The sequence below is a fragment of the Nelumbo lutea genome, chromosome 6 (genome assembly GCF_056320005.1).
Source record: "Nelumbo lutea isolate HS-2025 chromosome 6, American lotus-T2T, whole genome shotgun sequence".
Lineage (NCBI taxonomy): Eukaryota > Viridiplantae > Streptophyta > Magnoliopsida > Proteales > Nelumbonaceae > Nelumbo > Nelumbo lutea.
This window is the reverse complement of record NC_142689.1, coordinates 56,475,448-56,547,536: the sequence shown is the minus strand read 5'-3', so window position 1 is coordinate 56,547,536 and position 72,089 is coordinate 56,475,448. Positions and strand designations below refer to the sequence as shown.

Genomic DNA, 72,089 nt, shown 5'->3' with positions numbered 1-72,089 from the left:
TTTGTGCTACGAAGTTGATTTTTCATTCTAAAAAGAATGTGGCCCTTGGTAAGAATTTTGTAACCAAACACTAATGTTATTCATTCTTGCCCATTCTTGCCTATAATGAGCAAGAATTTAGAGAATGATGACCATAGAAGTGAACCAAACATGGCCTAAACACTTGAGATCTCTGCTTTTAGCTTGGGCCTTAATCTACTAAGCTTCGCCACTCAAAGATATAAAGAAAAGGGTTTACAACTTTGTTATGGTTACATTTTGACATTGTAATCATAAAAGGGTATATTAGGAATTTAAAAAAAAATCAATCATGTGATGTCACATGTGAACAGAGTGGGACAGAAAATTTACAACAAGGGAGGTTTTAGACAATTGTCAGAAAACTGAAGGGTACTTTAAGACAATATGTAAACAGTAAGGATAGAGTTAGTTGATTTCCTAAACCGAGGTACTTTAAGAAATTTTCCCTAAATAAAATTTCACACTAATTCTGAAAAAAACAATATTGCAATGAAAGGGAAGATAGGAGACAAAGAATGGTACTTTTCAGCCTTTAGGACCAAAAGTATCTGACTGGGCTACAAACAAATAGAGCTACAAAAGCTAGGTACTAGAAGGCCAACGGTAAAGATATGGAATTTATAGTTCAAAGACGTGTACGCTTGTGGGCATGAAGAATACTATGGTGTTCTATTGAGGATAGGAAGACTTTTAGAGACAAATGATTGCTTATTTTCTACCATTTCATATGGATATTGTGAAGGAAGGAGAAATCTATCATATGGATGGCCGAACAATGCTAGATGGCTGGGCGAAATTTCAAAAATTTTCTTTCACTCTTTCAGGAATTGTATTCCAAGTTTTAGAAAAACTACAATTTTCTAGGATCGTTCTTGCACCAAAACTGGACCAGCTTTGAAACTAAAAGAAAATGGAGAAGTATACCACATACGGATTCCACAAACGTATTTTCCAATGTGGTAGTTCATTCCCAAAGAGAGTACCAAAACCAGCTTCCGCTAAAGATGGCGTAGCTTCAATTGAAGCTAGTTCAGCAACACAGTTTTCAACAAAACTGTGATCCAACACCTTGGACCGAACAAGGGAGGTGAGCACTAATTGGTTCTGATATTTTCTTGCAAAAATCAAAAGTCAGAACTGATCAAGATCAGTCTAAGATTTGGAGGTCAATTCTGGGGCGGCAAGAACAGAGAAAGAGAACTAAGAGCAGAGTAATTTGGAACAAATTTTGATCTCCTCTTTTCTTAGCCTTAAGAATAACTGGAATTTGGTTTGGGTTCAGTGTTTCAAACAAGCACACAATACATGTTCTTCGAGTCCAACCCTGGCAACTGAGATAGGCTACCTCAACCTTCTTGGTAGGACATTAGTGTCGGCCTTGGTAGGATAAACTTTTCCAAGTATATCCAACGATTGAGAACATTCTAAACTACCATAAAGTCTCATAAGTGTCCAGTTTAAGGGTAATTACATATAAAGACACCAATTATAACACAAAATAATTATGTACTTTTATTCATTTATAGTAAATGCATCAGTACACCAATTTGATTGGAGCTAAGGGAATACACTGTCTAATAGGTCCCAGTTGCACTTAGGTCCAATCTGGTACAAGCCTGAGTCTCATATTGTCCACGTGTTTCTCAAACACTTTTTGTGTCAGTGGCTTAGTCAATGGGTCTTTCACATTCTCCGTTGATGCTACCTTCTGAACTTGGATGCCCCCTCTACCAATAATCTCCCAGAGTACATGATACTACTCTCAATGTGCTTTGACTTTGAGTAGGCTTTTGGCTACTTAGCCTAAGCAATTGCTCCAATGTTGTCACACAATAGTGGAATGGATGAGGTGTTAGATGGAACTACTCCTAATTCGTAAATGAACTTCTTCATCCATACAGCTTCCTTGGCAGCTTCACTTGCGACAATGTACTCGGCCTCGATTGTGGAATCTACTGTGGACCTTTGTTTGCTGCTTTTCCATCTAACTGCACAAGACCCCATCGTAAAGATGTAAGCAGATGTAGATTTTCTACCATTTAGGTCTGACTGAAAGTCAGCATCAGTATACCCAATGATATGTAGTGAACTACCATTGAAGACAAGACAAAACTCTTTTGTCCTCCGAAGGTATTTGAGTATGTTTTTCACGATAGTCTAGTGCTCCTATCCTATGTTTGAATGGTATCTACTTACTACATTCACAGCCTGAGCAATGTTTGGTCGAGTGCACAACATGGCATACATGATGCTCCTTACGATAAAGGCATAGGGAACCCTCTTTCATACTCTCAATCTCCTCAGTAGTCTTGGGAAAAATACCCTTGGAAAGAGTAGCTCCATGTTTGAAATGGACAAATTCCTTCTTGGAGTTCTCTATGTTGTATTTGTTAATAATCTGGTCAATATAAATAAATTGGGATAATCCTATTATCCTCTTCGATCTATTTCAATAAAGTCGAAGTGTCAAGATATAGAAGGATTCTCCAAGATCTTTCATGGAGAATTGCCACAAAAGCCATACCTTCACTATAATAAACATCCCTACATCATTCCCAATGAGCAGAATGTCATCTATATACATAACAAGGAACGTAACCTTATTTCCCATTGGTTTCTTGTAAACATAGGATTCATCTGGATTCTACTCAAAGTCTAATTGTTTGACCATAGAGTCAAATCGGATGTTCCAACTTCTAGAAGCTTGTTTTTATCCATAAATGGATCTACTTAGTTTGCACACCATATGTTCCTAACTAGATGCAATAAAGCCTTGCGACTAGTGAATATAGATATCTTTAGTAAGATCTCCATTCAATAATGTGGTTTTGACATCCATATGCCAAATCTCATAATCATGGTGTGTTGCTACATCTTGTAGGATCCGTATGGATTTAAGCATGACCATGGGCGAAAAGATTTCTTCATAATTGACTCCCTCTTTCTGAGTTTACCCTTTTGCCACAAGACAAGCTTTATAGGTCTCAACCTTTCCATCAAGGCCTTTCTTCCTCTTATAGATCCATTTGCAACCAATTGCTTTGACCTCAAGGAGTGGGTGTATGAGAGTCCAGAATTTATTGGTTTTCATTGAGTCCATCTTGACTTTCATGGCATCTACCCACTTCAATAAATCTATGTCCAATATAGCTTCTGTTAGACAGTCTTGTATGCCCTTAGCTTCAATCTGATTTGATGTACTTTTGTTATTTAGTGGAAATAAATTAAAGTGCATGTTTCATTCATGTTGTTTGGTATAATTCTGTGTAAGACCCTAAAACTGGACACTTATAGAAACTTGTGTTAGTTTTAAATGTTCACAGCCATTGGATAAGTCTGGGGAGATTTATCCTGCCAAGGCTGATACTGATGTGCCACCAAGTGTTGGGATGGCTTGTTTCGGCCATCAGGGTAAGGCCCAAGGCACATGCAGTATGGAATTGCTTGAACCCTTGAACCGGACCAGATTTTCAACATTGCCCTAGACCTTGGAGACAGATGGGCAAAACTGGAAAGTTACACCTGGCCCCTAGACTCGATTATGACACATCACTAGGTGTCGGATCCGACTGTCTTTGATGTGTCAATCAGTGAGATCCTTAGTGGGGGTCAAAACCTGGACATGTTATGCCAGTCTGAGAATTCATCTGAGTGAGTGGTCATAGTGACAGGATCAGCCCCTTTGTCGGACAATGGTAATGATCGGGAATGCACTCTTTCTGATGGAAACCAAACTGCCGGCAGTTGATTTCAATCATTGGAATTTTGTTTTGCAAAATTAATATATGTATATGTATATGTACGGTTTCAAAAGATTTGCAAAAGGTTTTAATTCCCGGGATCCATGTGAGTAGAGAGTGCGGCACTGTTCCTTGCAGCCGAGGGAGAGGTTTTCTCTTGTCGGGCAGTGCTTGATCGTTAAGGGCTGAGAGGTTAGTGTAAGACCATTTAGAATATTACCTGATGGGCTAATCTTGCACCTACCCACAGTCCCTGGGTTTTTATAAGATGGCTTGGCCCAAGGACCACTTAATGTAAGTGTTGGGCCCATAGGGTCCATGTGATGGGCTCAAGGGGGTCACTGAGTCTTTCAGTTAATTCGGTTGGGCCTTGTAATAAAGGTTGGACTGAACCCATGTGGTTGGTGTGTAGATCAATGCTTGGGTCCCACGCCATACAAAGAAGCCCAACTAGGTAGTAGGTTGGAAATTAGTTAAACATTGAACACTTAATGGGCCAAAAGCCCATTTCGAACTGGGCTGATATGATCACCAATTCATAGGGCAAATCTGATATTAGTGTTAGTAAAAGGATTGGGTCTTTGACCTTATCCACTCTAAGAGACCAAATTCAAATTAGATTTGAATCTGGTAACCTCCTGATAAGATCAGGAGTTAACTAACTTAATCTGCAGATAGGATTAAGATTAACCTCTATCCAAATACTGATTTGGATTGGGATAACTCCCAAAATATTGGGAGGTTTCTTAATCAAGAAGAAAGAGGAGAAAACCCTAGCAGAAATATCAGATTTCGAACTAGGGGTTTGAGTAAGCAAGAAACACATCCTGCAATCTGAGATTTGATCTCTCACAGACTCCAGAGAGAAGAGACAATTCTGCCCTCTTCATCCCTAGACTTCTCCTCCTTCATCCGCCGCCACTACCTGTTGGAAGATTGGATCTTTGCAGCAACAGGAAGTCAAGAAAGCAGTTCTTGACAATAGTCTTGCAAGAAAGACACTAGGATTCGGTGTTCAAGGTTTTCAGAGGGTTCTTGTGAAGAATCCAGTGTGTAGGACACACCCTACTGGTTCCGTTCCATCCACAGCTGTGTCATCTTCAGCAGGAGCGGATCTTGGTTACTTCTTTGAGCATGAATACCAACTTTGGGAGATATTATTTCTCCGGATTAGGTATAATCTTTCCTGTTTCCTTTTGGTTTAGATCTGGTTTGTTTATGGTTCAAGTAGAATCCTTGAATAATGTATTCTAAATTTAGGGAATATGATTCCCAGTGGGAAGAAGGTAGGAAATTTTTTTGAAATTTGCCCCCCATTCCGCACCTTTCTTGGCGTCCATTAGATGGATCCTACCATTCTTTCAGCTTCTACATAAGTCACGGGATCTTTCTCACTGATCATGGCTTCCATCAAATAATTTTCTTGATCATAGCCATAATGAACTACAGGCCTAGACACCTGGGTAGATCTTCTAAGTTGAGTATTATCTGAAACCTATGGGATATTTGCCTTTACTCCTGAGCTCTCATCATCAAGAACAATTTCCTAACGATGATAATTCAAGATGTAATCTTCTTCTAAGAAGTAAGCATTTCGATTATAAAACACTTTTTGCTCTCTTGAGTTATAAAAGAGGTATCCTACAGGCAACAATTAGTCATGGATTTCAATTTATCTACACTTGTTGTGTTAACATATATTGGACAATCTCAAATCTTCAAGTGTCTTATACTTGGTTTCTTTCCGGTCTATAGCTCATAAAATAGGTATCCTATAGACCCCTTTGGGTAGCTTACAAATAGGAAACGGTTAGTCTTGAATTCCAATTTGTCTACACTTGTTCTTTTAACATGTGCTGGACAACCCCAAATCTTCAAGTGTCTATAGCTCATAAGGAGTATTAGGAACGGATTTGGTTGGAATCCGGTTCAGCATGTATATAACAGTCTCCAGTGCGTGTCTCCAAAAAAATATAGGTAGTTCTGAATGGACGAAAAGTGTTCGGACCATATCTAATAGAGTTCGGTTTCTCCTCTCCGACACACCATATAATTGTGGTGTAGCAGGAGGAGACAACTATGATACAATTTCATTGTCTTTAAGGTAGTCCTTAAATTCGTTTGAGAGATATTCACCTCCGCGATCTAATCGAAGGGGTTTAATGTGTTTCCCCAACTGTTTCTCGACTTCTTGCCTAAACTCCTTGAATTTTTAAAAAATTTTAGACTTATGTCTCATTAGGTACACATAACCATACCGAGAATAATCATCGATGAAAGTTATTAAATAACAATGTTAGTTGCATATCCTAACATTCATGGGACTACATACATCAGTATGTATCAGGTCAAGTGTACCCGTAAATCTTTCAGGCTTTCCCGTAAATGGTCATTTAATCATCTTACTCTGAAGGCAAGGCACACAAGTTGGAAGATCTTCTACAGTTAGAAAGTCCAAAGGACCATCCTCTACCAATCTTATAATACATTCTATATTAATATGGATAAGTCGGTAATGCCACAGGCATGTGGGATTAACCGTATCACGTGTTCTTTTCTTGGCGATAATTTTCGACGTAGTTTCGGTTATGTTCATTCTAGAGAAGGAAAGAGGACAGAAACCATTCTCAAGTTCTCCATAAGTAAGGAATTTGTTATTCAATTTAAAAGTAATCTTATCACTAGATAAAATAGAATAACCATCCTTACAGAATTTTGAAACTGAAATCAAAACTCTTCCTAGTAATGGTACATAAAGACAATCTTTAAGAGTTACAATTCCTTCTCTGAAAATTAAATCTATAGTTCTTATAGTTGTAGCTACAACTGTTGCAAAAGTCCCCAAGTAAAGAACCACCTCGTCTTCATTCATCCTTCTGCTTTCTTTGAACCCCTGCAATGAATTACATGCATGAGTAGAAGCCCCAGAGTCAATACACCAGGATGCAAAAGTGACCAACATATTGGTCTCTATGGCAAGAGATTTGAAATTACCTTCTTTGTTCTTGGATTCCAGATATTAAGGGCAGTTCCTTTCCTAGTGTTCGAACTACTTGCAGATGTGACACTCATCAGATGATTTGTCTTTCTTCTGCCTTTTCGGCTTACTTGTTTTCTTCTAAGGCCTCTTCTTGCCCTTCCTCTTTGTTTTTCCTGATTTTCCACCTTCAACAAGCATGTCTACTAGCTTATCCTTCTTGATCATCTCTTTATCTCTCTGCAACATATTGCTGAGTTCTTAAAGGCTAACTTTTATCTTGTTCATGTTGTAATTCATGGCAAACTGATTGAAGAAGGGAGACAGAGAGTTTAGGATGACATCAGTCTTTTTGTCTTCGTCGAACTGGGATCCAAGTTCCTCTAGTTTGTTTATGTACTCCATCATCCGCACGACGTGGTCATGAACCAACTGGCTCTCAATCATCCTCGTTGTCATCAACAGCTTGAGGACCTTCTATATGGCAGAATGATGTTGTTCTTCATACATAGTCTTTATACTATCTAGAATGTCTTTGCAGACAACAATCTTATCGAATTGTCTCTGGATTGCATTATCTATAAATGCTACAATGTAACATCGGGCAAGAGAATTCTTCTCTTCCCATTCCTGTATTCTCTCCTACGTGCTTCAGATGCCCTGTCACTCAGATGTTTTGGAGCTAGGTTCTTGGTAATGTTGTCCAATTTCTTGGAGGTAAGGACTAGGTTAAGGTTATGGAACCAGTCAGCATAATTAGGTCCCTTAAGTTTGTTGTTGTCAAATAATTTGGAAAATTGTCCATGTGCGATTTTTGATAAAAGACAATAGATATTAGTCCATGACCTAAATTCTTTCATGTTGTCTTATATAGAATGGTCTTTTATATATGTTCCATCTCCATTTATTCATTTTTAGATTTTCCTTCTATCTGAGTGACGAGAACAAGATGCATGTCCCTAGAAATGTGAGAAATTACATAGGTACATGGAGTCAACTATTTCAGCTCCAAAACCCCACCACTTTCTATGAAGGATCATATCCATCCATCCAATGAGTTTTTCCTTTGGCCTCCATCAGACAAGGTTCATTGCCATTTTAGGTTATACCTTTCTATTTGGTAAGTGTTGACCCATCATATCCTGGACCCCAAGGTACTATGAAAGAATCTTTCATTTTAGGATAGGCCTCTCCCACCTCGGTTTATGATGTCCTTATCATCTCATGGAGCAATCCCACCGACTGGAACAACAAAATGGATAGCCCAATTTTATGGTGCATCTCCACCCACCGATTCAGCCCGCTTTCATGCTTATGACAAAAGACCTTTAGAGAATTCATCCTATGACATTCCCTATCTCTTGCACTTATATTAATCTGGAGGGAACAAGCAAAATAATCCCTAGGTCTAGTTTAGGTCATACCAAAGTGGCTTCCACTAACTTTCATAAAGTCATATTCAAATGGGCCCAAAATGGGCTAGGGTTTCATAAGATTCTCTTGGAGAGGAAGCAAATCAGAGGCCCATCAAAAAGGATAGATCATCCAATGATCTATGGGCATCATGGCAATGATATGCAGTCAGCCATGATATTCGCAGAGAACCACATGCGTCTAAACATGGGCCAAGTACTTATGGCCCATGAATGTATCATATTCAGCACATCACAAGCACAAGCACAATCACAAATTGATCCAATCAATCAAAAGGCTTATAAAACCCCAAATAACTTAAGTTAACACACAATCAGCCCATTAAAAGACCATGAATTATCCAATAATCTCATCTTGGTATATGGGAAAAATTGCAAAAAAAAAAAAAACAATTCAGCCTACATAGCAGTTATGTTGAAATGGGTTGACGTTGCTTTAACTTAACATAAACTATGTTTTCAAGAGGGGGCCGAATTGGTCCATGTGATGGGCCATCAAACCCTTGGCCCATAACTAATTTTGAGCCACCAAAAACGTGACCTATGGGACTATGATTGGACCCCATCAAACCATTGGTTTGGCCCAACTAGTTTGAACCAAACTAGGTCAAATCGGCCTAGGGTTTGGTGTCCAAAACATGCATCAATTCATAAGAATTCGATCTGAATTTTTTAATGGCTGAATATTGACAATCAATCACAACAAAAATAAATATTCTAGGGCTGCAAGTGTGATGGTCTGAAGTCTTCCAATTGCAAACCTACAAAAACCTTTTAATTGCAGATTATAGATTTTTCTACAAAATTTTCCTTCTTCTCCACGCACTCCAACAAGTCTTCCAATGTAAAAAAAAATAGAGAAAAACCTATTTTTCTATTAATTACATCAGAATAAATCCTAACACATTTTTTTCTCAAAAGAAAAAATAATTATTTACAAACCAATGGTCAAATAAATAATTCTCGGGTGCATAGATCTTAGCGCCAATAAAAATTCGATTTACATCACATAGATTGCCCAAGAACCAAAGAAATAATAATAGAACAATTCTAAAATTATATCAGAGTATAATAAAAATAATTTCAGATCAAATCGCCCAGAATCTGAGAACCAATTTCTCAGAGAACTGCATACTATGCAAATCAGTCAGAACAATTCTATCAATTTCAGTCATGTTTCAGATTTGGTTTATTTCGGTTCAAGATTGAATATGGATCTGATACCACTGGAGGAAGGGGAAATCCATCATATAGATGGCTGACCATGCTAGATGGTTAGAAAAAATTTCAAGAATTTTCTTTCACCCTTCCGGGAAATGTATTGCTAATTTTAGAAAAACTACATTTTCCTATGATCATTCTTGCACCGAAACCAAACATGATTTGAAAGCAAAAGAAAATGGAGAAGTATACCTCATATGGATTCCACAAATGTAACTGGCAAAGTGGGTAGTTCACGCCCAAAGAGAGTACCAAAATCGGCTTTCAGTGAAGATGATGCAGCTTGAATTGAAGCTAGTTCAACAACACAATTTTCAGCAAAATTGTGATCCAACACCTTGGATCAAACAAGGGAGATGAGCACGAATTGCCTCTAATATTTTCTTGAAAAAATTAGTAGTTAGAATAGATCAAGATCAGTCCAAGATCTGAAGGTTGAATTAGGGTTTCTGGGTGGCAAGAATAGAGAGAGTGAACTGAGAGTAGAGTAATCTGGAGCAGATTTTGATCTCTTATTTTCTTAGCCTTAAGGATCAACACTCCTAATCGAATTAGGATGTTCCTAATCCAAATCTTTATTTGGATTTGGACTCTAAAAGTGGATAAGACATATCCTCCTATCCAAATGGTTGATCTAGACCCTTATCCAAACCCTTATTCACCCAAGTCACATGACTGCTTAATCTGTCATGTGACCACTTGATTAATCCAATTAATCATGGGCTTTAGGCCAATTAAGCAAGTGGCTCACATCCCTAGGTAGTTGCTAGCCCATTTGGTTCACTTTGTATGGCGTGGGACCCCAACAATGACATTATATAATCCCATATGGGTTTGGCCCAACCTCTGTGAAAATGCCTAGCCAAATTCACTATTAAGTATAGTGAACCCTAAGTTCATTAGTATGGACTCTTAATGGGCCCAACATTTATATTAAATTATCCTTGAGTCTAGCCATTCTATGAAGACCCAAGGACAATGGACTTAAATAAGATATAGTTCATCAAGTAAACAACCCTAAATGGTCTCTTACACTTAACATCTCAAACCATAATGATCAAACATTGCCTAATAGGGAATGACCACTCCCCTGGCTACAAGGTGCAGTTTTGCACTCTCTGCTTGGATGGGTTCCGGGAATTAAAACCTTTTTGCAAACCTTTTTCTTGAAATATCATAAATATATTTTGCAAAACAAATCTCAAACACAGTTGAAATCAACTGCCGACAGCTTTGGTTTCCATCAGAGAGAGTGCAGTCCCGATCGTTCGCTTTGTCCAACAAAGGGGCTGATCTTGTTACCATGATCACCCACTATAGTGAATTCTCAGACTTCCCCAACATACCCAGGTTTTGACCCCTAAAGGATCTCACTAATTGGCATATCAAAGGCAGTCCAATCTGACACCCAATGTGATACCATAATCAAGTCTAGGGGTTATATGTAACTTTTCAATTTTGCCCACTAGTCTCCAAGGTCCAGGGCATAACTAGAAATTGGTCCGGGTTCAGTGTTTCAAACAAGTACACACTACATGGGCTTCGGGTCCAACCGTGATAGTTGAGACAGACTGCTCCAACCTTCTTGACAGCACATAAGTATAAGCCTTGACACAATAAACTTCCCCAAGTCTATCCAACGACTGAGAACATTCTAAACTAACATGAGTCTCATAAATGTCCAGTTTAAGGGTAATTACACATAAACAGACCATGGGTAATCTCGCCGGTGTTCAAAAAGACTGATGGTATTGGTAGGAGCAACGGTAATGAAAGGAAAGAGAACCGTATTTCTTGTTGAGCATATCTCTATCCCGGCATTGGGTCTCTATCATCGACATCGCTTCCTCAGCTCTTGAATTCATCTCCCTACACCGCCAATACTGGGGCCACTGACTACGAGAGGTGCTCATACAAGAGCGAAAGCGCAAGGGAGCACGTATCATGTTTCTCCACCGTAGCTGTTGTTGCCGCCGCCACCGCTGCAAACTTCAATCACCAGGCACAGTACTAGTTGGCATCACCGACATCTATCATCATGAAAGCTTCCGATTTGGAAGGAATAGAGGATTGTTGGCATTTCCGAGCTTGTCGCTGCAGGAGAACCTTCAGTTGCCCTTCTTCTCACCTATGTCACTAATGACAGTGATGTTTGTCACAAGCCCAAGGAGTCCAGTTTTGGCATTAATTCTGTAGATGCCAACCGGTAGCCAACAGCTAACCAGTTATCTACAGCTGTAGTGGAAACATGTGTCAAATGTTTTAATTAACGAACAAAGGGCAGCACAACAATAGGGACAACAAAGGGTCGTAATCCAGCGAGTGATTCTATATTCCCAACCCGATATTTGTTTGATGGAAAACCGAGAAGAAGGCAGTGACAGGAGACGAAAATTTGAGGCGGAGGAAAAGACAAAGATGGGATACGGGGACAGAGACAGAAATGGAGCAGCGATTTATTTCTTAGTTTTTGGAAAATTTTTATCGGTTGAATTTTATTTTGAAAATTTGAGAAATAATATAAGACAAATTTGACATTTCGTCTTTTTCTATTAGTATGTAAGGGTATTTTAAGACATTACGTAAATAATAAGGATATAACTAATCAATTAACATAAACAGTACGTATATTTTAAGAAATTTGCCCTTACTAAAATTAATACAACAATAATTTACTTAGATTACTAGAAAAAGATTATCAGAATTTTATTTCAATACAGAAAAATAATCCGTTACCAGAAGAAAATGATTAGAATTTAATTTAAATGTTCAATTATACTCAACTTTGCAAGAACCCTTTGATTACTGAACGTAAGTCGAGCAAAAGAGGTAATTTTTGGTCTTTCTCCAAATAACAATTAGAAGAGATTCTGAAATGAAATTTTTACAATGGGTAGTATTTTTTCAATTACTGAACATACAACAAGTACTTTTGTGTCTTTTGGCAAATAAATATTAAATGAAGATGTAAAAGGACACATCTTTATCTTTTTCCAATTCAAACTTTGCAAATGAGATATTTTGCGTCTATTGAAAATTTCAGAAGCTAGGACACCTATTCACACTTTCGTAGACAGTATTGATAATTGACTGGGGCGGCAAATCCATGTGAAACCATAACGTCATGACCCATGTCCCCCCTCGTTACCCATGTAACTACACGCTTGTCATCAGTTATTAACAAATTTATTTTCCCATATAGATATAGATCGATGTACACAGGCCAGACTTGAGTATTCTTCTTCTTCTTCTCCTTGTTGTTCTAGGGATAACTGAGCATAGAAGCCATGGGCATTCGCTTGCCTGGATTGGTTCATGCCAAGATGATTCTTCGACGTTCTTTTCTTACTGCAAATCAATCAACTTCATCAACAGCAGCAGCAGCCACAGATGTCCCGAAAGGCCATTTGGCTGTTTATGTGGGAGAGACCCAGAAGAAGCGGTTTGTGGTTCCCATATCCTATTTGAACCACCCTTCCTTCCAATCCTTGCTTAGTCGGGCTGAAGAAGAGTTCGGATTTGATCATCCAATGGGTCCTCTAACAATCCCGTGCCAAGAGGACGCCTTCATAAATCTCGGTTGAATGGCTTATGAGTATTAGCAACCATCTGGGGCCAAGAAATTGATTGGCCCCCGTTCAAAATTTTGTAAAGCCTAGGCGTAGCCATTTATATGTAAATAGCTTTCTTGTGGAAGAGAGTTGAGAAAGAGGAGAAACAATTCCCTTGTCGATCATCTCTAAAATTATACAATACAATTTTTTTTTCCTTTTGACTTTATCCTTGGGCATTCTAAATTAATGGTTTTTTTAATTCAAGCTATTTTCTTGTTTTCTAGTTGTTTAATTTATTCCAATTTTCGACATCTCCTATGAATTAAGCCTTGGCAATTCAGTACCAAAATGTTGCAGGAAACAATATATATACACACACAAGGCCGATTAAGCTAAGGCTCAGTTTGGAAGGAGTACAAATACAAATTTGTACATGGAATATAGTTTTGAAAAATGAGAGAATTTTGTTTTAAAAAAATTGAAGTAAAATTTGTTATATTTCTCGGTCGAAGTAAATGGAATATAGTTTTGCATCCATTCTCAGGTGAAAGAGAAAAACCCTCAAAGAGAGAAGAGAGAAACCCTTCAAGAGAGAGAGAAAGAGAATGGTTCAGAGCCTCGATAAAGGTAACGATCTCTACTTTCGATTTCTGAAAATGAGTGATGCAACTCTATTCTTTGATCTATTGATCTCTTAGAGATCTTACTTCGATCTACTCAATTTTTGTAACGATCTCTACTTTTGATTTTTTTTTTCAATTCGAGGTCGTTTTCCTCGTTGAAATAGAGATCTGACATTAAAATGATTTTTCATTTCTGTAACGATCTCTACTTTGATCTATATTGCTTTCAACGAAATAGAGATCTGCCTTCGATTTGTGAATAGCGAAACCACTCAACCTTACTTTCGCTCCAACGTAGTTATCGTCAGAACAACTGATTTCAAGTATGCATACTCTCTGCCTCCATTCTTTTCTGTTTCTGTAAAATTTCTTTAGACCATAGATTCTATCTTTATTTTTGGGTTCAACTTATCAGAGATAATTTTAAATTCTTTCTTCTTTATCTCTGCCACACAATCAAGATGTTTATTTCTTGCAAATTTAATTAAATATCTTAAATGTACAATTCTTTTTTGTAGATTAATAATCAGTTCTCTTTTTGTAGGGATCTAAACTCCTTGTCGTTCTTTAATTTCTCACGTACAACCTACCTTCCAAGGCTTATGTTTATTGGGTTTACTTATTGATTTAAGTTTTCACTCGATAGGGTTAGGGTTTATTCTCTTTGGTTTATTTAGGGTTTGATATGCTAATTGAATTAGGGTATTGGAGATTTGATTGCCTAGATGTGATTATGATTATTTTTTTTTTACTTTGATGCTTGGTTTGGGATGTGATTATAAAATTGAGTTTCATATCACTGAATATTTATTTGGACCAAAATAAGAATATAGTCCCTTTCACTTGGATTATTAGTTTCTACATAATCATGCTACATTTTAACAAATACAGCAGAAGAATAAAATGCAATTGTATTTCCAGGATTGTTAAATTAGAGTATATTTTCTTTATTTTGATGCACTTTATATTTATTATTTGTCTCATGTTTTCTGAGCCATTTGTTGGATCCACCAAAGAACAAAAAAGCTCCCGTAATTGGTAGCCCAGCATAGAGGGAGGTGCTTTTAATTGACAATTCTATTTTTAACCCATAATTTAGTAGTAAACCTATGAATTTACCATTGGGTTCAGTCCTGTAATGGAGACACAGACCCTCTGTAATTGGGTTGATTGGTTTCAATTCTATTGGAAATTCATGACACATTAATAGTCCCATCTAGTTTGCCAAATTTACTTGGTATAAATTGGACCAACTTGATAATAAAAAAAATAGTTTGAAGCTTTGAACTATACTCTTTTTACCAAAACAGAGGAAATTTCCCTTTTGATGTCTGAATGAACCCAACCATGATGTCAGTTGGGGTCCATCCCTGGTTTCTAGTTGAATCAAGCAATTTAAATGCAGCATTTGAGTTGCATGTGTGGATGATGATGTGCCTTAATTACTAGAACCTCATCAATGTTGAACCATTGTTTTTATTGTTGCATGTGTTCTTTAATTAGCTTTTTGAACATGCTAGTTTTATTATAAACATCTTCAATTGGACGTATCAATATGATAATTGGATTTATGACTCATTTGTGTTTGTTTCTTAATGTATTTGTTAATTACATGTATTCTGTTTATTCATGGGATATAATGTCTCTTACGGATGGTTTTTGGAAAGGATACCCCAAGTTTCATCTATCGAAAGCAAAAAGGGTAAGGGTAAGGACATCCTATCTGCATCTCACTCTACCTCTACTAAGCATGAAAGAACCCAACAGCTTTGGTGGAGTGATCCGATGAATAAAGCATTAATTGAACTACTTGCTGATCAAGTTGCAATAGGCAACAAGATTGACAAGGGGTTCAAAACACCAACATACACATATGCATGTAAGGAAATGATCGATCGATTCGGAGTTGAACTGAAAACACTACACATTAAGAGTAGGATGAGAACCTTGAAGCCAATTTATGCAGAGACTAAGAAGTTGTTAGGTACAAGTGGCTTCGTTTGGACTGAAGAAAAAAATCAAATTCAAACTGACCTTGAAGTTTGGAAGGAGTATCTACAGGTAAACATATATTTATGTGTCTTCATTTATAAAATAAATTGGTTAGTGAAGCATGTATTAATTATGAATTGTACAATGTAGGCCAATCAACTTGTAGCTAATGCAATGTATGATGAAATGCAAGTAGTATTGGGAACTGACCAAGCAACAGGTGAAGATACTAGAGAAGGTATTGAGTTGGCAAATGAAGAAGAGGGTCCATGGCAATAAGACAAAATCTGATGATGAGTTTTTGAATGCAATTGTTGCGATGAATGAAACAATGGACAAGATTGCAAATGTTCTCAAAGCTCAAAGTAAGCAAGAATTTCTCAAGGAGCTATGGAATGAGGTCATGGATTTGGACGGGTTTGATCACGAAGAATTAATGATGTGTTTGGCTACTTTGCTTGAAATGATAGGGAAAGCCAAAATATTTCTTACTAGATATAAGCCTCGTAGGGTCAAAATGGTCCAATCCATCATCTCTAAGTTGATTTAGGAAATTGACTTGATAGAGAGATGAGATACTTTTCTTAATCTACACAGGTTTAGACCGCTCTTATCTCTTATTTTGTCCGTTTCATGCTTGGATATAATTGGATTAATAAATGCTTGCTCTACTGAATCTTCTTCTTTTTGTGGTTGTAGTTGAGCAGTGGGAGAAACACATTTTATTGAGGATCTAAAGCAGCGCATAATATTATGTCTGAATTGTTGATTATGGTTCTTATCTGTCATGTTTTGGTTATGGTTCTTGATAGAACAGAACAACAGTGTTATGAAAAAACAAATATTATATGCTGAGATCTTGTTTTTCTTATGATTAGTAAACTTGATGACTCTGTATCCGTGTGGATGACTTTTGGTTTTGATAATTTTTTTTTTGAGTATTGGATATAATTATATGTCTTCAATTTGGTTTCTATAATTATGTTTAACTCATTGAGATCTAGCTCCAACATTTCAGTAAGGCAAACCTTCTTCCTTTCGGAAATTATTCTTCTAGGACTTATTCTTATTTGACAAGTGAAGGAAAATATTCAATTTGTCATTTGCCCTCTACTGATTTTGCTATTGTCTGTTTAGAGTTTAAAATCTTTTAACATTCCATGCGGGGCTTCCACTGCTAATGTATCAATTGGACATTGGATTATTGGTACTCATGAGGGGTTGGTGCTCTACAGAGGACAAATTGTGCTGCAGGTGCTCTTTGCTGCTTTGATCCTTATTTGTTGCAATATAGCATTAAGAGCATCCTCCCTATTTTATGGGATATGAAATCACTGGGGATGAGAGTTTTGGGACAGTTATGTTAATATTTATTGTCTGAGAAATTTGATTGTAGCGTCAGTTTGCAATTATGAACTATTATCTTTCAAAAAAAAAAGATATAATATATATGTTATGGTTTAAGTTTTCATACCTGTTGAACTGTGGATATACGTTTTCTTATTTCCATAATTCCACTTCATTTCAGAAGCATTCTAGGAAAATAGTGCAAATACGCTCCTCTGTTCAAACGCTTGCTTCCTGCTGTGAGTGGTGTGAGGTGGCTGTTTTGAATCCAGGTCCAGAAGCAACGTTTACTTCAAAGCTGCTTGGAGCAAGACTGTTTTCCTTTACAATCATCTATGAAGAACTGAAGACAGGTTTAGCTTGACTTGGATCAAAGCTATCAGAGGCTGAAGTCAAACAACTCATGGAAACTGTAAGATATAAGTGCATTGAAAAAAGCTAGATTTCTTGATCTTTTATTTTACACGTCTGAAATTCTTGGGTTGATCATTTCTTTCTTTTTCAGGCTGATGTGGATGGAAATGGAACAATCGATTATATTGAATTTATTACTACAACCATCTATAGGCACAAGATAGAAAGAGATGAACATCTATATAAAGCCTTCCAGCATTTTGATAAAGATCAGAGCGGATACATTTGTGACAGGATGCCCAGGCTGCTAATTCTATGCCATTTGGAAGTTCTATAGTTCCTATTCAAAAAGAATAGTCGTCGTTGGCGTAAAGAGGAGAGAGAAAATGGTTTACTTGGTAGAAGAGACCGTTGTATTTGCATTGATGGTGGGAGTAGCTGGTTGTTTTTATTTTGTTATTTTTTACCAAGATGCCCGTTATATGTCCGGCAGCTTGTTATTTTTTATATTTGTTTAATGGTGGGAATAGCTGGAACCCCATTTGGTAGCAAGAAACAGTTGTATGTTTATTGATAAAAATGCCAAACATCCACAAAAATTGTATTCTTATTCGTGTGTGTGAATCTTGAACCACTTTGCACTCACATGAACCTAACATTTTTGTTTTGCACTCAACAAATTTGCATTCGCACTCCAACCAAACAGAGCCTAAGGTACACTTTGAATATACAAAATTGAAACTATTTGCATGAAAAACAAAACTAAATTCCATCAAGGGAATTTGAATTTTGAACAAAATTGTGCAGATGTGCATTTCAGCCATATTCACAGGGAGGATATATAATATTGTCTTACCTCTTCTGCTCAATGTTGTAAAAGCTACCCTCTCCAATTATATAGGGCATTTTAATAAAATGTAAAATCTAGCGTAGGTTTTTCTAAATCCATGGTGTTTCAATACATAATCCAAGAACTCTGTTGGTGTCTGTATTTTGTTCCTCCATCTAATTTTCTATGATGGAATTCAACCACGAATCACCCTATTTTCTGTTAGACAGTCTTATATTCCCTTAGCTTCAATCAGATTTGATGTACTTTTGTTATTTAGTGGAAATAAATTAAAGTGCATGTTTCATTCATGTTGTTTGGTATAATTCTGTGTAAGACCCTAAAACTAGACACTTATAGAAACTTGTGTTAGTTTTAAATGTTCACAGCCATTGGATAAGTCTGGGGAGATTTATTCTGCCAAGGCTGATATTGATGTGCCACCAAGTGTTGGGATGACTTATTTCGGCCATCAGGGTAAGGCCCAAGGCACATGCAGTATGGAATTGCTTGAACCCTTGAACCGGACCAGATTTCCAACATTGCCCTAGACCTTGGAGACAGATGGGCAAAACTGAAAAGTTACACCTGGCCCCTAGACTTGATTATGACACATCACTAGGTGTCGGATCCGACAGTCTTTGATGTGTCAATCAGTGAGATCCTTAGTGGGGGTCAAAACCTGGACATGTTATGCCAGTCTGAGAATTCATCTGAGTGAGTGGTCATAGTGACAGGATCAGCCCCTTTGTCGGACAATGGTAATGATCGGGAATGCACTCTTTCTGATGGAAACCAAACTGCCGGCAGTTGATTTCAATCATTGGAATTTTGTTTTGCAAAATTAATATATGTATATGTATATGTACGGTCTCAAAAGATTTGCAAAAGGTTTTAATTCCCGGGATCCATGTGAGTAGAGAGTGCGGCACTGTTCCTTGTAGCCGAGGGAGAGGTTTTCTCTTGTCGGGTAGTGCTTGATCGTTAAGGGCTGAGAGGTTAGTGTAAGACCATTTAGGATAATACCTGATGGGCTAATCTTGCACTTGCCAACAGTCCCTAGGTTTTTATAAGATGGCTTGGCCTAGGGACTACTTAATGTAAGTGTTGGGCCCATAGGGTCCATGTGATGGGCTCAAGGGGGTCACTGAGTCTTTCAGTGAATTCAGCTGGGCCTTGTAATAAAGGCTGGGCCAAACCCATGTGGCTGGTGTGTTGATCAATGCATAGGTCACATGACATACAAAGAAGTCCAACTGGGCAGCAGATTGGAAACTGGTTAAACACTAAACACTTAATGGGCCAAAAGCCCATTTCGAACTGGGCAGATATGATCACCTGTTCATGGGGCGAACCTGAGATTAATGTTAGTAAAAGGATTGAGTATTTAACCTTATCCACTCTAAGAGAACAAATTCAAATTAGATTTTAATCTGGTAACCTCCTGATAAGATCAGGAGTTAACTAACTTAATCTGCAGATAGGATTAAGATTAACCCCTATTCAAATACTGATTTGGATTGGGATAACTCCCAAAATATTGGGAGGTTTCTTAATCAAGAAGAAAGAATAGAAAACCCTAGAAGAAATATCAGATTTCAAACTAGGGGTTTGAGTAAGCAAGAAACACTTCCTGTGAATTGAGATCAGATCTCTCACAGACTCCAGTGAGAAGAGACAGTTCTGCCCTCTTCGTACCTAGATTTCTCCTCCTCCAGCCGCCGCCCTTCCCTGTTGGAAGATTGGATCTTTGCAGCAACAAAAAGTCAAGAAATCAGTTCTTGACAACAGTCTTGCAAGAAAGAGCAAAAGGATTCGGTGTTCAAGGTTTTCAGAGGATTGTTGTGAAGAATCCAGTGTGTAGGACACACCCTACTGGTTCCGTTCCATCCACAGCTGTGTCATCTTCAGCCAAAGCGGTCCTTGGTTTCTTCTTTGCGCGTGAACACCAACTTTGGGAGATATTGTTTCTCTGGATCAGGTATAATCTTTCCTGTTTCCTTTGGTTCAGATCTGGTTTGATTATGGTTCAAGTAGAATCCTTGAATAATGTATTCTAAATTTAGGGAATATGATTCCCAGTTGGAAGAAGGTAGGAAATTTTTTTGAAATTCGCCCACCCATTCCACACCCTTCATGGCGTCCATTAGATGGATCCTGCCATTATTTCAGTGGTATTAGAGCCACAGGTTCAAATCTTGAACCAAAAGAAAATCAGATCTGACCCTACGTAGATGGACAGAAGATTGCTTTCTTTTTTTTCAAGAAATGGTTTCTGCGCAGATTGCTTTCTTTTCTTTCAAGAAATGGTTTCTTGTTAAGGGCGATTGATCTGAAATTAATTTTGTTAAATCCAAAAGTTTATTTAGAATTGTTCTTTATTTATTTTTGATTTAATGGACTGTTCGAATTTGGAGATTGCAGTGCAGTTTTGGCATAGATGGTTTGCGCACCCTTCTTCATTTATTTTATTCAATTCAGTCTATAAATAATTTTATTTTTATTTCTCTAGACTGAATGTATAGGATTTGATCAAGAATGTAATTAATTAATAGAAATAGGATTTCTGTTTTTACTTATTTTCTTGATTAAAGAAGAAGGAAGAAGATGGCGGCACTGGAGATTTGCAGATGGAGAAATCGCCTACTGCGATTTACAGTTTATGAAACTGTAACATTTGTGATTAACCTTTGTTTTGCAGGTGGTGCAAACAGTCCATATTTGATTTGTGATTGTCAAAAATCAAAATTATTAATTTCAGATCTCTCATGAATTAATTCTTGAATTGAAAATCAGTTTTGGACCATTTCGGACTAGATTTGACCAAAACTGTTTAGACCGAATCTGAGATTCGAAAGGGGCTATTTTTCAGTCCATATTTCTCACGCTGGTTATTCCAAATCTGATGTTCAATTACAGGGATTAATTCGGCCCACCTGTGAAGCCCAGTTTTGAAGGGTTAAAACTGTAAAAGCCCATTATTGTGAGAAAAGCTGTATGGGCCGAACTGCTAACTGCTATTCAGCCCATACACCTAGTAGACATTAATTGTTAATGCTTTAAGTTTTTTAAATGGGCTATTCGATGGGCTTTACAGTAGTTAATTGATTTGATCAATTCTTCCTTTACATGTGATTTTTGGATGTTTGATGTGCTACGATCATGGGCCATAAGTACTTGGCCCATGTTGACTCGTTAGTGGCTCTTGCGCACACCATGACTGAATGCACATCATTGCCATGGTGTACCTTAAGGTCATTGGATGACCCCCTCTCTACTTGGTGGGCCCCACAACCCTGAAAAGGGATGTGTACGAAAACCCCTAGCCGATTGAGGCCCACCAGAAATCTAACTTTATGAAAGTCTGTGGGAGCCACTTTGGTTTAACCTAAATTAGAACTAGGGCATAATTTTGTTCTCTCTAGCAAATATGAATGCATGTGATAGGGAGATCCATATGATGGACTCTCTAAAGGCCTTCCATCATTAGCACAATGATGGGTCCATCAGTAATGAGGAAACGCACCATAAAATTGTGCTATCCACTTGCTGTTGGATCTGTTAGAGTGTTTCATTAGATGATAGGGGCGTCATAGACCGATGTGGGAGGGGCTTCACCAGAAAATTGGAACTCTCTCACGGTACCTTGGCGTAACCTGAATATGATGGGTGTACACTCACTGGACAGAAAGGTTTACCTGAAAATGGCTCTGAACCTTGTCTGACAAAGGCCAAAAGGAAACTCATCTGATGAGTGGATAGGATCCGTCATAGAAAGGTGGTGGGGTTATGTAGCTGAAACAGTTGGCTTCACGCACCCTATGTGATTTTCCACATTTTCAGAGACATTCCAGCATCTGCATCACTGAGAAAGGAGGGAAAATCTTAGAGATGAATAAATGGGAATGGAACATAGATTAAAAGCCATATCTCTGTAGGTAACATGAATCAAATTAAGGTTGTGGACTAACGTCTTTGTTGTTTTATCAGAAAATGGCAAACGGTCAATTTGCAAAGCTTCTAGATGATAACAAGCTTAAGGGCCCAAACTTTGCCGACAGGTATAAAAATCTTATGCTGGTCCTAACTTCTGAAAAGTTAGATAAGGTGGTGAAAAATCCTACCCCAGAACATCCGAGTGATAGGGCTTCTGAGGCCCGTAGGAGGGACTACGAAGATTGGGAGGATAAGAACTCCTAGCCCAATGCTTTGTCATTGCCTCATTAGACAACTCAATATAGAGGCAGTTCGATCAGATCAAACTAGCCAAGGATATATTGGATAGTCTAAGAAAAATGTATGAAGAGCCGAACCGTTCTACTCGATAGGTCCTGAAATTGTTCATGACCGCGCAGATGTCCAAGGGGCAAAAAGTTCATGACCATTGTTTTCGGATGATGGGATACATTAACAAACTCAAAGCTCTTGGATTTGGGCTAGATCTTGGCATGCAAGTGGATGCCATCCTGAATTCTTTGCCCTCTTCCTTCAATGCGTTCACTATGAACTACAATATGAATAAGCTGAATGTCAGCATCCAGGAACTCAGCAATATGTTGCAGAGGGCTGAGGATCTTTTAAAGAAAGATGAGCCTGTGGTTATGCTTGCTGAAGCTAACAAATCGGGCAAGAAAAAGAGAAAGGCAAAGAAGCCCTAGAAGAAAGCTGCCAAACCCAAGAAGCAGAAGAAGAACAAGGCATCTAATGTCTGTCACTTCTGCAAACAGACTAGCCACTAGAAGATGAACTATCCTGCTTACCTAGAATCTTAGAAAGGTAGCATCGAAACTTGTGTCATAGAAACTAATATGTTAGTTGCTTTTGTGTCCTAGTGTGTTGACTCTGGGGCTTCAACTCATGCGTGTAACTCACTGTAGGGGTTCAAAGTTAGCAGAAGATTGAGTGATGGTGAAGTGACACTATTCTTGGGAACGACTACAAGTGTTGCAGCTGTGGCAATAAGAACCGTAAAAATAGTTTTTAGAGAAAGAGTCCTTGTACTTAAAGATTGTCTTTATGTACAGAACTTGAGAAGAAATTTAATTTATGTTTCTAAACTGTGTGCTGATGGATATACTGTTCATTTTAGTAATATGATTACTGTTAAACGGAATAACAAATTCATCGCATGCGGGGAACTGGAGAATGGTCTTTATGTTCTACATCATTCTCTAGAAACTAACCTAACCGAAACTACATCGGTCAAAAATCCCAAGAAAAGGAATCGTGATACAGTTAATCCCACGTGCCTCTGGCATTACCGACTTGGCCATATCGGTGTTGACCGAATCACAAGACTGGTAAAGGATGGTCCTTTGGATTTTCTAACCGTAGAAAATCTTCCCACTTGTGAGCCTTGCCTTCAAGGTAAGATGACTAAGTGGCCATTTGACGGTAAGCCTGAAAGATCTGGAGGCACACTTGACCTAATACATACTGATGTATGTGGTCCCCTGAGTGTTAGGACACGGAATCAACACGTGTACTTTATCACCTTTACAGATGATTTTTCACGATATGGTTACGTGTACCTAATGAGACACAAGTTTGAAACCTTTGAAAAGTTCAAAGAGTTCAGACAAGAAGTCGAGAAACAGTTAGGGAGAGAAGTTAAGGCCATTCGATTGGATCGAGGTGGCGAGTATCTCTCTAACGAATTCAGGGACTACTTAAAGGACAATGGGATAGTGTCACAACTAGCTCCTCCTGTTACACCTTAACTCAACGGTGTTTTAGAGAGGAGGAATAGAACCTTGTTGGACATGATTCGGTCACTTCTTGTATGCTCAAAATTACCCACATCCTTTTGGGGATATGCATTAGAGACTACTATCTACGTGCTGAATCGGGTTCCAACCAAATCAGTTCCGAAAACTCCATATGAACTATTAACCGGAAGGAAGCTAAGTGTAAGGCACTTGAAGATTTGGGGTTGTCCAGCACACGTTAAAAGAACAAGTGCGGACAAGTTGGAATCCAAAACCAGTCGTTGCCTATTTATAGGCTACCCAAAGGATTCAATGGGTTATCTATTCTATGACCCAAGTGAGCAGAAAGTGTTCTGCAATCAAAACGCCCAATTCTTAGAATCCGAATACATCATGGACACTCACCATCAGGAAATAGTTCTTGATGAGGTGAGCTCAGGAGCATTGGGAGATGTCCCACAAGTTCCAAGTAGTGACCAACCTAGAAGGTCCACCCGGGTATCCAAACCACCAGTCCGATATGGTTATGACCAGGATACCTACCTAGTAGAAGCCTTGACTAGTGAAGAGGATCTCGTAAATTACGCATAAGCTATGATAGACATGGATTCCCAGAAGTGGGTGGAGGCCATGAGAGTTGAGATGGACTCGATGGAGACCAATGGAGTCTGGACTCTAGTAGATCCACCCTCCGGGGTAAAAGCAATTGGTTGCAAATGGGTTTACAAGAGGAAGAAGGGCCTCGATGGTAGGATTGAGAGCTACAAAGCTCGCTTGGTGGCAAAAGGGTATACTCAAAAAGAAGGCATCGATTATGAGGAAACCTTTTTGCCCGTGGCCATGCTTAAATCCATTAGGATCCTGCTAGTTGTAGCAGAATACCATAACTATGAGATTTGGCAAATAGATGTCAAAACCACGTTCCTGAATGGAGATCTTAGTGAAGATATCTACATGCAGCAGCCACAAGGCTTCATTGCTGCTGGTCAGGAACACATGGTATGTAAACTCAATAGATCCATATATGGACTTAAGCAGGCATCTAGGAGTTGGAACATCCGTTTTGATTCTGCCATCAAAACGTTTGACTTTGAGCAGAATTTGGATGAGCCCTGTGTTTACAGGAAGTCCAGTGGGGATAAGATTACCTTTTTGGTATTGTACGTGGACGATATCCTACTCATTGGGAATGATGTAGGAATGTTGACTTCAGTTAAGGTATGACTATCACAGCAGTTCTCCATGAAAGGTCTTGGAGAAGCTTCATATATACTGGGTCTTCGACTCTATAGAGATAGATCGAAGTGGATAACTAGATTATCCTAGGCTGCTTACATTGATAAAATTGTCAAAAGGTACAACATGGAAAACTCTAAGAAAGGAAATCTTCCTTTCAGACATGGAGTAACTCTCCCCAAGAAGATGTCTCCCAAGACATCTGAGGAGATTGAGGGCATGAGAGACGTTCCCTATGCCTCAGCCGTAGGGAGCATCGTGTATGCCATGCTGTGCACTCGCCTAGACATAGCTCAGGGGTGAGTGTGGTAAGCAGATTCTAGGCTAACCCAGGGCAGGAGCATTGGACTGTTGTGAAGAACATACTTAAATACCTTCGAAGGACAAAAAAGTTTTGTCTGGTATTCGATGGTAGTTCACTACAAGTTCTGGGGTATATCGATGCCGATTTTCAGTCGGATCCAGATGATAGAAAGTCTACATCTGGGTATGTTTTTTGCTGGAAAAGCAGCAAACAAGGGTCCACTACAGACTCCACAACCGAGTCCGAGTACATTGTCGCAAGTGAAGCTGCCAAGGAAGCAGTGTGGATGAAGAAATTCATACACGATTTGGGAGTAATTCCATCCAGCACATCACCCATCCCGTTGTTGTGTGACAACAATGGAGCGATCGCCTAGGCTAAAGAGCCTCGGGCCCACTCGAAGTCAAAGTACATCGAGAGGGAGTACCATGTACTGCGGGAGATCGCTGGTAGAGGGGACGTCCTAATTCAGAAGGTAGCATCAGTGGATAATGTGGCAGACCCATTGACTAAGCCACTGACACAGAAAGTGTTTGAGAAACACGTGGAAAGTATGGGACTCTAACTTGTACCGGATTGGACCTAAGTGCAAGTGGGAGCTATTAGACAGTCTTGTATGCCCTTAGCTTCAATCGGATTTGATGTACTTTTGTTATTTAGTGGAAATAAATTAAAGTGCATGTTTGATTCATGTTATTTGGTATAATTCTGTGTAAGACCCTAAAACTGGACACTTATAGAAACTTGTGTTAGTTTTAAATGTTCACATCCATTGGATAAGTCTGGGGAGATTTATCCTGCCAAGGCTGATACTGATGTGCCACCAAGTGTTGGGATGGCTTGTTTCGGCCATCAGGGTAAGGCCCAAGGCACATGCACTATGAGATTGCTTGAACCCTTGAACCTGACCAGATTTCCAACATTGCCCTAGACCATGGAGACAGATGGGAAAAACTGGAAAGTTACACCTAACCCCTAGACTCGATTATGACACATCACTAGGTGTCGGATCGGACTGTCTTTGATGTGTCAATCAGTGAGATCCTTAGTGGGGGTCAAAACTTGGACATGTTGGGGCAGTCTGAGAATTCATCTGAGTGAGTGGTCATAGTGACAGGATCAGCCCCTTTGTCGAACAATGGTAATGATCGGGAATGCACTCTCTCTGATGGAAACCAAACTGCCGGCAGTTGATTTCAATCCTTGGAATTTTGTTTTACAAAATTATTATATGTATATGTATATATACGGTTTCAAAAGATTTACAAAAGGTTTTAATTCCCGGGATCCATGTGAGTAGAGAGTGCGGCACTGTTCTTTACAGCCGAGGGAGAGGTCTTCTCTTGTCGGGCAGTGCTTGATCATTAAGGGCTGAGAAGTTAGTGTAAGACCATTTAGGATATTACCTGATGGGCTAATCTTGCACCTGCCCACAGTACCTGGGTTTTTATAAGATGGCTTGGCCCAAGGACCACTTAATGTAAGTGTTGGGCCCATAGGGTCCACGTGATGGGCTCAAGGGGGTCACTGAGCCTTTCAGTGAATTTAGTTAGGCCTTGTAATAAAGGCTGGGCCGAACCCATGTGGCTGGTGTGTAGATCAATGCTTGGGTCCCACGCCATACAAAGAAGCCCAATTGGGCAGTAGATTGGAAACTGGTTAAACACTGAATACTTAATGGGCCAAAAGCCCATTTCGAACTGGGGTTTGAGTAAGCCTAGAAGAAATATCAGATTTCGAACTAGGGGTTTAAGTAAGCAAGAAACACATCCTGTGAATTGAGATCAGATCTCTCATAGACTCCAAAGAGAAGAGACAATTCTGCCCTCTTCGTACTTGGATTTCTCCTCCTCCAACTGCCGCCCTTCCCTTTTGGAAGATTGGATCTTTGCAGCAACAGAAAGTCAAGTAATCAGTTCTTGACAACAATCTTGCAAGAAAGACCAAAAGGATTCGGTGTTCAAGGTTTCCAGAGGATTCTTGCAAAGAATCCAGTGTGTAGGACGCACCCCTGCTGGTTCTGTTCCATCCACAGCTGTGTCATCTTCAGCCGGAGCGGTCCTTGGTTTCTTCTTTGGGCGTGAACACCAACTTTGGGAGATATTGTTTCTCCGGATCAGGTATAATCTTTTTTGTTTCCTTTGGTTCAGATCTGGTTTGATTATGGTTCAAGTAGAATCCTTGAATAATGTATTCTAAATTTAGGGAATATGATTACCAATTGGAAGAAAGTAGGAAATTTTTTTGAAATTCGCCCACCCATTCCTCACCCTTCATGGCGTCCATTAGATGGATCCTACCATTCTTTCATTGTCTTCATACTTCAAATAATCCAGGAACTTTATTGGTGTCTTGTCCTCTTAGTGAAGACAACTATCCGATTTGGTAGCGTGCGATGAGAGACACCTTGAGAGACAAGAACAAATATTGCTTTGTTGATGGCTTATTGCCAAAACCTAATACATGGTCACCACAAGAATCACTTTGGATTAAATGCAATTCAATGGTGCTTTCTTGGATTTTCAATTCACTAGCGCGTGAACTCCATGACAGTGTTTTCTACACAGACACAACCAGTGAAATATGGAAAGATATTGAGAAGAGATTCTTGCTGAAGAATGCACCAAGAACCTACCAACTCAAAAAGAATCTTGCAACATTGCAACAAGGAAATCTTTCGATAGCAACCTACTTCACCAAATTGAAGGCTCTATGAGATGAACTCTAAACAGTGTTTCCTGTACTTGAGTGCACTTGTGGATCGGCCAGACAACTTGTAGTCATGAGAGAAGATGAGAAACTACATCAGATTATCATGGGATTTGGTGATGTCTTCAGCAATTCAGATCCAACATTCTTGGATTGGATCCTTTGTGTTGGATAGTTTTGTATGCCCTTAGCTTCAATCAGAATGATGTACTTTATGAGTTTATTGTAAATGAATAAAATTGCATATTTGATTCATGTTCCCATGGTATGTTTCTGTGTAATACCCTTAAACTGGACACTTAATGAGACTCGTGTTAGTTTAGAATGTTCACGGCTGGTGTGTCGGTCTGGGGAGACCTATCCTGATAAGGCTGAAACTGTTATGCCACCAAGTCAGTTGGGGTGGCCGGTCTCAGCTACCAGGGTGAGACCTTAGGCACATACAATGTAGGATTAATTGAATCTTTGAACTGGACCAGATTTCCAGTATTGCCCTAGACCTTGGAGATTAATGGGCAAAACTGGAAACTTACACCCGACCCCTAGACTCGATTATGATATTGCACTAGGTGTCGGATCGGGCTATCTTTGATGTACCAATCAGTGAGATCCTTAGCGGGGGTCAAATCTTGGGTATGTTGGGACAGTTTGAGAATTTATCTGAGTGGGTAATCATAGTGACAAGATCAGCCCCTTTGTTGGACAAAGGTAATGATCAAGGATGCACTCTCTCTAATGGAAACCAAGACTGCCAGCAGTCGATTTCAATCGTTGAGATTTATTTTGTAAAATATATTTTATATGAGATATAAAAGTATATATATTATGGTTTCTAAAATGTTTGCAAAAGGTTTTAATTCCCGGGATCCATATAAGGAGAGAGTGCAACACTGTTCCTTGCAGCCGAGGGAGAGGTCATCTCTAGTCGGGCAATGTTTGATCATTATGGGCTGAGAGGTTAAGTATAAGACCATTGAGGATAATGCCTAATGGGCTAATCTTGCATCTGCCCACAGTCCCTGGGTGTTACAAGGTGGTTTGGCCCAAGGATCACTTAGGGTAAGTGTTGGGCTCATAGAGCCCATTGATGGGTTTCAGGGGGTGCACTGTCCATAACAATGTATTTGGCCAGGTCTTGTAACAAAGGCTGGGCCGAACCCATGTGGCTGATGTGTAGATCAATGCTTGGGTCCCACGCCATACAAGGAAGCCCAACTGGGCAGCAGATAGGAAGACTAAGTGAGTACATAACCTTAATGGGCCTTAAGCCCATTTTGAACTGGACTAATTTAATGAGTTAAATATGGGGCGAATTCTGAGATGGATTAGTAGATAGGATAGGGTCTTAACCCTATCCACTCAGAGAGTCCAGATCTGAATGTGATTCAGATCTAGAAACCTCTTAATGAGATTAGGAGAAGGTTGATCTAATCTGCAGATAAGATAAGGGTTTATCCTTATCACCTAAAGGGATGTCTGATCCAAATATGATTTGAATAAGAAACTCCTAACTGGATTAGGAGCTGATCCTTTAGGGTTACAATAGAAGGAAGGGGCAGCAGCCTTTAGAACATACATGCTCACATCCTTTTCAGATTTGAAATCATAGAAGGAAGAATTAAGCAACCCTACAGAATTCTTTCTTGTTGCCTCCCTGTTCTTGCTGCCCAAGTTTGCCAGTTCGATCTCTAGTTGTGGGAGAAGTCAAGATTCGATCTTGACATCAGTTCTTTGTGAAAGGTTTGATAGGAAGCTGTGCTCACGTGCCATCCTGTTGTTTCTTGCAAAGGACAGAGTTCTTGGAGAAGAACACTGCTGATTCTGCTCCATCCTACACTGCGCCATCTTTAATGAGAGTACTCTTTGGATCCTTCCTTGGGCGTGAACACCTTCATTGAGAGATAATATTTCTCTGTATTAGGTATACTTCTCCCCTACTTCTTTTGGTTCAGATCTGGTTCAGTTTATGGTTCAAGATTGATCATTGAAAACATGTTTTTCTAAATAGGGAATGCGATGCCCTGTTGAAGGGAGAGAAAAAATTTTAAAATTCTTCCTCTTTTTTCGCAAGATTTGGGCGTCCATATGATGGATCTCTCATCCCTTCACTTTGCCCAGCATCAATAGGGCATATGATCTAGCTGTCCTGGAAGAGAAACATCTTGTCGTTATCAATACACCGACCAATGCAGATCTTGATACTGGAGCGGCACTCTTTGCAAATTCTTCCAAGAACCGCTTGGGTCCCAATACCCAAACAAATCCCAAAGTGAAACATGAGAACTGTAAGAAACCCAAGCATACACGAGACTGTTGTCTTGAACTTGTCGGGTATCCACTGAACTAGAACACGGGTAAAACACAAGCATATGGCAAATGAATGATATCTGCCCTTGCATCAGTCAGTACACAGAATGTTGAAGCCTCTCCTATTCAGGAATTGAGCAAGGAAACTTTAAAATGAGATATTTTACATCTAATGAAAATTCTAGAAGTTAGGGCACCTATTCACACTTTATAAATAGTATAGATAGATTTAAAGATTTATTTCATGGATGGTTCTGTTTCAATAATAAAATATAGTAAGATTTATTTCATGTCCCATGTCCCATTGAACCCACTTGATCAGACCTGAAGAGTGGACAATTGATGATTGTATATAGTCTTCACATGTGTTGCTCCAATCTCATCAAATACAATGATTTTACACATATATAGTCTTTGTGATAACCAAATTGCACCTCAAAACTAAAACTGAAAAAGGGGACCACATATCCATATAAGAGTTGATAGTCTTACATAGAAAGAATTTGCCTGGAAGTTTGACCGATAAATAGATTTTGGGTGAATGATGGTTCAGCCCAGCGTTAGAATTTTTTGGTCCAACATATAGTTAGGATAAGTGTCAGCTTGGAATTGATGCCAATTCATTGCTAGGTATTAGTGTATAGGGAAGGGATATTTATCATTTTAAATTATTATAGGTCTGCAGTGGAATTCAGAATTCTGTAGTGAGCTGCAGCATACTTTTCCTAAGGATATATACCACAGCACGACTAGTCCCACCAATCTTGATATTTGACCGGGGTGGCAAAGCCTTGTGAAACCATAACGTCATGACACATGTCCCCCCTCGTTGCCCATGTAACTACACGCTTGTCATCAGTTATTAACAATTTTTTTTTCCCATATAGATATAAATCGATGTATACAGGCCACTAACTTGAGGTTATAGTGGGATTTGGGCAAGGTGTTTAGCATGGGTGTAGGTTTGTGCTTATGCAGCTCTACCCAATAGTTTAAACCGACACCAACTTTGGCCAACAAATGGCTTGTGTTTGTCTAGTGATCACTGGTCATTCTTTAGTAGGTCTGTGACTCAAACAAAATGTCAGAGCTAGCTGTATCCTAAAACCAATGGTCAAATCTGCTTTGTACTACAATGCAGTATGGGCCCCTACGCTACTTACCTACCGATTCATGTGAAAGTGGAACAACCATACCAGACCTAACTACAGCCATAATAATGGAGTTGGGAGCAGAACCATGTGAAACCCTTCTTAGTTATGTCCCTTGTCATGGTCCATGCAACTGTGTCTTCACCATTCATTAAATAATATTTTGAGAGGATTCCACTTCTATCTGGTCCATCTATATATATACATGCATACCATACTTCGATGCCATCTCACATCAGGTCTTTACTTTGCAAATTATCTCTATTCTCAAAGTTATTCTTCTTCTTCTCCTTGTTATAGGGATATCTGAAAATAGAAGCCATGGGCATTCGCTTGCCTGGATTGGTTCATGCCAAGATGATTCTTCGACGTTCTTTTCTTACTGCCAATCAATCAACTAACTTCATCAACAGCAGCAGCAGTCACAGATGTTCCAAAAGGCCATTTGGCTGTTTATGTGGGAGAGACCCAGAAGAAGCGGTTTGTGGTTCCCATATCCTATTTGAACCACCCTTCATTCCAATCCTTGCTTAGTCGGGCTGAAGAAGAGTTCAGATTTGATCATCCAATGGGTGCTCTAACAATCCCGTGCCAAGAGGATGCCTTCATAAATTTCACATCTCGGTTGAATGGCTTATGAGTATTAGCAACCATCTGGGGCCAAGAAATTGATTGAAGAAGAGGAAAAACAAGTACCTTGTCGATCATCTCTAAAATTACACAATACGATTTTCTTTTCCTTTTGTCTTTATCCTTGGGCATTCTAAGTTAATGGATTTTTTCTAATTTTTTCTATATATATATATATATATATATATATATACACAAAAGGCCAGATTAAGCTAAGGTACACTCTGAATGAACAAAATTGAACCTAGCTACTTGCATGAAAAACAAAACTAAATCCCATCAAGGGATTTTTGATTTTGAACAAAATTGTGCAGATGTGCATTTCAGCCATATTCATAGAGAGGATATATAATATTATCTTACCTCTTCTGCTCAAAGTTGTAAAAGCTACCTCTCCAATTATCTAGGGTGTTCTAATAAAACCTAAAATCTAGGGTAGGTTTTTCTAAATCCATGGTGTTTCAGTACATAATCCATTGTTAAATTATTAAAAAGGTAAATTACAAAAGCCACCCGTGTTAAGTTACTTACCTATTTTTCAAAGTTGCAAGTTGAACTGGACCTAGCCAACTGTTTGAATAGAGATTACATTCGCACCCCACAAACACCCTACATGCACATCCCAGCGTGTATTGGAACATCTCCCAATGTTGTAAGTGGGAAATGTTCCCAATACACGGTTGGGATATAATGTGGGGCATTTGTGGGACACAGATATGAATTCTTTTAAATACTGGTAATAGTACTCAGTTCGTCAGTTTCAAAGACCTACCAAGGATGACAAGGAGAACACCAATGGTCCTGTACACAAGGATTGTAACAGTGCCAGAACCCGGAAGCCTGATCCTCTGCCACTAAAGGTCTGGCATGAATTGTCCCAGTCAAACGAATCTGATTCATCACAGCCGACTCGTTATCACTGTTGTATGACTTGATCCTCTTGGCCATTGAATCTGGTGTCCTCCAGTTAGACCAAAAGAACCATCCTTGTGGGCAGCTAATGAAGAAGAATTTCTTCTTTTAGTTGTGTACGTAAACGGGTCGTTCACTACCCCACCCATCGGATTCCACATGATTCCTCTTGGGGAGGAAGCTGGTGTGGGACCCACCATGTAGGGGGATCATCCAATGATCTTAAGGACACCATGGCAATGATGTGCATTCAGCCATGGTGTGTGAAAGAGCCACTATCGAATCAACATCGGTCAAGTGCTTATGGCCCATTAATGTAGCACATCACACATACATCACATGCATGAAAATAATAATTGATTCAATCAACTAAACAACTGTAAAACACATAATTAAAGCCCATATAATTTCATAATATTACCAATTAATATTGTCTAGGTATATGGGCTGAACTGCAAAGAGCAGTTTGGCCCATATAGCTTTTGTGCTGAATTGGGCTTAAAGCAGTTTTAACAATTTAAAACTAGGTTTTACAGTTGTGGGCCGAATTGCATTTTGCAATTAACCATCAATCCCTTGGCCCATATAAAAAATTTTAGGGCTGAGGCCAGCCTCTATCGAACCATAGATTCGGTCCAACAAGTTTGGTCCAATCTGGTTCGAATGGATCTAGGGTTTGGTGTTTAATTTCAAGATTTAATTCAAGAAGATGATCTATAATTAAACAACTGATACAAGACAATCAAGAATCAATAGGAGGGATGTTCGTAAGACAACTACCTTGCAAAACAAAGATTAGTTCGTAGTATGCAATTTCCAAAACTACAAATCGCAGATGGCTGAACCCAAATCTGCGAAGTACTCTCCTTTGCGCTTTCTGCTTCATCTTCGAATAAAATAGAAAATCTACTTTTCTATTAATATTACATCAAATTTGAATTCCTATACATTCCATCTAAAAATTAAAAAATATTAATTACAGACCAAGAATGAATAGAACAACAAGTGCATAGATTTCTTATGCCATTAAAGAATTCGATCTCCACCATACGAATAGCCCAAAAACCAAGAAAAATATATAGAACAGTTTTAAATATTAATCAGATTAATAAATATTTAATTTTAGATCAATTGCCCAAAACTAGGAACCGATTTTCCAGAAAAACCCTAACTGCGCAAATCGGGTAGAACGCCTTCTGCCCATTTGCACAGATTCAGATCTGGTTTAATTCGGCTTAAGATTTGAACCTAGCTCTGATACCACTAAAGGGATGAGAGATCCATCGTATAGATGGCTGAGCCTTGCAGGAAGGCTAGGCAAAATTTCAAAAATATCTTTCTCTCCTATCTAGGAATCGCATTCCCTATTTTAGAAAACCGCATTTTCAAGGATCAATCTTGAAACAAAACAGACAAGATCTAAAATCAAAAAGGGAGGAGAGGGATATACTTGATATGGAGTAACAATAACTCTCAATGAATGTGTTCACGCCCAAAGAGAAGACCAAAAACCACTTCCAATGAAGATGACACAGTGTGAGGTGAAGCAGAATCAACAAGACGACTCTTTAGCAAGAATGTAGTAGAGGGCTAGTGAGTGCTATTTCAGATTGCCTCTTCTACTAAGAAGCAATATCAAGAACGATTCTTGATCACTCCCACATGTGGAGATCGAACTGGGTAGGGGTGGCAAGAACAAGAAGAAAAGAGTGGAATACAGGGGCAGTCAAACTGTATACTGTCTTCTCTTAATTCAACAAACTGTGAGTGTGTCTTTTGAGGTCCGCCTTGCTCTCCTATTTATAGCCTTAAAGAGGGAATCTCCTAATCTTATTAGGAGTTTCCTAATTCAAATATTTTATTTGGATCTGGACTCTCTTTAAGAGATAAGGATAATCCCTTATCTTATCTGAAGATAAAGATCAGCCTTCCTAATCAAATTAGGAATTTCCTTATCCAAATCATTATTTGGATCTGGACTCTTTAAGTGGATAGGTATAAATCCCAAATCCGCCCCCTATTTAATTAATCTTATTAAGCCAGATCGAATTGGGCTTTAGGCCTATTAAGTCTATGTGCTCACTTAACCTCTTAACATGCTGCCCAGTTAGCTATCTTTGTATGACGTGGGACCCAAACATAGATCTACACATCAGGCACATGGGTTCAACCCAGCCTTTCTTATAAGGCCTAGCTGAATTCACTATAGAAGACAATGAACCCCTGAGTCCATCACCGTGGGCTCTCAATGGGATCAACATTTACATTAAATGGTCATTGGGTCCAGCCACCTTATGAAAACCCAAGGATTGTAGGTAGATGCAAGATTATCCAATCAAGTATTAGCCTCAATGGTCTTACACTTAATCTCTCAGCCCATAATGATCAAACATTGCCCGACAAGAGAAGACCTCTCCCTCGGCTGCAAGGAACGGTGTTGCACTCTCTACTCACATGGATCATGGGAATTAAAACATTTTGCAAGCATTTTGAAACAATAATATATATATATATATATATATATATATGTAAATATATTTTTGCAAGAAACAAATTTCAACAGTTGAAATTAACTACCAGTAGTTTAGGTTTCTATCAGAGAGAGTGCATCCCCGGTCATTCACTTTGTTTGACAAAGGGGCTGATCCTATCACTATGATCACCCACTCAGATGAATTCTAGGACTGTCCCAACATACCTAGGTTTTGACCCTCTCTAAGGATCTCACTGATTGGCATATCAAAGACAGCTCAATCCAACACCTAATGCAGTATCATTATCGAGTCTAGGGGTCAGGTGTAACAATCCAGTTTTTCCCATCTATGTCCAAGGTCTAGGGCAATACTGGAATTTTGGTCTAGTTCAGGGTTTCAAGAAAATCCACACTACATGTACCTCAGGTTTCACCCTGTCAGCTAAGACAAGCCACCCCAACCAACTTGGCGACACATCAATGTCAGCCTTGGCAGGATAAATCTCCTGATTGAAGATTTATTGTGTACTTTATTCATTTACAATAAATATCAAAAAGGTATATCAATCTTATTGGAGCTAAGGGCATAACTATCTAACATTATGCTCATCTTGCCCGAATCGGACGGACTTGATAAGCCTTATCGGCTAGCACGATGTCTACCTCCTGGTGCAGAACGGACTCCTAATAGCGTGTGCCAAGGATCTCAGAGGTGTTCCGTGAGACTCACGGCAGCTCAACTATATAAGGGCACCTACTCCCATACCAAAAGTACGCGTGATTATTTGCATTCTAGCTTTCTTTCTATCAAGTTTATAGCTCACAATCACTAAGTACTAACTTGAGCATCGGTGTGACCACATCGGGTGAGTCACCCCAAGTTCTCTAAGCATTCTTTATTTGCAGTGTGACCAACTAAATAAGCAACCGACGTCCGAGCTGCCATCCAGCTAGGAGCAACCAGATCGCACACCATCACATTACATATGAATCCAATCGAAGTTGGGTTTCTCTCTTTCTACTACCAAATGCTACAACTCTTAGAACAATCCTCTTTTTGGATGGTTTGGCATGCCAATAATTACTAAACGGGCAAATTTCTTAAACTACCCATACTGTTTAGATAATTGACTAACTCTACCCTTACATATTGTATGTCTTAGAGTTCCCCTAAGTTTTCTAACAATTGACTTGAAGGGATAAGAAATCCATCACATGGACACCCAAAGATTGCAGAATAAGGGGGCAAATTTCAAAAATTTTTCTCTCCCTTCAACTAGGAATTGAATTCCCCATTTAGAAAATCATATTTTCAAGGATCATTCTTGAATCATAAACTGAACCAGATCTGAACCAAAAGGAGTAGGGAGAGATAATACCTAATACAGAGAAGTAGTATCTCCCAATGGAGGTGTTCACGCCCAAGGAAGGATCTAAAATCTACTCCAACTGAAGATGGCACAGTGCAGGGTGGAGCAGAATCAACAGTGTTCTTCCAAAAGAATTTGACCCTTCTCAAGAATCACCTGGATGGCTTGTGAATACAACTCCCACCAATCTTTTCTCCAAAAGATTGGTATCAAGATCCAATCTTGATATCTCCCAAGAACTAGAGATCGAACTGCTATAGGCGGCGGCTGCAGGAAGGAGGCGGCAAGAGAGTATTTGCAGGGTGTAGATTCTCTCTTCTTGTGACTTCAGCTCTGAAGACAAGAATGTGTATTGCTTGTATGTCTAATAGCTGCCGCCCCCTCTTCCTTTTATAGACTTAAAAAGGGATTAGCTCCTAATCCCATTACGAGTTGCTAACCCAAATCATATTTGGATTAGAAGTCCCTTTAAGTGATAAGGGATAATCCTTATCTTATCTGCAGATTAAATCAACCATCTCCTAATCTAATTAGGAGGTTTCCAGATCTAAATTTTATTTAGATCTTGGACTCTCTAAGTGGATAAGGTGTGGGTCCAATCCTATCAGCTGATCCATGTCAGAATTCGCCCCTTAAGTGACTAATCAAATTAGCCCATTTCGAAATGGGCTTAAAGCCCATTTAAGTTATGTATTCATTTAGCCTTTCAAATTGCTGCCTGGTTGGGCTTCGTTGTATGGCATGGGACCCAAACATTGATCTACACATCAGCCACATGGGTTCAGCCCAGCCTTTGTTACAAGTCCTGGCCGAATACACTGTTATGGATAGTGCACCCCCTGAAACCCATCAGATGGGCTCTATGGGCCCAACACTTACCCTAAGTGGTCCTTGGGCCAAGCCACCTTGTAACACCCGGGACTATGGGCAGATGCAAGATTAGTCCATCAGGTATTATTCTCAATGGTCTTACACTTAACCTCGCAGCCCATAATGATCATACACTACTCGACAAGAGAGGACCTCTCCCTCGGCTGCAAGGAACAGTGTTGCACTCTCTCCTTATATGGATCCCGGGAATTAAAGCCTTTTGCAAATCATTTCGAAACCATAATATATATACTTTTATATCTCATATAAAACATGTTTTGCAAAACAAATCTCAACGATTGAAATCAGTTGCTGGTAGTCTTGGTTTCCATTAGTGAGAGTGCATCCCCGATCATTATCTTTATCCGACATAGGGGTTGATCCTATCACTATGATCACCCACTCAAATGAATTCTCAGACTGTCCCAACATACCCAGGTTTTGACCCCCGCTAAGGATCTCACTGATTGGTACATCAAAGACAGCCCAATCTGACAACTAGTGCAATATCATAATCGAGTCTAGGGGTCGGGTGTAACTTTCCAGTTTTGCCCATCAATCTCCAAGGTTTAGGGCAATACTGGAAATCTGGTCCAATTCAAAGATTCAATTAATCCTACACTGTATGTGCCTAGGGTCTCACTCCGGTGGCTGAGACAAGCCACCCCAACCGACTTGGTGGCGCCATAGTGTCAGCCTTGTCAGGATAGGTCTCCCCAGACCGACCCACTGGCTGTGAACATTCTAAACTAACACGAGTCCCATTAAGTGTCCAGTTTAAAGGTATTACACAGAAACATACCAAGGGAACATGAATCAAATATGCACTTTTATTCATTTACAATAAACTCATAAAATACATCATTTTGATTGAAGCTAAGGGCATACAAAACTGTCTAACTAGCTCTACCCCTGCCGTTAACATCCGTTAATATCCCCTCAAATCCATACACATGTGAGACAACGTGATGTATACAATTCTTTTAAAATCCAATATTACCCTCCGTCCCACTTTTGTAAATCAGGTGAAAATCATTGCCTATGAACAAATCGTTGCCTAGAACAAGTTTCTGAAGATTAGTGCATCCACAGGCAGTAACTCGTAGTCCTTGATCAATTGAAGTCTGTGGGAGAGAAGTGAATGAGGAGAAGAAAAGTGGAAGAGAATAAGGCAAAGAGGAGTAGCATAGGCAGAGAGTTGAAGTGATTGTTGGAGAAAAAGAATAGGAGGAAGAAGAAAGATTGCAGAGAGAGAGAGGGAGGCAAAGAGATCACATCTTGCTTCTTATCAGTCCTCACAGAGATCACATCTTGGTTGTTGTTGCTTCATACCAACCAAGAGATGGAGTTGTTGCAGGGACCAGAAATGATGTCAAGAGCTGTGAAGCCAACCCCGAACACTGGAATGGAGATTAACCCCGAAAGAAAGTGGCTCAAACAAAAGAAGGCACTAAGAAGGAGAGCTTCATACCTCATAGATCATCAAGGAAGAAAATCTAGACTCTCACTTCAATCCTAACTGCTCAAAGCAAGGTTGCTTGTGGTATTGTTGATGTATTACCTTATCTAGAAGGTTTTGGACAGCAGCTTTACGGGCAGAGCCATTGCTGAACTTAACAAATACGAGCCATGGGAGATTCATGGTATTATATATCATCTTCTACTACCCATCAAGTTCTAATACTCGTATAAATAAAAGGGCAAGTTTTTTAAGTACCCCTAAGGTTTAGGAAATTTGCAAATTCTATCCTTACCTTTTACATATTATCTTAAATTATCTCCAAGTTCTCTGACAATTACAATTGACACCACTCCAAGTTTGCTTTTTCTTAGGCGTAAAGAAGGGAGAGAAAAAGAAATAAAAATAAAAGCTGAAAGGGCATGGAGAACGGAGGCTTCAGCTGGATTTGCACAGGCAACATAAAAAGCAGACACGACATAGAGCAAGGATTGTGAGATTATGACCTCTATAACTTGATTTATAGGTGATGTCAAAAGTTTTTTTGATTTTATCATTTTAATCAGATCAGCTAAACTCTTGAGATCTCCGTCTTTTAGCCCGAGCTTGAATCTGCTAAGCTTCGTTGCTTGAAGATTATATAAAGAGCAGTGTTCACCATTCTGTTATGGTTATATTTTGACATTGTAATCATAAAGAGGATTTTAGGAATTTAAAAAAATCAATCACGTGATGTGACATGTGAATAGAGTGAGATGAAAAATTACTAATAAGGGAGGTTTTAGACAATTGTTAGAAAACTTAAAGATAGTTTAAGACAATATGTAAACAATAAAGATAGAGTTAGTTGATTTCCTGAATTAGGGTACTTTAAGAAATTTGTCCTAAATAAAATTTCACATGGATTCTGGAAAAAAAAATGAAGTGAAAGGGAAGATGGGAGACAAAGAGTGATAATTCTTCAGCCTCTAGGACTGAAAGTATCCGACTGGGCTTCAAACAAATAGAGCTACGGAACTAGGAATTGGAAGGCCACTAGTAAAAGATTAGGAGATTTACAATTCAAAGATGGTTGCACTTGTGGACATGAAGAAGACTCTAGTGAGGACAGGAAGATTTTCAGAGATAGAGGATTGTTTATTTTCTAGCGTTTCGTATAGATATTGTATTTGGTTAGATTTAGTAAATTAATTCAATTATTCATGCGCCACCCCATGAACGTATAGGATGAGTGGGTGATCTCACGGATGTTCCAGGAGACGGGTGGTGTTGTCGCTGTAGGAGAATCTTCAGTTGCCCTTCTTCTCATCTATGCCACCGATGACAGTTATGTTTATCACAAGCCCAAGGAGCCCAGTTTTGGCATTGATTCTGTAGATTTCAACCGGTAGCCGACAGCTAACGAGTTACCTATAGCTGGAGTGGAAACATGTGTCCAAATGTTTCAATTGACGAACAAAGGGCAATACAGCAATACAACAAAGGACGTTATACTTGATCGTATTAGAGGGCTGAAGGCAGAACAACGTTTCAGTTGGCTATCTAGTTGTGGGATTGATCAGTCGTAATTTAGCTAGTGATTCCATATTCCCAACCCAATATTTGTTTGATGGAAAATGGAAATGAAGGCAGAGACAGGAGACGAGAAATGGAGGCGGAGGCAAAGATGAAGATGGCTACAGAGACCGGTTCAAAATCGTTCAAAATATTCATTGGATTGGATTGGACCTAGTCCATTTATAATAGATTCACATTAAACTGGATCGGATTGGACCAAATTCAATCCAATTGAAATCCTCACCGCTAGTAATATTATTAAAGAGAGACAAATTGACTCTTGCGTGTGGCGAGGTTACTTGACAATTGGGTGAATGGTGAGACCTACAACTTTATGAATCACCAAATATGTTGGTTCATATGCTCTTTAGGTCTGTTTACGGACATTTCTCATCAAGGATTAACGTAACAGCTTTACTTTGTCTTCTTAACCATTCACCGATGCAATGTGAAGGGCAGCAAACCGTCGTGGTGGTGTTTGTGTACAAACTAGTAACAACCGGATCCCATGGTAATGGGCCTTTGCCAGATTCAGGCCCATAGCCATTGTTGATCAATAGTATCTATAATCTACAAGATAAGAAGTTGCAAATCCAACCATAGGTGAACAAAGCCAATAATTAAAAAAAAAAAAAAAAAAAAAAAACAGATTATGTCTAATAAATAATAACAGATGGAAAGGGAAGATTTGCTATTATATTTCCAGACTAAGCCTTGGGAGAAATTTTCCCGGGTCCCCCCTCCTCAACTTCAAGTGCAATGTCTTTCGTTTCACCAAAAGCTACAAAAATGAAGAGTTTGGCTTTTAATGCTGGCCCATCCTCCATTAGCTTTGATTTAAGAATTTTTCTTTTGGATCCGAAGCTGCAGAGCCTCTTGAGCTTATGGGCTGGCTCGTCGCTCGTGGGCTTGTGGCATAGAATGACAACCGAAGGAGCTTCTATGCATTGATTCAGTTTTCCATGGCTGACCTTCCTGAAGATGTTGTGTTACTCTTCTAACAAGCCATTCAAAAGATGGAAGAAAGTGTCTTCTTTGCAAGGAATCGTTAGGCCACCCATTGGATGATCAAACCCAAACTCTTCCTCGACCTGACCTAACAATTCTTGGAATGAAGGATAATTCAAATAGGATACTGGAATAACAAACCTCCTCTTTTCTGCTTCTCCTACATAGACCGCCAAATGACCCTTGGGAACATTGGCTGTTGTTGACCAAAGCGATTGGTTCCTCCCTCCTGAAAGAGAGCGGCGAAGAATCTCCTTTGTATGAAGCAAAGCAGGCAAGCGGAAACCCATGATTTGCAAGGTTACTTGGCAAAAGAAGGATTCACAAGATATTGATCTCGAAGATTGCTAGATGAACGTCCACACTACTAGATGTGTAATATATATATAGAGAGAGAGAAAGAGAGGTAGACCAATATTGAAATGTTGTGGCCAGTAGGCCTTATATTCTCAAAAGAGTGACTAGCAGGAGAGCCCACACTTTTCATATTAGGCCTTGTGAGGGACATGGTACATGTGAAATCATTTTATTTTGCCTTTTAACTCATTTACAAAGATTTGTTGAGAGTGAATACACAACTTACTAATACATCAGTTCATGTCCCATGTCCCACTGAACCCACTTGAATAGACATGAAGAGTGGACAACTGATGGTCTTCACATGTGCTGCTCCACTCTCACCAAATACAATGAGCTGACACATATAGTCTTCGTGATAACCAAATTGCACCTCTAAAACTGAAAAAGGGGACCACATATGTATCCATATAAGATCTGATAGTCGTACATAGAAAAATCTTCCGTTTGACCATCAAACAGCTCTCTGAGGCCCCTAAGAAAGGATATATATACCACAGCCGGACAAGTCCCACCAATCTTGATAATTGACTGGGAAGGCAAAGCCATGTGAAACCATGACGTCATGACCCATGTCCCCCCTCGTTGCCATGCATGTAACTACACGCTTGTCATCAGTTATTAACAAATTTATAGTGGGATTTGGGCAACGAGTTTACCGTGGGTGTAGGTTTGTGCCTATGAAACTCTACCCACTAGTTTAAACCGATACTAACTTTGGCCAAGAAGTGGCTTGTCTTTGTCTAGTGACCACTCGTCATTCTTTAATAGGTCTGTGACTCAAACAAAATGTCAGAGTTAGCTGTGTCCCAAAATCAAAGGTCAATTCTGCTTTATAAGGGCCTCTACTTACCTACCAATTCATGTGGAAGTGAAACAACCATACCAGACCTAATTAGAGAGTTGGGAGCAGAACCATGTGAAACCCTTCTTAGTTATTTCCCTTATCATGGTTACAGCTGTGTCTTCACCACTCATTAAATAATATTTTGAGAGGATTCCACTTCTATCTGGTCCATCTATATATATACACGCATACCATACTTCGATGCCATCTCACATCAGGTCTTTACTTTGCAAATTATCTTTATTCTCAAAGTTATTCTTCTTCTTCTCCTTGTCGTTCTAGGGATAACTGAGCATAGAAGCCATGGGCATCCGCTTGCCTAGATTGGTTCATGCCAAGATGATTCTTCGACGTTCTTTTCTTACTGCAAATCAATCAACTTCATCAGCAGCAGCCACAGATGTCCCGAAAGGCCATTTGGCTGTTTATATTGGAGAGACTCAGAAGAAGCGGTTTGTGGTTCCCATATCCTATTTGAACCACCCTTCGTTCCAATCCTTGCTTAGTCGGGCTGAAGAAGAGTTCGGATTTGATCATCCAATGGGTGCTCTAACAATCCCGTGCCAAGAGGATGCCTTCATAAATCTCACATCTCGGTTGAATGGCTTATGAGTATTAGCAACCATCACGTTCAAAATTTTGTAAAGCCTAGGAGTAGCCATTATATGTAAATAGCTTTCTTATGCAAGAGAATTGAAGAAGAGCCCTTGTCGATCATCTCTAAAATTATACAATACAATTTTCTTTTCCTTTTGTCTTTATCCTTGGGCATTAGTTAATGGTTTTAATTTATTCAAGCTATTTTCTTGTTTTCTAGTTACTCTCTCCAATTATATAGGGTGTTTTAATAAAAACTAAAATCTAAGGTAGGTTTTTTTAAATCCATGGTGTTTCAATACATAATTTATTTTTAAATTAATAAAAAAGTAAATTACAAAAACCTCCCTGTGTTAAGTGATTTACCTATTTTTCAAAATTGCAAGTTGAACGGGACTTAGCCGACTTTTTGAATAGAGATCACAAATGCTCTACATATATGCATATCTCAGCGTGCATTTGGAAACGAGATATTTCCAATACACGATTGGGATATACTGTAGGGCGTTAAATGCTGGTAATAGTACTCAGGCCGTCGGCTGTCAAAGAGCCTACCAAGGATGACGGAAATAAAAGGTTAATCATATATATTCAGTCTTAAAACTTGAGTGCGACCATAGGCAATTTTGGTTAAATTCTTAAGACTGAAATCAGTACTTACGACTGAAATCGTTACTAAAAAGTGTCAAAATACTAAGGTGAAATGAGTTGTATTCATTAATAAAAAAGAGGGCAGCCAAAACTCAAAAGTCAAACTAAGGGTAAACTGAGTATATGTTTGGCATCAATGTTGCAGATACAGCACCATTTTTTCAGAAAACGTGTTTTTTTTCTCTTGTTTAGAAATGTTTCTATCAGATAGGGTGTTTCTTGGAACAATAACATTTTTTTGTTTGTTACCAGTGCTTCATATCTGTTTTCAGCATTGGTACCCATTATAGAAAGTCTACGTCACTACCACCTCATATTCTCGTTGGCAGCAACAACTTTCAATTTGAGAAAACATTGAATTCGGTGTTGCTCCAAACCATGCCTTCTCGATTTTCAAGGTGTGGCTTGGAGCACTGTTTTTTATGGAAAAAATGGTTTCAAGTATATTAACATTTCCTAGAGCACCGATTTTTTCAACATGGCACTGATGTGTCACTATTTTTTGGAGAAACGACATCGATGCCAAAATAGATGCCGAATATTTTAAAATTATTGGAAAATGACATCATCATTTTCTGTAATGTTTCAAACATCAACCACATAGAAGGGATATAGATGCCATCGTGTTCTTGGGAGTTTTTTGACCCATACAAAATATAGGAGAGGTTTAAGCAACTGTCACAAAACACAAGAGAGGTTTTAGCAATTTTCCCTTCGGTTGTATTTGGTTTGAAAGAAAAAATAGGGAAAGGAAGGGAAAGGTGGAGAAACCTTTACAAACCTTATATGAATTTCCCTACGTTTCTCTTCCTTTCCCCACTTTTTCTTTTAAACCAAACATAGTCTTAATAAAAAGATTGACCGGTAAAGTGATGCTAGGGCAATAATGTAATTCCATAATCCCTTCCATAGACTATTTGCATTCTCCACTCAAAACACCTCTTCGTTTATATTTACACTAGACCTATTAATGAGCTGGGTATTTTGATGGGCCAGCCTGGCCCGACCCATTCTAAATTGAGTTTGGACATGAATTTAGGCTTGTGGGTTTAAACTCAGGTCCAAAACATCAAGCCCTTTCTGACTAGGTTAAGGCTTTCTAAAAAATGCTCAACCCGAGCCCGAGCCCAACTTCATAATATATTATATAACAAAAAATATGTTAAGTCTTAGTGAGATCTTTCATTATTTTTGAGTTTTGAGTTTTTTAATATAAATAAAATAATTTTGTATTGAGTAAAAATGAAATAATCTTTTTTTCAAATTTCTGGCAGGTTTTGGGTTTTATATGAGGGTTGTGCTTAGGCAAGACCTAAGCCTGATGGTTGGGTTGGGCTCAAGCTCATGGTTGAATGTATTTGCTAATAAAAAGACAAGCTTAGACCGTGAACAAGTCCAATTTAGATAATTTGTGATTTAATCAAAGTCTCGAGTGAAAAAAAAATCTATTGGAAATGATCAAGAAGCATTGCTATTGATTTAAGCAAGTCTCGTTTTGATAGATGGACACATATCCATAGAAAAGACAATAATGTGTCTATTTGGAATCATTGATGTTGCTCCAGAAAACGGCACCACATCAGCACCATGTAGGAAAAAATGATACTCCAAAAAACAGCTTTCTGTTTGGAACCGTTTTTCCATAGAAAATGGTGTTCCAAGCTACGCCTTGGGAATTGGGAAGGCATGGCTTGGAGCAATGCCAAATTTCGTGTTTCCTAGAACTGCAACTCGTTGCTACCAATAGGGCAGTGATGTGGTAGTGGATAATGGGTAGAAGTATAGAAAATGTTTCCTGGAACATTGGTACCAAACAGAAAAAGTTGTTGTTGTTCCAAGAAATGTACTACCTGACACCAACGATTCCAAACAAAAAAAAAATGCACCATTTTCTGAGAAAACAGTGCTCCAAGCCACACATCAACAAGAAAATGATGTTGCATCATTGCCAAACATATGCAATATCTCATGGTACAGTTGGTACTGATCTAATGCATGCCTCTTAATGGAAAATAAAAAATGGGATTTGTCCAAAACACCCCTAAACTAACAATAGAACAACAAATTCGAAATTTTGATCATTCATTAGCACTTTCTTTTTATTTTGATAGCTAAAATCTTCCATCAGCACTTGCAATTCCATCTTCTAAAACAAATTGCATTCCCTGTAGATATGCTTAATTAAAAAGGGTAAAAGACTACTTAAACCTCCCTTAATATCTCTCCTAAGGCTCTGTTCATTTTTCGACAAGTTACTTACCCATGTTCTTTTATTTCTCATGTAAATAAGACAATGACCATTTTAGTCATAAAAATCCATAATTAAAAAGGTCATTTTTGTCCCATTCAAATGTTGGCAACTTTCCCCCTAGGTGGGAAAGTTATTTACCCACCTAGGAGATGGATACCTTTACTCGGGTAAGTGATACCTAGAAAAATAAACTTTCTCTAATTTTCACATAAATCTAAAAAATGAACATCGGATTCTTGGTCAATGGGAACCAAAATCCTATTGACCAATTTTCCTCCCTCTCAAAATCCAAAAAAAGAATGCCCCATAAATACTAAGACAAACATTTTCTTTTTAAATTCGACTATGACCTCCTCTGCGGAGTGACTTAATCAGAGAAAAACTTCCCTTCCATTAGCTTTCCGTCCAAATTGCTTTATATGTAACATCATGTGAGAGTTAATTTTTATATAAACCCCTCATTGCCCCTTTGCTTGCATATGAACAAGTATCGATGCACAAGATCGAGGTCCCTGCTGGTTACAGAGCAATTGATCGGAGTTCCTTCTTTTGAAATACAAAACTGAGCAATTCATTTCATATTAGGTCTGCAATTCCAGTACTGCCAAACTGATTCTACAGATAGTCAGATACCATAGGATTAATATGAACATCCACCGTGTACAGAGAGAGTGAACGGTGAAGTGATTCAGAATATAATCAGTGTTTCGTAGTTATGCAAAAAAATGAGTATTAGGAAGCAAATCAAGAGATAGATTGGTCAGCTCGTAAAGCTCTTAGCAACCGGGAGAATAGCAGAGATAGATTTTGTGATTTTCATTTTATTTGTGATGCGGATGTAAGAGGAAGAGATACCCCCAGGTTTGTGTAGCTCGGTTTTTTTGTTAAAAAAAAAAAACACTGCTTTTTAGTTCGGTGGTTTTCTTTAAATTTAAAGAATTTTGAAGGTTAAAATGATATTTTCATTAATACAGTTAAAAATAACCTAGCCTTATTCTGACAAGGGAGATTTAAGTATTGAGAAATGAGAGGGGAGGTATAAGTATTTATGTTAAAGCTCAGGGGAGGTTCAAATCTTTTACCCTAATTAACATTATTACTAATTCTACCATTTATTTAAGGATGTGTTTGTTTTGAAGGAAAAGGAGGGAAAGACAGGGAAACCATTTATACATGTTTCCCTTTCTTTCCTTTCCTTTTCATACCTTTTCCTTCAAACCAAACATGGGCTAAGGGTTTCCAAACCTGCTCCTTCCATCATAATTCATAACTGAGGCAGTACCACGAGAACACTAAAGAATTGATCTTGGGATGAGGTTTGGTGAACCATTAATGTGATAGTCTTGCATATTTTGATTTGGCGTTTAAAGCTGACTTGATCACTCTTGGGACCAAACTTTGCTCAAAATGCGATATTCAGATTCACAATCATCTACAGTAATCCTTACAAAGTTCACATCCAATATTTATTAGTATTATGCCCTTTATTTCTTCCCATAAATAATTTTAAACTGACTTTGTTAATCCACATCCATTTCCAATTTGCCAAATGGGTTCTACTATTCTACAGAAGATGATTGTGTTAGGAAAGATTAATTCCAACAAGTTTGTCGATATTCAATATTCAAACCACCACTAATATATCTAGAATATCCTTCAGTCTCGAGATTCTAGTCATCATGAAAATTTTCTATCTCATCACAAAATGTACTAGTCCCAAATAGTTTATCATACCAAACACAGATCCCCAATTTCTTTGCCCCACTCAGATATTCTTAACAAGGATCTAAAGTGGCCTTTGATAAATCTGAAATCTAAAAGCTAAAAAGTTAAAAAAATATTATTTGCCTGAAATTTGAAAAGAAACATAGGTGTTTTTCTATTTTATAGAGGCTTTGATCCATAAGTTTGTTTGGATTGGATCAACCTTTTACCATCTGAAATTCATTGATTTTACTATTTTACCTCTAGAACATATTATTTGGAAATGTTGAGTTCAATTCGCATTATCTCATAAAAAGTAATTTTCAACTTCAAAATAATATTGAATTAATACAAATAAAAAATAATAAATTAATAATTAAAACTTATTAATTAATAAATGAAATGATTAAAATTAAAAAATAATTAATGACTATAAAAATATTAAAATAATTAATAATTAATAATTAGTAAAAATAGTTTATAATAATAATAATTATTATTATTATTATTATTATTACTCACCCTCTTGAGAGAGAGAACCGCCATCGTTGTAACTTGCAACTTACAACAGCGGTGGCGGGAAGCCAAGAGAGAGAGAGAGAGAGAGAGAGAGAGAACCACCACTGCTAAGAGTTGCAGCAACGGTGGTAGGAAGACAGGGGAGAGAGAGAGAACTATCGCCGTCTGAGTGCGTTAAGTGACGGGCTTGAGTCTTAAAATTTCAGATTTGTAAAAACTTTTCATTCAAATGCAACACCAAATATGTATTGCATCTGAAAAGTAGATATTTCAGACTTCAAACGTCTGGAAAGTGTTATCAAACACCACCTAAATTTCCTCTTGATACCATAAGAGCTATATACACTGCACTTAATCTCGGTGCATGTACTCTTCACATAATTTACATATTTCATATTTCAATCTCCAACTAACCAATGTTTGCTGATCTCTTCTTTTCCTTTTTGTAATTACAATGTTCTTATGATTGAATAAATCCAATTTCTGACACCTATAGGAACAGTATGTTCTGACCCTTTTGAGAATTGTCTAAGAAACCATTTCTTCTTGTTGAATTTCTGTCTTCAAGTCTTCTCATAGAGATAAAGACTATGCAAATGAATAAGTAGTTCCTCCAGCAAAAAGCCTTATGTTCCCTTGATTAACGGCCTACTTATCAATAACAAAGCGATTATGAGAGAGAGAGGATCACCTTTCACAATTACAAATAATACTTGTAAAAGAACCTGCTAAATGTATTTGGTCATTCCAAGATTCAAAGTATCGACATGTATCAGCCCATATCAGATGATACGTATCATTCTGGGACCCCTCCGGTATGCCCCTACAGTGGGTATGCTGGGGGGTCTAACTGGTTCAGGGGGTGGAGGAGCTCTAAACCAACTCCGTGAACTGGTTTTGAAAAAATAAAATAAAATAAAAGTAAAATAAAAAATGTATCGATTCACCCAATACGCCCCTGCCGGTGTATCGGGCGTATCGATATTTTGAACCTTGAATCCTTCTATAGCAAGCCAAATAACCAATTTAACTATAAAATGCCTTGTTACGTACATGTAATAGAATTTCTGCAATAGTGGGGCTTGTACTTACAGTGCACTTCTGCAGTAGTGATGGTATACAACTCTGGCAATCGACTTCAGATGACCGAAATTAAATGGTAGGAAGGCACTCGGATTTTCTGTTTGGGGTGAAATTCATGAGAAGAGCACACCAATCTCCATTCTTTAATTGAATGTTTTTCGAGGACCACTCATACTTGACAACAACCAATTAGTCTATTGAAATAGCTTTCACTTCTGGGTTATTGTTGTAGAATTCATCAGATCTGCAACCATTGTATTGTTGTGGAATTCATCAGATCTCTTTTTGCTACAATAAAACTGATTGGTGATGAAACTCAAATTGTTTGTTGACTTGAATTTGCATCGAGTATGGCATCTAAATCAGAAGCTGCTAAGTTCTGGCACTCCCCAGCATTAACGAGACTGGCCTGTGGAATCAATGGTGACACCTGACTGGTCTCAAGACAATAGATGAACTGGAACTGCAACACCTTTTTTTTAGCTAGTTTCCCCCTAATGGTTGCAGGGAGTAACGAACATTAGGATTTGAGGAAACAGAAGATAAGGTATAAGAATATTCAAAAAATATGAAAGACAGGATTACCAATCTTTATATACCAAATCATAAAAATGGAATCTAATGCAAGTGGTATGCAACTATGTCCACCACCCTAGGTCTTTGTGTCGGGTTAACACTAAACAAACTGGATCTCTGGTATATCTCCATGACCCTTCATATAGTAACAGTTCTTGCAAATTGAGGAGGTAATAAGTAAACATGGCATGCATGTACTCATGATACATGCATTCGTTAATGAATAGCTCAAATCTGAATCATTTTTCCTCCTGCTTAATTTTTAGTCTGAAGGAGTAGGTCCAAGCTTGAATTTACTTCAAACAAATATTTGGTTGTTCACCAACAGCATCGCATGGAATGGGTGGACGTCCTGTCTAGTGTTTTACATTGCAACTCCCACTTGGTGACCCTGAAACCATGGGTTGGTGGATGATTAAAATTAGAGAGACAACCTCTTATGTTCCTTGATGAGATAGATCTTTAATTTACAGGCCCAATGACTACAATTTGCAAGGCAAAGACAAATGGGTGGTAGTGAAGGGATAGGAAATCCATCATATGGACGCTCAAAATTGAGGAATCAAGGGGGTGAATTTCAAAAATTTTTCTTTCCCTTCAACTGGGAATTGAATTCCCTATTTAGAAAATCTTATTTTCAATGATCATTCTTGAACCACAAACTGAACCAGATCTGAACCAAAAGGAGGAGAGAGAGATAATACCTGATACAGAGAAATAGTATCTCTCAATGGAGGTGTTCACGCCCAAGTTAGAAACCAAAATCTGCTCCCACTGAACATGGCGCAGTGCAAGGTGGAGCAAAATCAGTAATGTCCTTCCTAAGAACTTGATTCTTCCCAAGAATCACCTGGATGGCTTGTGAATACAACTCCTACCAATCTTTTCTCCAAAAGATTGGAATCAAGATCCAATCTAGATTTCTCCCAAGCAATGGAGATCGAACTACTATAGGCGGCGGCTGTAGAAAGGAGGCGGCTAGAAAGAATTTGCAAGGTGCAGAATTCTCTCCTCTGTGATCTCAGCTCTGAAGACAAGACTTGAGTCTGTTGGATGTTGTGTCTAAAGGCTGCCGCCCCCTCTTCCTTTTATAGACTTAAAGGGATCAGCTCTTAATCCCATTAGGAGTTGCTAACCCAAATCATATCTGGATTAAAAGTCCCTTTAAAATAAGGGATAATCCTTATCTTATCTGTAGATTAGATCAGCCAGCTCCTAATCTAATTAGGAAGTTTTCAAATCTAAATCTCATTTAGATCTTGGACTCTCTGAGTGGATAGGGTGTGGGCCCAATCCTATCAGCTGATCTTATCTTACAATTCGCCCCTTAAAGACTAATCAAATTACCCCAGTTCGAAATGGACTTAAGGCCCATTTAGGGTTATGTATTCATCAAGCCTTCCAAACTGCTGCCTAGTTGGGCTTCCTTGTATGGCGTGGGACCCAAACATTGATCTACACATTAACCACATGGGTTCAGCCTAGTCTTTGTTACAAGGCCTGACCGAATACACTGTTATGGACAGTGCACCCCCTGAAACCCATCAGATGGGCTCTATGGGCCCAACACTTTCCCTAAGTGGTCCCTGGGCCAAGCCATAATGATCATACACTGCCCGACAAGAGAGGACCTCTCCCTCGGCAGTAAGAAACAGTGTTGCACTCTCTCAAGTATGGATCCCAGGAATTAAAACATTTTTGCAAACATTTCAAAACCATAATATATATACTTTTATATCTCATATAAAATATATTTTGCAAAACAAATCTCAACGATTGAAATCGGCTACCGGTAGTCTTGGTTTCCATCAGTGAGAGTGTATCCCCGATCATTACCTTTGTCCGACAAAGGGGCTGATCCTGTCACTATGATCACCCACTTAGATGAATTCTCAGACTGTCCCAACATACCCAGGTTTTGACCCCCGCTAAGGATCTCACTGATTGGCACATCAAAGACAGCCCAATCCGACACCTAGTGCAGTATCATAATCGAGTCTAGGGGTTGGGTGTAACTTTCCAGTTTTGCCCATCAATCTCCAAGGTCCAGGGCAATACTGGAAATCTGGTCCAGTTCAAAGATTCAATTAATCTCACACTGTGTGTGCCTAGGGTCTCACCCTGGTAGCTGAGACAAGCCACCCCAACCGACTTTGTGGCACCACAGTGTCAACCTTGTTAGGATAGGTCTCCCTAAACCGACCCACTGGTTGTGAAAATTCTAAACTAACACGAGTCTCATTAAGTGTCCAGTTTAAGGGTATTACATAGAAACATACATAGGGAACATGAATCAAATATGCACTTTTGTTCATTTACAATAAACTCATAAAGTACATCATTTTGGTTGAAGCTAAGGGCATACAAAACTGTCTAATAGGTAGGTCATCCTTCAACAAAACACAATGGTTAGCTAGTCATTTTACAACTCATTACGATTATTGAAACAAAGGATTGGAAATGAAATAATCAGTTCCCCACCATATCTCCTTTTTTAACCACTCATGCACTCCAAGGAGATTTTTTGTCGTGTTGTTATTTCTACCTCTCTCTCTTTCTCTCTCTCTCTAAGGGCTGGCAATCTTGACCCAACCCATTTGACCCACCCAACCCACCTACCTTAGAATCCACCCATACCCACCCAATCTATTGATGGATCAATATGAGTCGAGCAACCCATTAGGGTCAGTGGAAAAGGATTAGGGTGGGTTGGGTCGAGGGTACCCATTAGGGTAAGGATGGGTTGGGTCAAAGTCAACTCTATCTATATTCACCAAATCTCAAAAAATGTAAGTTGTAGGTATTCAAACCCAAACTTCCTAGCATGCCAACATCTTATTACACTTCCAAACCATTATGCCAAATTTCATTTTGAGAATAAAAATGAAATAAAAAAGATTTTATTAACTTTCATATTCACATGCAATTTTATATAAAAGCACTTTTACAAAAGCAATTTTATAAAGTAATTTTATGAAAAGAACTTTTATGAAAGCACTTTTACATAAGTACTTTTATACAAAAGTATTTTTATAAAAATACTTCAAAAGTACTTTTACACGAAAGCACTTTTACAAAAATACTTTTATGAAAGCATACCAAAAGCACTTTTATAAAAGTACTTTTATGAAAGAACTTTTATAAAAGTACTTTTTCACAAAAACACTTTAATGAAAGCATAAAAGTACTTTTACACAAACACTTTTATAAAAGTACTTTTGTGGAAGCACTTTTATGAACGCTTTATGAAAGTAATTTTATGAAAGAACTATTATAGAAGTATTTTTGTGGAAGTACTTTTGTGAAAGCACTTTTATAAAAGTTATGCATTTTTTTTGCATTTTTTGCAAATTTTCTGTTGTTTTATGTTTTTTTTTGTAATTTTTTGGTATTTTCTACGTTATTTAAATTTTGGTATTTTTCTACATTTTCATTTTTTTTTTGTTTTCTTGCAATTTCTACAAATTTTTTGTGCTTTTTTGCATAATTTTAGCATTTTTTGGTGTTTTTCATGCATTTCCTACAAATTTCTGGTTTTGTTTATATATTTTCTGATTTTTTTTTCTGCAAAAGTTCTGAGTTTTCTATAATTTTTTAGTATTTTTTGTATTTTTCGTAATTTTTTTGTATTTTTTTTACAATTTTTTGGTATTTTTTTGCACTTTTATAATTTTTCTTCAATTTTCTGCATTTATCTATATTTTTTGCATTTTCGGGTATACGAGTTGACCTGACTCGTTTTTGTCATGTGACAGTCTTGAGAGAGATCATTCTCTCAAAATTTATTATTTTGCATGTACGGGTTTTCCCGACCCATTTTTGTATTAATAAGTGAGGGTAGGTGGGTTAGTATGGATGATGGTGGTTAAAAGTCAATATGAATGGGTCAAGTGGGTCAGGGTGGGTTATGACCATTTAACTGGGATTGATGATGGGTCATGGTGAGTTGGTGGGTCAATATGGGTGAGTTGATATTCAACCCTTACCCAACCCACCCATTTGCCACCCCTACTCTCTCTCTCTCTCTCTCTCTCTCTCTCTATCTATCTATCTATCTATCTATCTATCAATCTATCTATATATATGTCCATATGTTGAAAGAGTGTGCATCCATCGGGTGTAGGCCTTCATCAGCCTCTCCATCATTTTAAAGTTGAAGAAACTTCACCTGAAATCCATATCAAGTTACCAAAATTTCATCTTTCGAGTAACCTTAAAAGCCATGGGTATCCATTTGCCTAGGATGGTTCATGCCAAGGAGATTCTTTTGACGAGGAACCAATTACTTTCAATTCAGCAGAAATTGCCAATGTTCCAAAGGGACACTTTGCAGTTTATGTTGGTGAGACCAAGAAGAAGAGATTAGGCTGAATTTGAAAAGAGTACAAATACAAATATGTATAGTGCAAATATATATAAAATAGTACAAAATAATATAAATACAAATATGTACATATTTAATTGTATTTGTACTCCTTCCAAATTGAGCCTTATTGTTCCAATATCCTACTTGAATCATCCTTCATTCCAAGATTTGTTAGGTCAGGCCGAGGAAGAATTTGGGTTCAACCATCCAATGGGGGGTCTCACAATCCCTTGCAAGGAAGACATATTCATAGATCTAACATCTCGTCTGAGTGGCTAGGCACATCAACGAGGCCAACCAAAGAAACCATGAGCTGCAGTTCATTCAGCTGACATACACAAAAAGAAATACATTATTGTGCTTAAAGCTGACTGGAAGGCACATAGTGGTTTAAACCAATATTTTCTACAACTTGGGGAAGTACCTATGCATTTGCCAATAACCACTACAATACTGTAATAACATCATTCAATAATTTCCTTTTTCAATTTATGCTCCATTTGGAAGGAGTACAAATATAAATATGTACAGTGCAAAATCTTATATATTACATTATTTTATATATATTTGTATTATATTCCTTTCGAATTGAGTCTTAGTACAAATGCAAATATATACAGTAGAAATTCATAAAAAATAATACAAAATATAAAGTTTTGCACTCTACATATTTACATTTGTACTCTTTCCAAACTGGGCCTTAATTACTTTAAGAGATCTTCTTTTTTTTCTGGACTATTTAATATATATAATAGATTCTTCTACTTTTTATCACATCTTTACAGAGGATTGAAAAGAGGAAGAAATTAAGGATACAATGTTCGGTGGAATGACGGAGAGGCAATGGCAAAATAATTGTTTTCATCTTTTTGATTATGGGATGCAATGTTCGTAAAAACTGTGAAATTAAGGATAATTTGTTCTATGCTAACTCAGCTTAAGTTCTCTTTGTAATGCCATTAATTCTGATCTCTTCAGAAAAATATTCCAATTTAGAGACCCACCTAACAACAATACTATCTAATGTCCAAATAACAAAATATAAATTAGTAGGAGATATTTTGTGGGTGATGACTCCACTGGAGCCTTGCCGATATGCCTCTACAGCCTATAGGGGTGTTTTGGGTCGGCGAGTGGTTCAGAGGATAGATTGGCCTTAAACCAGCCCCTCTGATCAATTTTGAAAAAAAAAAAACACGATAAACAATATCGATACAGGCCAATATGCCCCTGTATCCATATCTTGAAACTTGTGAGAATCTCAGCAAACTCAACATGCGCTCATTTGGCTGAAAAATAGAATGCTTGTGTCCAATTTTTAAATGCAATTTATCACTACACCAGATGCGCATCCGGGGAATCGAACCCCGGTCAGTACCGTGGGAGGGTACTATGATACCACTACACCAGATGCGCCAGCTTTTACTTGTAGATTTTTTTCATATTGAACGGGCCTTTATTTGATAGCAAGTGATTTTTTTTTTGTTGATTAAAGTTATTGGGAGAAGGAAGAACCCCGGATGTTGATCTCAAAGGTACGACAGAAAAACAGAAAACTTTGATGCCTAGCGTACGTAGGGTTGAAGGCATGGTTCAAAGCATCGATATCGGCAGATGTGTATCAATGCTTTATTCAATGTGTTTTTATTTTTTAATTTCATTTTTATAATTATTTTTTTATTATTTAAAAAATAAAATAATAGGTTACTGAAAACACCATTAAATAGATGTATCATATTGAAATTTTGAACCTTAAGAAGTTACAAATTTTTCATAGCTAATTAGTATATGTATATATATCTATACTATTTATCAAAGGGCGAATGAGAAGGTATTGGCTTTTGGAATTTTTCTTTACTAATATACCTCTCCTCTTGAATTTAATTCATCTCCATTAAAATGATAAAAAATATAAGTAAAAGAATACCATTAAGTACATTCAATTACCTCTCATTAAGTCTCACATTTAAGCAGTTGTTTGGCATCGTTGTCATTTCCTGGAGCAACGGCGCCACTTCAGCGCCACAATGGAAAAAAAACGGTTCTCCAAGAAACGAGCATTTGTTTGGAACCGTTTTTTCATAAAAAACAGTGCTCCAAGCCATGCCTCAGAAATCGGGAAGCCATGGCTTGGAGCAATACCGAATTTGGCGTTTCCTGGAGCTGTAGCTCATTGCTACCAATAGGGCAGTGATGTGGCATTGATGTGGCACTGGACAATGGGTACCAGTGTTGAAAGCATTTCCTGGAGCATTGGTACCAAACAAAAAAAGTTGTTGTTGCTCCAGGAAACGTCCTACTTGGCAAAAACAATTCCAAACAAAAATAAAAACATTGTTTTCTTAGCAGCACTGTTTTCTGAACCACACATTAGAAAACGGTGCTGCAATTGCAGCATCGATGCCAAACATATACTAAGTCTTTAAATAATCACATTCTTTCTCATTGAATCCAACATTTATACTTTGGTTTACTATCATTAAATTCCACTAATAAATTCATACACAACAATTATTAATGAAATAAAATTTTATATTTTTAAAATAAACCTAGAAATGAATTCATATTTTCCATCTAGGTCAAATGGATAATTTCATTATGTCAAATAAATAATACAAATCTAGAAATATAAAAATACAAAAATATAGAAAAAATTAAATTTTAAAAAATTGGACACATTTCTATTTTTATATATTTGTCATATTAAAAAATAAGTATGATAAAATAAACATAATTTTATTAATGATGGACATCAAATATATAACTTAAAACCGATGGGAAATTAAACCATCTTCCTATCTACGGGGTGGATTAATGGTTCAACCTTTCAGGCAAATAGGTTAACCCATGATGTATAATTAAAAATAATTTTAAAATAAAATAGTACAAAAAAATGAAACAATTTTGGGCACATCTATTATATTATATGCTAATAATATAAGCAAAAACAAGTATGATAAACAATAATTATTTTATCAATGATATAAATGAAATGCAAAAATTAAAACCAGTTTGAACATGAAACCAATTCCATATCTAGATGGTAGGTAGGTCAATGGTCTAACGTTCCAGTTCAAATGGGTCAATCAATGATGTCATAACTAAGTAACGGATATTAAATATATATATATATATAAATATAAATATATCTAAACTCAAAGAAAAATATAAGCTTTGTATAAAGCATTTTGATATAGTTCTATTGTTATGTATTCACCATATTAAACAAAAATAAATGTGAAAATAAGAATTACTTTTATCGATGATGAAAATGGATCAATCTATGATGTCATAACTAAGTATTAATTAACGAATATTATATATATAAATATATAAACTCAAAGAAAAATGTAAGCTTTGTATAAAGCATTTTGATACAGTTCTATTGTTATATATTCACCATATTAAACAAAAATAAATGTGAAAATAAAAATTACTTTTATGGATGATGAAAATGGAATACATGATTTAAAATCAACCGGAAAAGCAAAATGGTTTTCCATCCAAGTAGTGGGTTAGTAGTTAAACTATCCATGTCAAATGGATCAACACATGATGTTATTATTAAATAATAAAATACATAAAATTCTAAAATTGTAAAAAATTATTGATAATTTTGAATACATTCTATAATATTATATATTTACCTTATAAGAAAGTGTGATTAATGAGAACTATTCTCATTAACGATAGAAATGAGATAAAAATTAGGATAAAAAAATAAAGAGCATTAATGTCTAACACATGACCCGACTAACCATGTCAAATGGTTCAATAATTTAATAATACTTGCATAAATATTATATATAAGTAATTGATTTTACCACAATATTAAAAACCAATGTTCAAACAATATATTGGAATTGCATTTCCTCTTGGTAATAAGTAACTTTTAGTATCTCATAAATTCAATAATAAAATATAAAAATATAGAATTTTTATAAATTTTATAAAAAAAAATTGAATATACATGAATATTATATATTCCTCATACTAAAACAAAATTATGTTTGCAAAAAAATGAGAAATATTGTTAATAAATATAGAAATGGCTAAAGTACAAAGAAAAAAAATTAATTAATGTTTAGTCATAGTCCATTTTCTTTGTTAAATAGGTTAACAGTTTAACCAGTAAGGTCATTTGGCTACTAATTATTATCATCATCATTTGATACTGTCACGCGCAAAAATAAATGTGAAAATAAGAATTATTTTTATCGATGATGAAAATGTGATACATGATTTAAAATCAACTGAAAAAAGGAAAATTTGGTTTTTCCATCCAAGTGGTGGGTTAGTGGTTCAACTATCCATGTCAAATGGATCAACACATGATGTTATTATTACATAATAAAATACATAAAATTCTAGAAAATGGAGTTGGTAGATAATTTTGGGTACATTTATAATATTATTTATTCATCATATAAAAAAATAGTTTAATGAGAATTATTTTCATTAATAATAGAAATGGTATAAAAATTTGTATAAAAATAAAGAGCATTAATGTCTAACACATGACCCAACTAAACATGTCAAATGGTTCAATCAAGGTATATTCGAATTCGATTCAATTCAAAGATCTAATTGGATTTCATAAATATTGATTCAAATATGAGTCTAATCAAGATGTTGGATATCCAAATATGATATGATCCAATTTAATTTAAAAAACTAATAAATTATTAAAAGAAAAAGAAAATATAATAGTTGAAATAAAGAAAAACAAAAAATATAAGCATTTGTTTGAACTATTTTCATCATATAATAAGTTTACAAAAATGTAATATAAATAACATATTTATAAATAAATAAACAAAATGTTATATATATATATATATAAATTATATATATAAATAATTAATTTGACCATAATATTTAAAACCAATATTCAAACAATATATTAGAATTGCATTTCCTCTTGGTAATGAGTAATTTTTATTAGCTCATAAATTAAGTAATTAAAAATAAATATATAGAATTTTTTATAAATTTTATAGAAAATTTTGAACATGCATTAACATTACATATTTTTCATATTAAATAAAAATATGTTTGAAAAATAAGAATTATTATTAGTAAAGATAGAAATGACTTAAATACAAAGAAAACAATGAAATAATGTCTTAATCATAGTCCATTTTCCCGGTTAAATAGGTTAATGGTTCAACAGGTAAGGTCTTTTGGTTGTTGATTGTTATCACCATCACATTTGATATTGTCACGTGCAACACACGTACACTTTTACTAGTGCATATATATATATATACTAGTAATGAAGCACGTGCATTGCATGTAAGGAAATGCTCTCGATCCTCTCGATCTTAATTTATTGAATTTTCAATGTATCATATTTAAAATAAAATTTGAAAGTTAAGAAAAATAAAGTTTCAATGGTTATATTTCATATTTCTATGCAAATTATATAAAACTAAAAAGAAAATAAGTGCAATGTCTTCTATGATAACATATTTCTCTACTTATTTGCAATACTGCTTAACTTTTGAAGGTTGCCAATCTTCTTCATTCTCTTTCAATCTTGATCCTTTTCAATTTTTTGCCTTGAATTAGTTGATGTCTTCTATCCATGTTGTTGTTGAGTTACCTATTTTGATCATGTTAGTTGTTACAAATTTGTAGAGCTACGACCAATGTTTCTTGAAAGAATTTTGGGAGCCAAAAAGTTCACTCTTTTTCAGTGTTATCTTGTGATATATATACAAGTTTGATGGAGTCTCTTGCTCCTAATTTCATACAAAACTTTCTAAATCAAAAACTTCCTAAAAGCAACTTTCTATAACGAAAAAGACTTCCTAAAACTGCTAACTATCCAAAAAGAATATGTACAGAAAATATACAGAATATCTTCCTAAAAAACAAAGCTGCTAAAAACAACACTTCTAAAAACAAAGCTTCTTAGAAAATATACAGATTTTCTGTGAAATTTCTTGCTTAAAATAGGTGAAGAGGATCTCCTAGGAATCTCGCCCAATACTCCCCCTCAAGTTGGTGCATGAGGATTACGAATGCTCAACTTGGGAAGGGAAAGATCAAACTGCTTCTATCCGAGAGCCTTCATGAAAATGTCGGCAAGTTGTTCATCGGTACGTACGTAAGAAGGCGCAATGGTGCCAGATTGGAGCTCATTATGAATGAAATGACAATAAACTTCAATATGTTTGGTTTGCTCATGGAAGATAGGGTTCGCAACAATGTGCAGAGCAGCTTGATTATCACAAAACAAGCGTATAGGTTGCGGGTGAGATATACCCAAAGATGACAACAGACCTTTGAGCCACTTCAACTCACAACTGGTAGTATCCATTGATTGGTATTCAGCCTCGGCAGAGGAACGGGAGACAGTATGTTGTTTCTTAGTCTTCCAGGAGATGGGGGAATGTCCCAACATGACAAAATACCCAGTAAGAGAGCAACGAGTTAAAGGACAACTCGCCCAGTTGGAATCACAATAGGCATACAATTGCAGATCACTATCAGAGTGCAAAAATATCCCTTGACCAGGATGTCCTTTCAGATAATGAACAACACACAATGCCGCAACCCAATGATCCACACGAGGACACTGCATGAATTGAGTCAGGACATGGATGCAATAACTGAGCTCCGACCATGTAATGGTTAAATAAATCAAACGGCCCACAAAACGGCGATATCGTTCAGGATCATCCAGGAGCGCGCCATTAGCAAGGGCAAGTTTATGATTCTGAGCAATAGGAAAGTGAGTAGGTTTGGACCCCAATAAGCCAGTTTTTGTAATAATATCAAGTGCATATTTCCTTTGACAAATAAATATCCCAGATGGTCCGCGAGCCACTTCAATGCCCAAAAAATATTTAAGAACACCCAAATCCCTCATGTGAGAACAACGGTGCATGTACTGTTTAAATTTGAGTATGAACTTTGGGTTACTCCCACCAACAATCAAGTCATAAACATAAACCAAGACATGCAAGATAAGCCCATTCTTGTGATATATAAATAAGGAATAATGAAAATAGGACTGAGCAAATCCAAAGGTTTTCAAGGCAGCAGCTAATTTAGAAAACCAATTCCAGGGAGCTTGCCATAGACCATACAAAGATTTCTGGAGTTTGCATACCTTTCTAGTCCCAAAGGCCAAAAATCTTGGAGGAAGTTTCATATAGACCTCCTCATGAAGATCATTGTGCAGAAAAGCATTGTGGACATCCATCTGATGCAATTCCTAATTTTGGGCCACATCAACTGCTAAGAAGTTTCGAACTGTGACCATTTTGGCCACAGGGGCAAAGGTCTCGTTGTAATCAAGACCTTCAACTTGAGTGTTGCCCAAGACTATCAATCGTGCTTTAAATCTTTCAATGGAGCCATTAGAGTTATACTTGATTTTGTAGACCCATTTACATCCGATTGCCTTTTTCCCAGGTGAGAGGTCTTCCAAGGTCCATGTCCCATTGTCTTCCAAAGCCTGTATCTCTTGGCGCATAGCCTCGCGCCATCGAGCATCAGTTATTACCTCAGAGAAACGAGTAGGTTCTCGGCTTGCAGTAACAGCTGTCAAGAAATGTCTGTGTTTCACAGAAAAATTATCATATGTTACATAATGAGCTATGGGATAAGGAGTACCTGAGGACTGAAATGATATAGGACAAACAGCTGAGGGGTATAAATGATGAGCAGAGTGTGTGACAAAGTCCTATAAATAGCTGGAGGTGCACTTTTCTCGATGTCCATAGCCTAATAACTCCATGGTAGGCTGAGGAGTAGTTTGAGTTTCATTATTCCTGTAATCTGTATGGCTCCTTGTCTCATCAAAAGGACCTGCCTCAACATCGTTACCCATGTTCTGACATCTTTCTTCATCCATTGTGTCGCTCCCCCTCACTTCTATATAGGGTGAATCAGATACCATGTCAGGAAGAGTGGTCATAGAGTTCGGTGGTTGGACAGTCAAAGGCAACACAACATTTTCCGTGGCTATGGGAGAATTAGTTACTAAGGGTTGATGTTCTGGAGTGGCAAAAGGAAACTCGGCCTCACTAAACACCACATTTCGTGAGACGAAGTATTCACCGGACTCAAGATCGTATAATTTCCATCCCTTTTTTTCCAAAAGGGTACCCAACAAAGATACCTACTCCTAGCGGCGAATTTGTCATGGTCTCGAGTATGTGAGAAACACAAACAACCAAAAACTCTGAGATGTTTATAAGACGGACTTTGTCCAAACAACATCTTGTAAGGTGTTTTACCACTAAGAAGGGTCGAAGATGTCTGGTTAATCAAGTACCCTATAGTCAAAACACACTCACCCTAGAAATTGATAGGAAGATGTGCTTGAAACCTAAGTGCTCTGGCCACATTCAAGATATGACGATGTTTCCTCTCCACATGACCATTTTGTTGTGGTGTTCCAACACAAAATTTTGAAATAAAATTCCTTACTCGTCAAAATATGATTTCAAGGATTTAAAACTCTGTTCCATTATCACTCCTCACCACCTTAACCTTCTTATTAAATTGTCGTTCAATCATTGCACAAAAATTTTTGAATGTTCGACCAACTTCACTCTTTTCAGCCAGCAAATATATCCAAACCGCTCGAGAAAAATCATCAACAATTGTCAGAAAATATACAACACCACAAAATGCAAGTACTCTATAAGCACCCCATAAGTCATAATGAATCAACGCAAAACAATTAGTCACTTTTTTGCCACTTTGAATAAAAACACCTCTACTTTGCTTTGCCTTCAAACAAACATCACAGGCTTTATTCTTATTACTATTACTAATATTAAGAAGCAAGCTAACTGTTTGATAAGAAGGGTGTCCCAATCTATGATGCCATAAATCACATGACCCAACTCTATTTGTCTTGTAAGCACGAACTGGCGCCACACCCTTGAAGACATAGACCCCATCAAGTTGTTCACCCGCACCAATCAGACTCCTCGAGACGCAGCCTTGTATCGCACACAACTTATTAGTAAATGTCACAATACAATCACCCACTAACAATAAATTACAACTGAGTTTTCAGACATGTAATACATGCAACAATTTAAAATTATTTCCAAGTACGACAGTGCCTTCTTTCACATCCTTGGTGTACGCACCGTTGGGTAACCCAATAGGACAAGGTGCAACAACATAGGTGTCAGTGAGCATATTTAAATTCCCTGTCATGTGATGTGACACCCCAGAGTCAATAATCCATTTAGTGGAGTATTTCTTACCAGAGAGTTTTTCATTAGTCCCAGTTTTGTAAGCATTAAGCACGCTTACAAGAGTCTGCCATTGCTCGTCATTAAGCCCGCTCAGTTCAATTCGATCTCTATCAGTCACAGCAGCATTAGGATCTATCTCATGCCCCGTTGATGACTGAGCAGCATGAGCTTTTGCCGTACCCTGGCCATGTCCACCAGAGGATCCTCCCCCTCTTCCTCATCCCGCTCCATGCCCGACTGACGTACCGTGGGGTCTGTCTCCCCACCATTCAAGGTATCCAATCAATTGGAAGCAATTCTTTGCTTCATGGCTAGATCGACCACAATTGTTACACACAATTGATTTGTATTTTTGAAGCGGCTTTACTGTCTCGCGATATCTACGAGGCTTGTGCTGCAAAACCAACAGCATCTGCCCGTTCCTCCTTACCTCGTGCCAGCGATTGATGTCGATCTTCTTGTATGATCATTGAGTAAACTTTGTTCATATTTGGAATTGGCTCCATACTCAATATGTTGGAACGCACAGTTCCAAATATATCATCGTCCAAACCCATCAAAAATTGATGGATTTTCTCTTCTTCTCTTTCTTTAACTAACACAGCTGCCGCTCCACACTTACACCCACATGTACACACAGGCACTTTAGAGTAGCTTCCTAATTCGTCCCACATTACCTTCAATTTTTCCTAATGTGCAACCACAGTCTCTCCATGTTGCTTGCAGTTAGCAAGCTCGGATTTAATCTAATAAATCCGTGGTTCGTTGCCGATTGATAATCATTCCTTCAAATCATCCCAAAGTTCTTTTACCGTCTCCATATATGTGATAGTTGAACTGATGGATCGACGGTATTGAAAACCCAAGCAACCAACATTGAGTTCACAATCCACCAAAGATCCATCTCTGGAGCATCGTTCTCTAGCTTTGTGACCTTGCCTTCGATGAAACCGATCTTGTTTTTGGCACAAAAAGCAGTTCTCACCGCTTTTGCCCATTCGTCGTAGTTATTTTCTCTCAAGACCACTAGACTGATAATAATTCCAGGATTATCTGAGGGATGCAAATAGAAAGGAGAGGACGGTCCAATAAACTTACTCGAGCTCTCACTATTCTTGTCATTGTTGGCAGCCTTGGTGATCGATCAACAAGATTTGTTTGAGGTTGGGTAGATCTCCAGGTTCTGCTCTGATACCATGAAAGAATTTTGGGAGCCAGAAAGTTCAATCTTTTTTCAGTGTTATCTTGTGGAATATATACAAGTTCGATGAAGCCTCTTGCTCCTAATTTCATACAAAATTTCTAAATCAAAAACTTCCTAAAAGCAACTTTCTATAACCAAAAGGACTTCCTAAAACTGCTAACTATCCAAAAAGAATATGTGCAGAAAATATATAGAATATCTTCCTAAAAAACAAAGCTCCTAAAAACAAAGCTTCCTAGAAAATATACAGATTTCCTTTCTAAAAAACAACACTTCTGTGAAATTTATTGCCTAAAACAGGTGAAGAGGATATTGTATTAGTATTAAATTAATATTTCCTTTTATATCTACTCATATGATGAAGAGGTATACCTTTCTTTTTACCTCTTTTAGACAAGTTATGAACTTATCACATTTTCCCTGCAATATGATATGAATTGTATTAGTATTAAATTAATGTGTAGTATTAATATTGATTAATAACAAAATCTTTACCTCTTTTTGAAGCTTTACAAATTTTGAGACCGAACATCTAATTATCTCAACAGTTTCTTCAAATAATGTGACAATACACTTCCTAGTGTCATCTGATATGTTGATTCTGAGCATATATCTGTGTTGATATGATTTGGTTACTAATAATAATTTCTTAATATATTATTATTAATTGAAGGTCCAAGGGAAGGCAATGTTCAGAGCAAAGGGAGATGGTCCCGACAAGGTTACGAATGGAGTTTGGGTGAAGCTGACCTACAGTGACGCCGAAGTGGTTCATGGCCTCGACGATAAGGGGATGGAAGGGAAGGCGCAGCCCGACAACAAACTGCTCCTAGAATATCACGATCTCGTCCGGACCGTGCTCCCAAGGAAAGTCGCTCGAGGGTAAAATACAAGTATACTCCCCAGGAAGGTCCGAACTTATCTGGCACCCGACCTCGATGGGAGGTGGATGCCAAACTACCCATGGTGACTCGGCCTACGGTCTCAAACTCGAGCTCTTCCTCGAGCTCTACCTCGGTCCCCACCTCGGACTCACTATGGCTGTTGGGGGCAGCAGTCGTAGAACCAGCATCGGACCCCCCAAGAGACTATCTAAACTACCCGAGCTAGACATCGAAACAAAGAAGGCTGAGGACTCACCAGAAAAAGCTACCGGACTACGAAAATTGACGTGAGTTGATAGCCTTGGACATGAGCTCAAGAAACGAATGCTGAAGGATGGCAAAGGAAAGTGACCAGGGGCCCCCACTATTTATAGCCACTGTACTCGCGCATCAACGACCAAGATCGAAACCATCCAATGGCTCCCCGCGAAACCAGCTACCCACGCCCAAGGAAAAGTCAATTTGGCACGCATTTTTTACGTTCAAAATTTTGAAATCGTTTACGCACGTGAGCTACACGTAACCGGGATTGACCCCTAGCCGAACCAAGCTGACCCTGGTTGAGCCAAGAACACAAGCAGGTCAAACCGAAGAAGTTCCAACCCAAGGCCAAAGTGTCCCGAGGCAAATCCACCAATCATCTCATGAACTCCCCACCCCGAGTCAGGACCCCGGGCATGGGGAGTGGGGGGCAATTGATGGAGGGAGATTTGACCTGATCCCTTGGCCATGCGACACGTGGAAGCAACCAAGAGTGACTTGGTAGAAGCACCAGCTCGGCATGGCAACGGGCCCACAACCCGAGCTCCGAGAAAAAGAGTCCCGAGCTCCCCCAAAGGAGGAACCTACAACCCGAGCTCCGAGCTAAAGAGTCCCGAGCTCCTCAAAAGGAGGAACCTACAACTCGAGCTCTCCCTTCGAGGTCCTGAGCCCTACAAGGAGCACAAAAGGCAAAAAACCCAAACTGCCCCAAGGGCAATTCGGGCCACACTTCTATCCGAACTCAAGACCACCTCGCACACCACTTCGTCTCCAAGTTGCCTGACTGAACAACTGTACCTAACACCCAGGAAGACAGTATACAGAGGCGACACACCTGACTGATTAGGGGTCCGACACATGATAGCTGCCCGCCAATAGCCACCTGCCATCGCCATCTCAGGCGTGGCAGAGACGGCCCTGACAAGGAACAATGGAGGTTATGACACCCGAACTGGCAACTAGCAGTGGAGGTTATGATACCCGAACTGGCAATTGACAGAGGAAATGACACCCGATCTGGCAGAGGAAATGACACCCGATCTAGTAGAGGAAATGACACCCAATCTGGTGGAGGTAATGATGCCCGAACTGGCAGAGGTATGGAAGTAAGTGTACAAGGTGATTATAAAAGACCCCCATCTCCCAAGGAATGAGGTATGTGATTCTTGCGCTTTCTGGTCTTGAAGTTCTTCATTTCCCTTGCCTTCTCAAGAGCACTAACTTGAGCTTCGGAGTATTACAACCGGGTTCCCCCTGGAAGTCTCCAAGTTATTCCTTGTTTCAGGCACCCCCAATTTCATCAGAGGCGAGGTAACCGGCAGTTAGGATCGACTGGATTGCCCACCATCACTATTAAAAATATGAATAAGATTGTTGAACTTTCTTTTTACTATAACCAAGGTTTTAAGAATTGACCAAAAAATGAAATTGCTTTGGCTTCTGGTTTTTGGGTTAACAATTTAACTGTCCAATTTGAGTGGGTCAAACCAGTAAGATGTAAAATATAATGTAACTTTTTTCTGATTGTTAGATTAGAATTAGGTTAAATTCTACCATATATATATATATTCTTATGAGAGGGGAGTGTGAGACTTTGAGAAGGAGACAACTAGTTAAAGCTGAGAAGTAAGAAAAAAGAAAGAAAGAAAGAAGAAGAAGAAGAAGAAGAAGAAGAAGAAGAAGAAAAGCATTGTCGAGGTGGTTGTCATCATGTTCACCAATTGTTGCTGTAGAATTGTTTTGCCCTAAGAAGAAGAAAAAAAAATGAGGAGGTGGAGGAGAAGGAACTGTCAACACTGGCTATCTCCATGTTCATCATCACCGATGCTACAATACCGTTTGCCCTCTTCTTACATCTCTCTAAATATCTCTCAAAATCCAAATCATTAGCTTCATTGTTGTATATCGGATTTTAATATAAGATCAATGTTTAATCTCTCATCTCTTGCATTGAATTTTTGATTTCTTCATTGGAGTTGCAATTTTTTTTTTGTTACCACTTAAAAAGAATCATTGAAATGAGAAAACTTAAAATCAAAATGGATAAACTAAAAACAATAACTAATTTTGGCCATTGGAAACAATAGAACAAGATTATGAGATATGAAAGATTTTTTTTCATCTTTTTGATTTTCTTCTAATTTTTATTTCAAAATAAATAAAAAATTTCAAATTAGTTTGAATGCAACCCGAGAACCGTTAAATAGGTCGAACATTTTAATGGTTAAACTGTTCGGGCTAGCAGTTCTCTACTACCCATTTCAACAGATTATTTTTTTTCTAAAATAGCAGTTCAGGGCCAAAACAGAACTGGCGAAATGACCAGTTCTCTAGCCAAATGGTTTAACTGTCCGATCTGGTCTGTATTTTAAATTAGTGAATAAAATACTCATTTTTTAATTTAATCCCTATTTAATTGTAAGATTTAATTTGTAAATTGAACTACCACTTTTCACCTCATTCAATTTCCTCTATTTAAATCTTACATTTGTTTGATAAATGAACAAAAGAAAAAAGATATACCAAAAAGATAAAATACTATAAAAAGCACATGTACACTTACTAGTATATATAAATATATGTATACATATTTGCATAAATATACATATATATACATAATTTTAGAGTGGATTCATTAACCAACCCGAGCCCGGCCTGGGGCCCGAATCCAACCTGAGTGCATCAAATTATAATGCGAGTCGTGCTTGGGTTGAGAAAATTGGGCTTAACCTCGAACTCGGCCTAAAGTCCAAATTTTAGGGTCGTGCCCAGGTTGACCGTAAACCCAATCCAACCCACCCAACTTGCACCTCTAACTGAAATCAAAGGTGGCCCTGCTCCATTCATGTGGGGCAACTCTAGGCTGTCTCCAAGGTGTTTGAGCAAAATTTGCCTCTATGAAGACCTAACTGAAAACAGAATAATGGTTTTAGAGGCAAAACCATGTGAATCCCTTGTGATGGCCGTTCAGCTTTCAATCTATATTTCATAGGACTTTCTGTCCTATTCTCTTCTATATATACACAGCATACGGGCCATGGGTATCCATTTTCCTTGACTACTTCATGCTAAGGCAATGCCAGCACAAACCATGGGTATCCCAAAAGGCCACTTCGTTGTTTCTTTCGTCACCTATGGCCGGGTTTATCTTTGATGAAGTACCATAAAACTACGGAAGGAAATTATAAAATTAAACCAAAAAAGATTACAATAGAATCAAAATATAATTTTTTAGCAAGAAAAAAAAATTGATAGAATACCAGCACAAGCAGCAGGCTTATGGACCACCATCTTTTGGTCCTATAATCCAAATATCCAATTAAGTTAGATTGAATTTAAGAACCGCTTAACATCCCATTAGTTGAGGAGGATGGTCTTAAATCTTCTCATTCCTTTTCTTTCTTCTTCTTCTTTCAAAACAGAGTTTAGAATGAGAGAAAATTGGACATAAAAATTCTATTTTTCAGGAAACCGGGCCTGTGCCGTTCGATTGGGAGTTGGGACTAGGATCCATACGTTTATGACACTATTTAAATTGTAATAAGAGGATTCATATATATTTCATTATTTGGACATAATAGAGAATGTAAGTTCTAGTGTTCCCATTCTTCCGCACCCTTCTTATGTCAATAAAAAGTACTTTTCCTTGCTATCTGAACTTGCTAGAATGAGGTTTCTATTAAAATGCTTCTTCAGAATCAGTAGTTAATGAAAAATAATATAGCTATGCTGTTGTGCAAACCTGCAAAGATGGGAACAAAAAATGTTTCTGATGTAGGCGCACATGGCAGGTCCATTGGCATGACAACACATGGCATTCTCTGATGGCGATGCGTGGCCCAAGGTAGATGGGATCCTAGCCGTCTGCTTATAACTAACTCCACGCTGGTTCAACTATAAATGAGTGGCATCACTCCCTAGGTAAGCTATCTTGGCATTTACTGCACTAAGCTCTCTAGCTTGCTAGTGACCTCGTCTGAGCTACTTTACTTAGTTAGGCCACGCCCACTCTCCTTGCTACACACTTGCTAACTTGACCATTGGAGTCACTGCCCCTAGGATAACACCGAAGACCTCTGACGTGCTTCTTCCTCCAGAGGTTGGATTTACAAATCCTCGACTCTAGGAGCCCTGGAACTCATCAGCCAACCCTCTTCTCATTAGTGAATTGACATTGTTGTCCTCGGCCCATTCCAAGTAGCAACAATCGGCACTGTCTAAGGGAACTACTAAGAGTTTCCTCACTTAAACTCTCACTTCAAAACTTAGTTACTTAACTTCCAACATAATGGCTAAGAACGAAGACAACCACCAAACTACTCAGAACCTCGTCACCATGGACCAGTTCCGGATGGTCCTCAACTAGCTCGACAACATCACCCAACAACTGGACGAGGTTGGGTGACCGGCACGAGGCCGCCGACATGGTGGTCACCTCGTTGGAAACCTAGGGCACCACAGCGAGCACTCTTCCCAAGCTCTATTGGTTAGGCGCCTAGTCAGACCCCACGGGGCCGACCCCTCAGTGTCCCATGGTAGTAGCTGACATGCTAGTCAGCCATCGAGAACCTCTCGCCTCCCCAGCCGAAGCGGAGTAGACCCAGCTGGATCCCGCAACCAACGATGGGACCATGAACAAAACTACAGAGTAGAAAGCCCCCGAGACGAAGATGGGCATTCAGGAAACCACAGCCCCCCTCCGAGGGCTGGGGGCTGATGCCATGCCTCTCCCTCACATGCTTCCAATCTTTGGGAGATCATCAACGACCGATAGGCCAAAAGAATTCAAGATGTGCCTGCACCAAAATACTCAGGGAACCAAGCCAACCCCTTCCATGTCCGAGAAAATCAAGACGAGGCTTAGGCTTTCATCGACTGAAGAATCGTTGACCTGGAGGCACAGATCAGCGCCATGCAAAACAAACTAATGCAAATTAAGGAGGGCCGAGGTGAGGCCTCGGCAAGCTAGAATTCCTCGGCCACAAACTGGACACCCTCATCGACGACATCACTTCGAAACCCCTCCCACCCCACTTCAAAGCCCCCACCTTGGAGATGTATGATGGCAACACTGATCCGGACAATTACCCGGAAAGCTTCATAGCTCTCTTACTCCTCTATGGATACTCTGACATATTGATGTGCTAGGATTTCCTAGTAACTTTCAAGGGGGCAGCCCGCCGATGGTTCTCTGGGCTCCCACCATGTTCCATCAACTCGTGGGAGCAATTTGAAAGTTTGTTCCTCAACCACTTCATCAACAACCGATGGTGCCAAAAGAGAAACGTCTCACTAATGTCCATCCAGTAGAAGAGGGGGGAGAGTCAGCGGTCCTTCATCGACTGCTTCAAAAAGGAAGAACTTGAGGTCAGAGACCTCGACCCAATGGTCTCCATGCACTCCGCCATCAACGGCCTCCTCCTGGGGTCGACCCTCAAGTGCTCGGTGGCAAAGACACTGCACGAAACCAAGGCGTAATTTCTGAAGAAAGCCTAGAAGGACATCGTCGACGAGGAGGCCTCGACCGATGAACGCCTAGTAAGGAGAGGCCGACCACAACTGCAAAGGGGCAAAGTAGAAGAGGAAGAATGGAGACGACGCAACAACAACAACAAGGATGGAAACAATAAGCCACCGGGCCTAACGTACAACAAGTACACACCGCTCAACTCCACCCGAACACAAATTCTCATGCAAGTAGGGAAAAAGAAGTATATGAAGTGGCTCGAGAAAATGAATAGAAACCCCAAGCGGGGTAAACCTAAAAAAAATTA

At 38.2% G+C, this 72,089-nt stretch overlaps 1 protein-coding gene, 1 long non-coding RNA gene, 1 other non-coding gene and 2 pseudogenes across 3 annotated transcripts; 3 read left to right on the top strand and 2 right to left on the bottom strand.

The window, feature by feature from the left end:
• The first annotated feature begins 12,679 nt into the window (after positions 1 to 12,679).
• On the top strand, positions 12,680 to 12,991 carry LOC148848989 (auxin-responsive protein SAUR23 pseudogene; annotated as a pseudogene).
• An 18,725-nt stretch (positions 12,992 to 31,716) lies between these two features.
• Positions 31,717 to 32,292, top strand: LOC148848988 (auxin-responsive protein SAUR23 pseudogene; annotated as a pseudogene).
• A 9,065-nt stretch (positions 32,293 to 41,357) lies between these two features.
• Positions 41,358 to 42,142, bottom strand: LOC148848987 (uncharacterized). Its single transcript, XR_016101335.1, has 2 exons — positions 41,927 to 42,142; positions 41,358 to 41,752 (listed from the first exon to the last, which is right to left on the bottom strand). It is a non-coding gene; the product is annotated as an uncharacterized LOC148848987 (long non-coding RNA).
• Positions 42,143 to 43,213: 1,071 nt separating this feature from the next.
• LOC148848986 (auxin-responsive protein SAUR21-like) lies at positions 43,214 to 43,750 on the top strand. Its single transcript, XM_088948479.1, has one exon. The coding sequence runs from the start codon at positions 43,293 to 43,295 to the stop codon at positions 43,599 to 43,601; it is 309 nt and encodes a 102-aa protein (XP_088804605.1). The 5' UTR covers positions 43,214 to 43,292; the 3' UTR covers positions 43,602 to 43,750.
• Positions 43,751 to 56,081: 12,331 nt separating this feature from the next.
• On the bottom strand, positions 56,082 to 56,152 carry TRNAG-CCC (transfer RNA glycine (anticodon CCC)). The gene has a single exon. It is a non-coding gene; the product is annotated as a tRNA-Gly (tRNA).
• Between the last annotated feature and the right edge of the window lie 15,937 nt (positions 56,153 to 72,089).

Coding starts and splice junctions, on each gene's coding strand:
- LOC148848986 (XM_088948479.1), top strand. CDS start 43,293: ATGGGCATCCGCTTGCCTAGATTGGTTCATGCCAAGATGATTCTTCGA.